The sequence below is a fragment of the Nicotiana sylvestris genome, chromosome 5 (genome assembly GCF_000393655.2).
Source record: "Nicotiana sylvestris chromosome 5, ASM39365v2, whole genome shotgun sequence".
Classification (NCBI taxonomy): Eukaryota; Viridiplantae; Streptophyta; class Magnoliopsida; order Solanales; family Solanaceae; genus Nicotiana; species Nicotiana sylvestris.
This window is the reverse complement of record NC_091061.1, coordinates 94,278,264-94,350,352: the sequence shown is the minus strand read 5'-3', so window position 1 is coordinate 94,350,352 and position 72,089 is coordinate 94,278,264. Positions and strand designations below refer to the sequence as shown.

The 72,089-nt window shown below is 39.3% G+C and overlaps 1 long non-coding RNA gene across 2 annotated transcripts; it reads right to left on the bottom strand.

The window, feature by feature from the left end:
* Positions 1 to 28,206: 28,206 nt before the first annotated feature.
* On the bottom strand, positions 28,207 to 55,256 carry LOC138891101 (uncharacterized). 2 transcript variants are annotated; one of them, XR_011407410.1, is made up of 3 exons: positions 29,407 to 29,677; positions 29,114 to 29,176; positions 28,207 to 28,465 (listed from the first exon to the last, which is right to left on the bottom strand). It is a non-coding gene; the product is annotated as an uncharacterized lncRNA (long non-coding RNA). The 2 variants fall into 2 exon arrangements; XR_011407411.1 differs by lacking the exons at positions 29,114 to 29,176; positions 29,407 to 29,677 and adding an exon at positions 54,701 to 55,256.
* Between the last annotated feature and the right edge of the window lie 16,833 nt (positions 55,257 to 72,089).

Here is a 72,089-nt window from a genome sequence, read left to right as displayed (position 1 = left end):
TCTTTTTTTTCTTTCTCTCTTTTCCTTTCTCTTTTTTTCTTTTGGTTATGATCGAATCCTATGGAGATTGCCTACGTATCATGACCTCGCATGAATCAGATCTTTGCATAGTTCTGGAAGATAAGTGTAAAAATAAAAACATTTAGGATTTTCAAATTTTTCATAAAACGGTAATGTTTTGATTATAACGACTCATCCTATCAAGTTAATCATAAAAACTAACAGACTTGAAAAGGGAAACTAACAGACTCCGACAAACTCTAACAGAAAAATGAAAATACAGACTCGAATATCATGAATACATCAATGCCTCAAATGCTCCTGGGGCCCGCGGGACATTTTTGGTCTTGCCACGGGCCTACGCGCTAAATCCCCTTGAAGATGGTAGAGATATTCCATTATCTGGTGGACAAAGGTTATTACAGTGGCAAAGAACATGGATCTAGTCATGTCCTCACATCTAATGCATTTCATTGCGATGTAGTCGGCGATCCTTCTGACCCTTTCTCTTATGACGCCCTTTTCTTGCAACAAACGCCCAATCTGCTGGGCCCTAGCTTCCAAAGTTTGCTCAGCTACATGATTTTGTTCTTGAAGTTGTTGCAAATCTCTTTCTAATTGTGCCATTGTTGCATAACAGTGTTCTCTTTCTGCTTTAAAGTCTTTTGCCTGCTTAATCATTTTGTTCTCAAGGAAGATGATCTTTTTCTTCAATCCCACAACCTCATTGTCATATTTCTCTTTTAACTGTTTAACAAAGCATGCTCGTTCCTCCGCATTCTTGGCCAATTTCGTTGGAGATCTTGCTAGTTCTCCTTTAGCCTTGTTCAGATCAAAACCATATTCACCCACTTTCTGCCTAAGGTTACCTATAAGCTTTTCATCTTTTGCACTTCTAGCGGGGTTTTCGGCTGCTATTTTCATTTCCCGAATATGGGCTCGAAGGGCCTCATTTTCTTTGGCTAACCTTTTCTTTTCGCCTTCGGCTTCATGTACATGGAGATCATTGTTGAATTCCATGTTTCTTAGCTTCTCTTTCAAGGCATGAATCTCAGCTTGATATGTCTTTTCTTTTCCCCCCATGCCAACCTTTCTTGGATTTTGTCGTCAAAAGCTTGAACATGAGGTCTTTTGGCAGGCCTCTCGGGCTGGGGCTCCATCTTGTTGTTTACACAAGACCTTTTCTCAAACCAAGCAGCATAGTTTGGTTCTACTTCCCCCTTTACCACATTTGGTACCTGAGTGCCATTTTTCAAATACCGACAGTTATTACAATCTTGCTAAACTAAAGCCTCGGGTAACGCAGCTTCTTGATGCAGCTCTATGACCTAGGTGCTTAGATCTTCATCTTCAGGCACAATCTGATATCTTCCCAATTGCCTTAAGGCCCTCTGCGGTGCATATGGCTGGATATTCTTTACACCCATTAACCTCAGGTAGCCCTTGGTAGTAGTCATGTATATGGCTTCTGTCCTTGGGAGCCATCCTATAGTCCATTCAATTTGATTTTCTCTCAATTTTCTCAAATAGGACACCCAAGCTTCAAACCCTTCTGGTGGTTTGTAGTCTTCCACCCTTTCCTCATACTTTTTGATGAAATTATTCCCGTCCGAAGAATATCTCATGAACTTAGGATGACGGAGAAGGTGTTCGATCATCCACATTTGAAGAAGAACCTGACAACCTTCGAAAAATTGAGCCCCAGATTTGCACAAGGTTAATGCCCGGTAAATGTCCGCCAGCACTAATGGGACAAGTGTGTGATCTTTTTTGTCGACGAGGACCTGTGCGATTCTGGACATACGAACATCTATAGTGCCCTCCGCATTCGGAAAGACCATGACCCCTAGAAATGCCACGATGAAAGCAAGCCTACAATGAATTTTCCATATGCTCTTGTCTTATCTGTTATTCAACCCCTTTTCATGTGTTTCAAACCCTGCTGAGTGCCCGAACCTGTAATACAGAAAGTAGAAAGAACAACACCCTTTGCTTACGTGGGCCTTGTTCATTTATTTGCTGATATTTAGATGATCGAAGAACTTGTGCATCGAGGGAGCCTTGGGGAATATGAGTTGTTGCTTCCTCAAATCTCGTCCAAACTTAATGTACCCGACCATTTCCTCTAAAGTAGGGGTGATCTCAAAATCCGAGAAACGAAAAACATTGTGGACAGGGTCCCAAAAAGTTACCAAAGCCTTGATTAGATCTTCCTGTTGTTTAATCTTAAAAATGTTTATAAGGGCACCCAACTGCTCTTTCACCCATTTCTGACCATCTTCATCTAGATCATTCCACCACATACGCAAGTGCAACTGAGCCTGTTCCCTGACCACTTCTGGTGGATCCTGGATAGTATTCATTTGTTCCTGTGGAAGGTTAAGGTTAGGGTTGACTCTAGTGGACCCTTTGTAAATCAGATTTCCAATTTTACACGAAAAATTAAAGGACCATGATTCTTTCCCCTATATGCCAATTTTAGCCAAATGACTGTTTTTGCAAACGTGGCCCCTTCCCAATTCCACATGAATTTTGAGGCCGGGGAGGACTATTTTATGACACTTCACAAACTTGTCCTTTCTTTTACGAAAATAGCCCTTCGATTACTGAAAATACTCTAAGGCTGTCTTGGAAAGAATGGTTTAAGACATTGCCGAAGCTGGATCGGCTCATTTTGACCAAAACTCCGAACTACATTTACTTGACACATCCTTTCTTTTACAAATGACTGTCTTTTTTTTTTTTCAAAAATAAGGCTGAACCTTATGTAGGTTGCCTACGTATCTCACATCCGGTGAGAATCAAACCTACATAGTTCAGTCAGTTTTGACACACGGTAATGCGAGGTACAAGATTGATGCTCACTCGCCAAGGGTTTTTAGTGATTTAGGGAGTGGATTCGGGTGTTTTTGTTTTGGAGAAGAAGAACAATACGCGTCTCTTGGTTTAGGGGAATTAGGGTTCTTTGGGGGGGGGGAATGTTATCACCTGGATCACAGGGTCGGGTCAGGGCCTTGGGTCGCGGGTTAAGGCAGATTCAGGAGAGGATATAATGTTGGACTTCCTTCAATTTTTGGGCCAAATCCCCCAATTCCAATTACCTCTCTTACTTTACTTCAATTTCCTAATTGCTTCTTCTTTTTTTCAAAATTAAAATTAAGACATAAATTAATTCTTAAACTAAATTAACTTACAATATTAGATTAATCACTCAACATAGTATTTTCACCAATTAATTAAATCCTAAATTAAAGAAAAACTATAAAAAGTACAATTAAAAAGTTAAAGACGCAAAAGAGTTTTTTTTGTAATTTTCTATTTTTTTAAAACAACTAACTTACTAATTAACCTAAAAATGAAAAATTAAGTCCTAAATGCAAATGCATGGTATTTTTGTATTTTTCATGATTTAAGTAAAATAAAATGCACACAAATTATCACAAAATCCTATAAAATTGTAAAAATGGAGAAAAATTATTTTTCTTGAATTTATGGGAGTAATTCATATAGTGCAAAAATTACGTGCAAACAGTATAAATAACTTCTTTTTCCATTTTTAATCATCAAATAGTTTTGTAACGTAGATGCGCTCGTGGGTTCGACTTTCTTAACCATTTTGGGCAATTTTATCTATTTTTCATCATTGAATCTTGTTATTTACCTTAGTGAGTAATTAATATGAGTTGTACTTCATCTATTTCTTGTTTTTCTTCTTTAATTATGAGTAGCTAGACCCATAAGCTAGGGTTGTGGCTCAACCCTAGTATGGGTAATTGATGGGTCTTGTATTTTAGGGCTAGATTGACTATTAGTGTGATATTTGGGCCAATTTCATGGTTAATTGCTGAATTAGTGGTTGAAAACACTAGTTTGTGTTTAGTTGACTAGGGATCTTCTTGAGAAAGAGAGCCTAAGTCTCCGAAATTGGTCCAAAGTGGGGCGTACTCAAGAGATTGATAGCCCCAATTAAAGGGTTAAACCTCGAGAGAGTAGTACCCGACTTGAACGCTAGTTGCTTGTGCAAATTTGTATACCCAATTGATCTTGAGAAAGTCAATTCGGGCAAAATCACTCGAACCACCGAGAGGTATAGAGTGGGTAATATCGTGCAATGGTTATATCATACTCCCCAATTATGTCAATTGTGTCTTAGATTCAATTACCCATCAATTAACCACCTAGGTGAAAGTCATTACCTTAGTGCCTTTTAAACCATTTGAACAACCCTTTTTAGTTTAACTCTTAGCTTAATCTAGTTGCATTTACCATTTGTATTTTGATAATAGTAGAAGTAAGAAGAAACCCCCAAAAATGAGTAGAAGTGTAATTTGGAACACATACGCAACTCTACACTAGATAGATACTCGATTCCAAATTCTAGCCCTCTGTGGAAATTGATCCCGACCCTAAATCAGGTAAAAGCTGCTCCGACCCTCTCTCGCTACTCAATAGTAGTGCAGAGTAGGACGCGATCACTTTTTGGCGTCGTTGCTGGGGAGCTAACGGTTTTGGCTATCTATTTAGTTAGTTTTGTGTATTGTTCTTCTTTCCTTATTTGTTACTTACTTGTTTGTGTCACAACTTAGGTACCAAATGGCTGCGATGGAAACGTGATTGCGGGGGAGGAGGTAGATGATATCGGAGATGATGAGGTGCCTCTTGTACCTCAAGGACAACGTAGAGGCTGCAATGCCAATAGTAATCCCAATGACAATATTTTAGACCCTCCTCTGCCACCTCCAAGAGTGGCTCCCAGAGTACTTCCGAACCAGGGCTATTCAAGTGCTATTGTCCCACCCCAAATCCAGGCGGGCAATTTTCAGATAACCAATGTGATGTTGATGTTAGTTGAGCAGCATGGGTATTTCATGGGCGCTGCAACTCAAAATGCCTACAAACATCTCAAGGGGTTCGTGGATACATGCTGGGGGAGCAAGTAGACGAATGTGTCTGAGGATGCTCTTAGGTTGAGACTCTTCCCATTATCACTTCGGAGGAAGGCATTAGATTGGCTCGAGAGACTTCCCAACCATTCCATCACAACTTGGGATGAGTTGGCAGACAAATTCATTGCTAAATTTTTCTCGCCAGGACATATGGCGGCATTGCATGATGAGATATTGTCCTTCAAGCAAGAGCCCATAGAACCTTTGCATGAGATTTGGGAGCGTTATAGAGCGATGGTGAAGGAATGCCCCAACAATAATATGACCGAGGCTATGATCCAACAAACCTTCTACCGGGCTATTAACACCACAAACCAATGCATAGTGAACAAACTAGCTGGGGGCAACTTTATGAAGGTGTCGTGTGATGAGGCATGTTATATACTTGATGAGATCACTGACACTTCTTCTGCAAGGCAAAGTAGAGCAAATGTGCCCAAGGGTGACCCTATGGTTACTCATTTGCACAAAGAATTGCATGACCATGGGCAAGCTATAGCGGAGTTGACAACTACTATGAACCAATTGGCTAAGGCACAGTTGTAACAAGTCCAAAACCCTCGCTAAGTGAATGCCATGGAGGGTGTCAATATGCTTGTCAACAAGAAAAGGCAAAGAAGGCAACAAAATCAAGGGAATTTTGAGCAATTTGATGATGATTGTGATAGATTTCAAAATGATGGTTATGATGGCCAAAGTGAAGAGGTTAAATATATAAACAACTATCAAGGCCAACGGGGCAACTCTTCCAACCAACAACAGTGAAAACCTCAAGGCAATTAGGGCAACCAACAACAAAACAGTGGTAATTGGGGGAACAGCAACCAAAAAAACAACTGCGGCAATCAGAACAACAATCAAGGCAACCAAGGGAATTAGAATGGTAATAACAACAATTGGGGTGGCAATAACAATCAAGGTGGATGGAACAATGGAAACCAAGGAAACCGGGGGCAGGGCTTTCAAAGGCCCCCAATGTACCAACAACCGAACAATCCGCCCCCATTTCCATCTCAAGGTCCTAGTTCTTCTAGCAATGATATGGGTAGAATTAAAATGATGTTCGAACAGATGATGAAGAAGAATGTGGATTCTGATGCACAGTTGGCTTCCCACAATACCTCTATCAGAAACTTGGAGGTGCCGTTAGGCCAAATCTCACTGACTTTAAATACTCGCCCTAACGGTACTCTACTAAGTGATACGGTAGTGAACTCGAAGGGTGGGAATGACCATGTTATGGTGGTTGCAACAAGAAGTGGGAGAGGCGGTGATGTGAATGCCTCCAAACAAAAGCAAATCTGGGATGATGAGGTTGAGTTGCAAGCGAATGAAGTCCCTTTGGTAGTTGAAGATGTGGTTGATGAAAATGTGAACAACGAAGTGAGGATTGATATTCAAGATGTCGAGGTGGAAACTCAAAATGATGTGAACTCATCTAGGGAACACATAATTGACATGCTGGAGCTTGTTGTGCCAAAAGCCAAGGCTCTTTTGCCAAGGCCACCTCCACTTTATCCTCAAAGGCTTGCGAAGCAGAAAAATGATAATCAATTTAAAAAGTTCATTGATATGATGAAGAGCTTGTCCATTAATGTGCCCTTGGTAGAGGCTCTTGAAATAATGTTGGGCTATGCAAAATTCATGAAAGACTTGGTCACAAAGAAGCATTCCATGGATTGTGAAACTATAAAGATGACTCACCAAGTTAGTGCTATAGTGCATTCAATGGCCCCGAAGCTTGAAGATCTCGGTGCTTTCACCATTCCTTGCACCATTGGGAGTACGGACTTTGCCAAGGCTCTTTATGATTTGGGAGCTAGTATCAATTTGATGCCCTACTCAGTTTTCAAAACTTTGGGTATTGGGCAACCTAGGCTGACCATGAGGTTACAAATGACGGATAGATCGATGAAGAGACCATTGGGATTATTGATGATGTACTTGTCCGGGTGGACAAATTTATCTTGCCAGCTAACCTGGTGATCTTGGACTGCGAGGTGGACTATGAAGTTCCTATCATATTGGGAAGACCTTTCCTAGCTACGGGGAAGACATTGGTTGATGTGGAAGCAGGGGAACTCACCTTCCGAGTGGGTGATGAAAAGGTGATCTTTCATGTGTGCAAGTCTATGAAGCAGCCCAATAGTACTGAGGTGTGCTCTTTTGTTGACCTCGTCACAGCAGTGATAATTGATGACACCAGTGCAATGGTCAATATAGAGGACCCATTGGAGGCTGTATTGTTGAATCTTGATGTCAATGAGGATGCAAGCCGAGTAGAGTGCGTGAATGCTTTACATGGAATGAGCTCTTATTCTTATGAGCCTAGGAAATTGTCTTTGGATCTCGAGAATAGAAAGACTCCACCAACTAAACCTTCAATTGAGGAGCCTGTGGTGTTGGAGTTGAAACCACTGCATCCACACCTCAGGTATGAGTTCTTAGGCTCAAATTCTACTTTACCAGTTATTCTTTCTTCTTACCTTACTAACATACAGGTTGATGCCACATTGGTGGTGCTTCAAAAGCAAAAAAGGCAATTGGATGGACTTTAACTGATATTCGGGGAATAAGCCCCGCATTCTGTATGCACAAGATTATTCTGGAAGATGATGCAAAGCCCTCCTTAGAGCATCAAAGGAGGTTGAACGAGGCAATGCAGGAAGTTGTGAAAAAGGAGGTAATCAAGCGATTGGATGTCGGGGTTGTGTATCCCATCTCTGATAGCTCTTGGACTTCGCAGGTACAATGTGTACCAAAGAAGGGTGGCATGACCGTGGTTACAAATTCCAAAAAATGAGTTGATTCCTACAAGAACCATCACCAATTGGAGGGTATGCATGGATTACCACAAGTTGAATAAAGTGACACGCAAGGATCACTTTCCTTTGCCTTTCCTTGACCAAATGCTAGACCGACTTGTTGGGCGTGCCTTATATTGCTTCTTGGATGGGTATTCTGGGTACAACTAAATCTTGATTGCTCCGGAAGATCAGGAGAAGACCACATTCACTTGTCCATATGACACTTTTTCCTTCTCTAGGATGCCTTTTGGATTGTGTAATGCACCGGCTACATTTCAGCGGTGTATGATGGCCATTTTCACTGATATGGTGGAAGACATTTTGGAGATGTTCATGGACGACTTTAGTGTTGTGGGGGATTCATTTGATGAGTGCTTGAAGAATCTTGATAGGGTGTTTGCCCGTTGTGAAGAAACAAATCTTGTCCTCAATTGGGAGAAATGCCACTTTATGGTGGAAGAAGGAATAGTTCTTAGGCATAAAATTTTGAAGCATGGCATTGAGGTGGATAAAGCAAAGATCGATGTGATTTCAAGGCTCCCTCCCCCTACATCCATCAAGGGAGTTCGATGTTTTCTTGGGCATGCGGGGTTCTACCGGAGATTTATCAAAGACTTTTCGAAGGTAGTGAATCTCTTGTGCAAGTTGTTGGAAAAAGATGCTAAGTTCTGTTTGGTGACAAGTGTATGCAAGCCTTTGAACTTCTCAAGCATAGGTTGACCACCACGCCTATCATCACCGCGCCTAATTGGAGCTTGCCCTTTGAGCTCATGTGTGATGCGAGCGATGTTGCGGTTGGGGCGGTTTTGGGTCAATGAGTGAACAAAATGTTTCATCCGGTGTACTATGCGAGCAAAACAATGAATGATGCTCAAGTTAACTATATGGTGATCGAGAAGAAACTTTTGGCTATTGTGTTTGCTATGGAAAAATTTCGGCCGTATCTTATGGGTGCTAAGGTTATTATTCATACCGACCTGAACTCCAGTACTTGATGACGAAGAAGGACTCCAAATCTAGACTGATGCGATGGGTCTTATTGCTTCAAGAGTTTGATTTGGATATTGTGGACTAGAAAGGTAGTGAGAACCAAGTGGCAGACCACTTGTCCCGCTTGGAGGAGGAGGGAAGGCCTCGTGATGGCCTAGAAATCAATGATTCATTTACCGATGAACAACTCCTTTCGGTGTCAATGAATGATATGCCATGGTTTGCCGATGTTGCTAATTTCCTTGTGACTAGTATAATCCCGTGTGAGCTCTCTTCTAACCAAAGGAAGAAGCTCAAGCGGAATAGTTTGGATTTCTATTGGGATGAGCCGTACATGTTCAAGATTTCACGGATGGTGTGATTCGAAGGTGTGTCCCGGAGGAAGAGCAATTGAGTATCTTGGAGGCTTGTCATTCCTCTCCCTATGGTGTCCATCATGGCGGGGCGAGGACGACTTCTAAAGTTCTTAGTTGTGGCTTTTGTTGGCCAACTTTGTTCAAATATGCGGGTAATTTTGTGAAGAGATGCGACGAATGCCAAAGAGTGGGTGGAATTTCGAAGAAAGATGAGATGCCTCTCAATACAATTCTTAAGGTTGATATTTTTTATGTATGGGGCATAGATTTCATAGGCCCATTTGTTAGCTCTTGCGGGAGCACTTACATTCTTGTGGCGGTTGATTATGTTTCAAAGTGGGTTGAAGCGGTGGCTTTTCCCAACAATGAGGCCCGGAGTGATGTTTCATTTCTCAAGAAGAGCATTTTTACAAGGTTTGGTACTCCTCGTGCAATCATAAGTGATGGGGGTCTCATTTTTGCAATAGAGCTTTCGACACTTTGCTTTCAAAGTATGGTGTCAATCACAAAGTTTCTACCCCCTATCATCCTCAAGAAAGTGGTCAAGTGGAAGTCTCCAACAGGGAAATCAAAAGCATATTGTCAAAGACGGTCAATGCAAATAGGACCGATTGGTCGAAGAAGTTGGATGACGCTCTATGGGCTTATAGGACTACTTACAAGACTTCGATTAGTATGTCTCCGAATCGGTTGATGTTTGGGAAAGCTTTCCATCTACCGGTTGAGTTAGAGCACAAGGCCATGTGGGCTTTGAGGAAGCTAAATCTTGAGTGGGAAGTTGCAGCCAATCTTCGTGTGTTGTAGCTTAATGAACTTGATGAATGTCGATTTCATGCCTACTCCAGTTCGTCCTTGTACAAGGACAAGATGAAGTACCTTCATGATAAATATGCTCGTGGAAAGGAGTTTAAAGTAGGTGATTTGGTTCTCTGGTTCAATTCTCGGTTACGTCGGTTTTCGGGTAAGCTTAAATCAAAATAGAGTGGACCGTTTGAAGTAGTGTTGGTAACCCCTTTTGGTGCTCTTGATTTGAAAACAAAAATGGAGAGGTCTTCAAAGTTAATGGGCACTGGGTCAAGCATTAGCTTGGAAAAATTGATGACAGCCACGTGGTGGCACTTCTTCATTTCAAATGATGTGATGGTAACCTGCATCGTGCTGCGACGTTAAAATCAGGTGCTTCTTGGGAGGCAACCCATGTGTTTTTTTTTCTTTGTAGTATAGGATTGATTTTTGGGCTAACTGGTTGTGAGATGTTACAGGATTGTGTTGATGCAGTGTAGGACTTAGTGGAAAAAAGTGTCAGGTCTCTGAAGTTGTTAATACGGCCGCACTACATTTAGTGCGGACCGCACTGGTGAGGGTGAAATGTAGAACTCTCTGATGTTTGCCACTACGGCTGCACTACATTTTGTATGGTCCGTGGTGGACCACTACGGTCACAGTCCATTTTGTGCGGACCGCAGTATGTTGCCTCCTCAAGCTTGAAAATAGTTGTGCAGTGCGGACCATGGCCCATTTTGTGCGGTCCGCACTGGTTGGTGAGACTAGGCCCCAGGTCCTTTTCTATAAATAGGGCCTGAGGCCCTCCTTTTACCCTTTTCGAACCTTTGGATCTCAGAAGCTTTAAGACATTGTTCATCACTTCCCTTGCTTGTAACTAATTGTTTGGACTCGTTATTCTTCATTTCATCTCATATCTGGTACCATTACATTCCTTTTACTTGTTCTCTTTTTTTACTTTCTTTTAATTTGTGTTTCTTGCTTTCCTTTCTCTTCTTCCCGTATTTTCTTTTATATAATAGATTAAGGTAGTTAATCTTTGGATTAATATAAACATAGTTAGTTACATATGCTGGGCAAACTCTTAGGGACAGGACTTGGGTGTTAATTAAGCTTAAAATAAAAAATCCGTGAACCCTAATTTAGTACCACAGCTGGGCACTCAGTGCAGACCACGATCGTTTTTATGCTGTCTGCGGTGCCCCTATGCAGTCCATAGTACCATTTTGTGCAGACCACACTACTTATTGTTCTAAAAGTTGAACCTTAGGGAATGCGGTTGCACTACATTTTGTGCGGACCGCACTACATTTTATGCGGCCCGCACTGTCTGGATACAGAGAGTGGGAAGTCTGAACCCCACCTCTGTGCGTACCGCATGGCTATTTTGTGCGATCCGCATTGGCCCCTGTGTGGCCGCACACCATTTTGTGCGGTCCGCACTGGGTGACTTCTGCAACATGTCTGCAACTTTTCCTTCCTTTCCTATAACTCTGCTTCTTAACTGCTTCTATTGATACTAACAAGTTTATTAGATGGTGTTTGCAGACAATGGTGAAACAATGAGGTAAAGGTTCTAAACAACCAGGCAGAGGTGAATCCTCCCGGAGAGGGAAACAGAAAATGATTAAACTCATTCCCCAAGTTAGGCAAAAAATCAAAAACATGAGGAAGATGATTAAAGCAGCTGATAGAGCCACTGACATGTCGGGGAGTGAGTATGAGCCCTCTCGGGAGATCTCTTCAGAATCCGTGCCAGAATACATCCCTGATTGGACAGAGCAGAATAGACTAAGAGACACACCTCCAGCATCCCCCACTGCTCAAGTGTCAATGAACGTATCTTCTGGGTCGTCTGAGGGATCAGAAGCAGGTAGTGGAGATGAATACTCTACCTCTCCCACGGCTTCTTTATCCGGAGAGGGTGCATTAAGGGACGATGAGGAAATATGAGGAGAAGAAGAAGTCGGAGAAGGAGGTGAACCACAGGTGGGGGGTATTGCTAGAACTAGGAAGCCGGAGGTGTGGCAGGACCGGTTTGTTAGTGAGATAGCATATCATAAATTCTAGGAATGGTGGCCGGTGAGAAAGTTGATCCTGGAGAGGAGTTTTGTAGATAGAGACTTGCTACCTCACAACCCCAATGTGAGGATGCAGTTTAGGGCGAGAGTAGGCTGGGAGCATTTTTTTGATGAGTGTGTGGATGCCAACGAACACTTGGTCAAGGAATTCTACACCAACGTTGCCCACATCAAAAAGGGCTCCAAGGTGACCAAGGTTAGAAACCTGAAAGTGCTGTTTGACGGGAATACAATAAACAATTACCTTGGGTTCAATGAGTAGGATGAGACCCTATACATGGCAAAGATGGAAATGGGCAAGGAGGTCAGTCCCTGGCTAGCACAATACCTGGCAATCCCGGGTACCACCCCTGACTAGTTGACTGCGGGCGTCAAGATTTTGAGACGTAGTGTGAAATTCAAGGCATGGGGTGGGAGACATTTGTATGTAGCAGGTTGGACCCTACGACACATGACAACTCCCTACCTCTTCACCGGGCAGTTTTGGTGGCATCGACCATGGCGGGGTACCCAATAAATATGGGGAATGTGATGTCAAGAATTATTAAAATAGTGGGTGCTAAGCATGACAAAAACTACACGTTCCCCAGTTTTCTCAATATGTACTTTCGGGATCTGAAAGTGAAAAAGAGGCCCTTCGACATCAAAGTCAAAGCGAAAGCCTCTTTTTCCTAGTACAACATATAGGGGGTGATAACCCCAAGAGCAAGAATTTTAAGGGTATAGTTACTGCTCCAACTGGCCAGTCTGAAGAGCCAGTTATGGTAGTGACTCCTGTTGAGCCTGCCTCTACTTCCACTACTATCCCTCCTGGTCCATCCACCTCAGAAGACATGGAGATTCCATCCTCTCGTGCACATACTATTACTGCCCGCCGACTGAGCCAGGCACTTCTTAGTATTAACAATTGGATGCAGAGTGCATCATCCCAGTTGTCTACACTCACTACCATGGTAGAGGCTCAGTCGGCACCTCCACTTCCGCAGGTTCCCCAGTCCATAGAGGATGCTCTCAAGGAGATTTTAACCAACCAAAAGAAAATCCTCGACACTCAGAAGGTGCTCACAGATGCAGTTGCTTCACATAGCTAGTCTCTCAAGGATCTTGGTAGGGAACACAAGAAATTGAGGATGATACGGGATTCCAAGGAGTCCGTGAAGGCGTTGAGGGTTGATGTTGACCGGTTAAAGGCAGACCAACCACCATAGGGAGTTTCTATATCCTTTTCCCTTTCTCTTTTTCATGCTTTATTTAGTTTAGTTGGCATTGGGGACAATGCCAGCTTTCATTTGAGGGGGTAGGCCCTACTTTTGATGGATTCATTCGGATGATTGTATATATTTGATACTTTTTATGCTTTCTTTATTTTTCATCTTTGGTTTGTATATACTTTTAACATTTCATACATTTCTCGCACTTTTATTTTACGTTGGGTCTATATATAAAGTTATGTTACATTGTACATATTCATCCCGTCTATTGTATATTTGACAAATCTCCTCTTGTATATATTCATTTTACTTTTCGCAAATTTTCGTTCTTAGCTTCTTATTTATGCTCGTAGCTTCTTGTTTTGAAAGTTTGCAATAAGCCTTTGGTTTTGTTAATGCCACGGTTCTTTCCAACGGTGGAGTGTTGTGTGAACCGGGTGGCTCTTCCCAATGATGGATAGTGTGACAACCTTCTTAAGGGTTTGAGTCTGTTTTTATTTGTGTTTTGGGCAGTTAGTAGTTAAGGGTGCCTCAAACAAAGCTTCACTTGGGCCTAGCACATTTTCCTTTGATCTTATGGTAAAAAAACAAATTGTTGTGTTTAGGATGGTGAAAGTCGTGGCCTTGAGACTCTTGTGTTGACCGATAATCATCAAGTGGTTTTTCGGGACCATTGTGTTCTCAAATCTTACCTAAGGTTGTTGTGGGCCCCGACTCTATGTCTTTAGCGATCCCATAGCTTGTGTGGTGAGTAATTGCATTGCAAGTCCAAGTCCCGAGCCATTGGTATAGAACTTGCCCTGAATGTTTGTTGAGGCAAAATCCTAAGCGAATATTTACTTGAGACATGATTATAGACTCTCCTTGGTACAAATGATAGCTTGAACACTTCCATAACCTACCAATGATAAGATCCCTAGTCAACCCTTTTGAGCCTTAGACCTTTTTCCTTCAAAACCCATAATACAAGCTTATACCCGTTTTAAAAGATACCCTCTCTTGGCACCCGATCTTTCCTTAGCATATAGCAAAAGTATAAGTTTGGGGGGAGAGACGAGGATTGCAACAAAGTGGTAAAAGGGCACAAAAATGAATAAAAGGAAAGGTAATGAAAAAGAAAGAAAAGCAAAAAGACAAAAAGAATGTTCAATATGAAAGAGAATAAAAAGGGATTCAAGAAAAGTAAAGAATGAAAGGTGTGGAAAGTTGAAAAAGGAGAAAAGGTTTGAAATGTATAAGAAAGAGTGACAGTGTGTCTCTCTAACTCCTTAGAAAGAAGTAAAATGACTCAAATAGTCAAGTGAATATGTGCCAAATGAAGCAAAAGAAGTTCTTAAGGGAAGATTGAACCTACTTAGACCAAACATTTTCGACCCTTAACCAAAAGCCTTCACCATGACTCCACAAAAGCCCTATATGATCTTGTGTTGAATGAAACTTACATTAGTGGTGACTTACATAAGGGGCAAGCATATGGTACCTAGAGCTGACTTGTGACTCTTTTTCTTGAGAGAGATGAGTGAATCCATTAACCTCGTTTTGAGTACCACTATTATAAAGGTGAGGTTTGCTTAGAGAGAGTTAAGGATGTGTGAGTTTGGGTTCCACAATGACCAAAGTAATAGAAAGAGTTCTTTGATGTGTTGACTCAACTCTTGATGCTCTTGTGTCGCACTTAATCCATGGTGTTTACAAGAGTAAAAGTTGTTAATGATTCATTTGTATTGAGGGAAATTGTTAGTCCCAATTGATGCTAGATGAGGTCACTTTAGGACAGCTGAAATTTTCATGGATGTTCTCTTAAAGGGTGGGTCTTATTTTGTTTGCTTGAGGACAAGCAAAGGCTTAAGTTTGGGGGAGTTGATAACTAGGGATTTTGATACCTTTTATACTCCTTCTTGCTTATGTTTTGATTAGGAATTTGTACAAAATAGTCCCAAAAGGCTCACAAGTTGTACTTGATTGCAGGTTTGATCAAAAAAGTGACAAGATGTCAAAGATCAACTCAAAAGGAGTGAAACTTGCACAAGTGTCAAAGACAAGACAAGCTCAGGTAAAACAGGCCCAGTGCGCCCGCACACCATTCTGCGCGGTCCACACTATGAGATTCAGAGAGGCTGATTTCCAGGCAAAGAGGTAATGTGGCTACACTAGGTTTTGTGCGGTCCGCACTGGAGTTAATGCGGCTGCACTCGATTTAGAGCGGTCCGCAGACCCAAGGATGAGAGAGATGCCAGATGTGAAGTTCCAAGCCAATGCGGTCCGCAGTCCATTCAGTGTGATCCGCATTGCCCGAGTTAAAAGAGCTGTATTTTCAAGATCAAAGCCTTAGTGCGACTGCACTCCATTTTGTGCGGTCCGCACTAACCCCGCAGGGGTATTTTTGTCTAGATTTTTTAGCTTAGTATAAATAGCTTCTTTCTCCATTTTTAATCATTAGATAGTTTTGTAACGTAGCTGGGCTCGTGGGTTCGACTTTCTTAGCCATTTTGGGCAATTTTATCTACTTTTCATCATGGAATCTTGTTATTTACCTTAGTGATTAATTAATATGAGTTATTCTTCATCAATCTCTTGCTTTTTTTCTTTAATTATGAGTAGCTAGACCCATAAGCTAGGGTTGTGGCTCAACCCTAGTGCGGGTAATTGATGGGTCTTGTATTTTAGGGCTAGATTGACTATGGGTGTTTGATATTTAGGCGAATTTCATGGTTAATTGCTGAATTAGTGGTTGCAAATACTAGTTTGTGTTTAGTTGACTAGGGCTTTTCTTGATAAAGAGAGCCTAAGTCTCTGAAATTGGTCCAACAAGGAAGTGGGGCGTACTCAACAGATTGATAGCCTAAAGGGTTAAACCTCGAGAGAGTAATACCCGACTTGAACCCTAGTTGCTTGTGCAAATTTGCATACCCAATTGGTCTTGAGAAAGTCAATTCGGGAAAAATCATTCGAACCACCGAGAGGTGTAGAGTGGGTAATATTGTGCAACGGTTATATCATACTCCCCAATTATGTCAATCGTGTCTTAGATTCAATTACCCGTCAATTAACCACCTTGGTAAAAGTCACTACCCTAGTGCCTTTTTAAACTATTTGAACAACCCTTTTTAGTTTAACTCTTAGCTTAATCTAGTCGCATTTACCATTGTATTTTGATAATAGTAGAAGTAATTAAATGAAAACCCCAAAAATGAGTAGAAGTTTAATTTGGAACATATACGCAACTCTACACTAGATAGATACTCGATTCCCAATTCTATCTCTCTGTGGAAATCGATCCCGGCCCTAAATCGGGTAAAAGCTGCTCGACCCTCTCTCGCTACTCAATAGTAGTGCGAAGTAGGCCGCGATCAGGTACCAGGTGGTTGAGAATTTATATATTATTGAGGGATGGATTTCCCTAGGCATTGATTTTTCCGAAGTACTCGATACCTTGAGATGGATTTCTCCATAGGGTTGGATTACCCTTTATCCTCGGTACTAGGTGACTTATAGTTAGTGTTGTATATGTTCCGGGATGGATTTCCCTGTGTCGTATGGGCCATATACAGTACCGAGTGGTTGAGTGAGATGTAGGGAGGGTGAGTACTCTGAGAGTGTGAGTACATGATTAATCTCTGAGGTACATGGCATTGGCATACATGAATAGAGACGCATTTTTCCTCATGCAGTGCAGTATCACGTCATTCATGACTTTTTACATATATCTATATGTGGTTATAGAGAGGTATTTCACACTTATTATTTGAAAAAAAAAGGAATGAAACATGTTTACCTATTGTGGAAAGGATTTTCAGGAAAAAGTTACAGTTTTCAAAACTTACTTATATCTTTAATGATTACGGTAGAGGATTTGGGCTTTCATTGGTATACTTGCAAAGTGGAACTATTTTTGGACAACTATGAAAAGGCTGAGCACTTTATTTCTGAGCTATTTCTTTGTTTATTTGTTGTACACTGCATGAACTGCTGTTGGTTATTTGTGTTGGACCCGACCTATGTACAAGCCCGTCACTGCTTTCAAAATGAGGTTAGGTTTGTTACTTTTTGAGTACATGGGGTCGGTTGTACTCATACTGCACTTCTTACACATTGCGTGCAGACTTCGGATGCTGATGTTGTTGAGTCCGATGGGAGCTGAACTGGAAGATGTACATGCGTTCCTGTTGTGGCTGCCTCTTGTTCATAGTAGCCGTATATTTATAAAACTCTATTTATGTACTTTTCAAACAGAAGAAGTATTTATTTCAAATTAGCTGTGTAAACTTTATTTTTAGAAGTTCATGATTTGTACGACCAGTCCTTGGGAGATGTGATAGATCCAGATAATTTATTTTGTTTAATTGACTTATTAGAAATGTTGAAATTGAATTAGTTAGTAGTTGACTTACCTAGCGGGTTGGGTTAGGTGTCATCATGACTAGTGGATTTTGGGTCGTGACATATTGGTATCAGAGCTCTAGGTTCATAGATTCTACAAGTCATGAGCAAGTGTCTAGTAGAGTCTTGCAAATCGGTAAGATGATGTCCATACCTATTTTCGAGAGGCTATAGTAAAATTAGGATGTATTTTCCATCTTTCTTTCCTTATCGTGTGGCATTGATTCAGCTTGAAGCATAATTCTTTAAATTCCTTCCACACATTCGTATACGCATGTGAGCGCTCGGTATCAGCTGTGCATCGACGGCTTGTGATTTTATTGAAGAGGTGCGAGATGTGATTTCGGTATGCTGATGATGGGCCAGTTTGGAGGACTTGAGGCCAGGTTTTGACTTTAGTTTGAGCACAAAGGTGTCAATTGTGTGAGCACATGTTTTTGGACTTATATGTCCAGTAGTATCCCTATTAGTAGAATCTATGGTTGGATGCCTATGTGATGAGTATGATGTGATTGCGAGATGTGTTCATATGATTTGTATGTGATGAGAAGGGTCTGCTTATGGTGTCGAAAGAACTATTTGGTGCTTGATTTCTATCTTGATTTGAGGTATAGCCCCGAGTTATGGGTGTGTTGAAGGATCTTTTCATGTTATTTAGTTTAGGAGTGAAGTAGATTTTATATTGTGATATGAGTTCAGACTCAGGAAGATTACGTGATTGCGTAATGGTTATAACTGTGGAAGGGTATAAGGAGATGTTATTTTGAGGCGAAGCAGGTGGGTTATCTCTTGCGGGGTGTCCTGAGGTTTGTGTGACCCCTATGTTGTTTGTTGGGAGTTCTCTTTTACCAATGAAATATATGTGTTGCAATTTGAGTTTGGATTGCTTATGAGAGTGGGATTTACTGTTATAAGGGTGAATGCCAGATTTGCAGATGATTTGAAATACTAGATGGTTTGTGTTGCATAAGCTTATGAAGTATTTAGTTGAATCTCACTATGGTATTATGGCAGTAATAGAGTATGTGTATTGTGAGTTTTTGTGTGCTTTGATCTATGGCTTTGAGCCACGTGGGGAAGTCTGCTATTGATAAGCTGATTGCACGGCTATGTGTCGTATTAGTTTCAGTTCAAAGTATACTGGTGAATCAGTTATGACTTGCAGAGGTTGAGATCAAAGATGACTCGAGTAAGGGGATTTCTGGATACGAATTGCATTAGGTTTTATGAGTATATGAGAATCATGGAATGATTTGAGTTGTTATTGGTGAAGGATGTAATGTGCGTGGAGAAAAAATTTATTTGGTTGCATTAAGGTCGGGGTTACTTGTTTAGGTGTTGGAGTGCTAATGGGTCAGAGGTCGTTTGGTCCGTTTGATCAGTCTAATTAAGATTTGAGCAGAGTGGATGACTCTCGAGAATGGTTCTAATCAATTCAAGATTTATACGTGTCAATTGAGAATGTTGTTGATTTATATACGGCTAGAAGTTGAGAGTTACACTGGATGGTGTCAAGACTCGCAGTGTTTCTATATCATTTTGGATTCTACATTCAATATCAGGAAGGTAAAAATGAACAACTTTAAATTCACAGAATGTATTTTCAGAGCGGGTATCTCAGTTGTGGTATTTTTGGGGTGCTTAAGAGAGCATTCAACAGCTTATGAGCCTTAGGGCGGTGTGGTTTTATGCTAGGGTCTCGTGTGGTGAGTCTTGGTTGACGATTGTGGTATTATGGCGAGGAAAAGCATCAATTTGAAGGTAATTTAGAAGGGATTCGGAGAAATAGGAGAGTTTAGTAGTAGGTTGGATCGGCATGGTAATGGATATGATCGGTTCTTTGGGTGCTTATGATCTGGTGGGTTTCTACAGGTGTTTCATGGCAATGCTCTTGGGTTTTTGGTGACCTGCGTGGCCTGGTTGAGTTAGGGAGATTCAGTTCTGATGGTTTGGTTATGTGCAAATAGGTTTCGGAGAGTTCTCGATGGTTTCTACCACTGTTTGAGATGTATATTTTCTACTAGCACGAGGAGCATGTGATGTATAGTTATTTTCTCTGGATGACATCAAATGGAAAGTTCTTGGCTAATTGAGTGAATAGTTACTTATGACTCGGAGTGGATTACGAAATTTTCGTATTTTTTGTATGATGGAATAGTATATGCGGTGTATTGTGTAGGATTGAGATTTGCATGTGTAAGATCATGGTTCAGTTTTGAAGGGGAGGTCATAAGTCCTTAGGCAACATGGACGGTTTCAGATGACTAGGTAAATAACATTACTATTTGGTATGGCTTGATGAAAGTATACATTTCAGAAGGGGGATGTGTTTTGATTTATGGATACTTCATTGGTATTGCGGCACTCTCTTAGTTGATCGACTGCTGGTGTTCAAATTTTGCTTTGTGGCACAGAAGAATTATAGAAGTATTCCTCGCGGGATGATCGTGTATGAGAGATGTGTTAGACATTCAGGCGGTGGAGTTGGGATCAGATATGGTGATTCATGTGTTCTATGGAATTGAAGACTGGGAGCTCTCATGAGCAGATTGTTGCATGGTTGTGGATTGTGAAGAGTGGCTGAAGCTAGCCAGGTGATAGTATGTGTTATGATTCAGCCATTGTGGACTTTCGGAGGATTATTTATCTATTTTTGGGTGACGAGAGTTGATTTAAGGGTCAATTGGTAGGCCCAATTTGGATGTGTATTCTACACCGAGTAGGATTGGTTGGCTCCAAACTACTATTGCTAAGGGATGTGCCATTTGGTTGTTGTTGAGCTTATTTGTGTTCTAAAATGATCTATGAGTTACTCTTCTATGCCACAAGGAGTTGTGATTCGTTGGTTATTTGCACATATGGTGCAGTTTCTATTTGATCTTTATAGCGGAATTTGAGCGAGATGAGTATTTGGGTATTGCATGATTGATTGCGTGTTGGCTATGTTCTTTCCTAATTGTGGTATTGTGTAATTTTCTCTCTTTGGTTATGGTAATGCACTTTAGGTGCTTGATGTCGAATTTTGCGTGGTTATTGATTTTGAGCAGGGTGGCTCGAGGTACATAATATGGACCAGCATTTGGATGGGTCACACATTGTAGCGGAGTTATGTTGAGACATGATCCTTTGTCTTATATTCGTGTGTTTTGGTTATACGGTCTGTGATAGGTTCTTAGCATTGCTTTGTGGCGGTACCTGTTGATATGCGAGATAGTTCCTTTGTCTAAGTCATTTTCCATGATTAAGTATATTTGGAATGTTGCTTATTGGTGCAAGGATTGCATGAGTTGCAGATTTAGACTATATTAATGTGTCATCTCACTAGAGTGATTATGTTAGATGGGACGAGGTCAACGTACCTAGAATGGGTGCTATCGGATCAGACTGCAGTATATTTGGAAGGATATTAATGTTGATCGGCTTAGAAATTTGATATAGTTACTATCAAAGGAGAGAGAGTTCCACAACTTGTTGGTCTGACAAATGGTTATGAGTTTATGCGTGTTTCTTTCATCGTTGGAAGTATATGAAGGTGTTATAATGAGGCTCTATTTGATAAGAGGTTTATTATCGGTACTGGGTTGTTTTGAGCATCTACTATGATTAGAAGTTATCGCTATGAGTGTTTGAGTTACATGGTATATCATGTGATTTCATCTTGAGTTATGGCTATGGATTGATACAGCTTGTTCAGACTTACACAGTGTGTAGATGCGAGATTCTGATCTTATAGAAAATTTTGGATGTGGAAATTGGATTCGAAGGCTTATAGGCTAGGTTGGATTAAGAAATTTCAGTCATGTTGTATTATCAGATCTATATGGGATAGGGTGACGTAGGATCACCCCCGGATATGTGCATAGTGAGGTTACACGGCGATTTGATGGCTTTTTAAACAACTCTTGGCACGTTCGTGGATGAACATATGTTTAAGTGGGGGAGAATGTAATGACCCGACTAGTCGTTTTGTGCATTTGCACTTCGCTGGATAGTTTGGGGGCACGAGTAGCTCTGTATTATGTATTAGGACTATTGGTTCATTCCGAGTTGATTTGATATGTTTCGGCATGAGTTTTTGGAAGTCGAAAGTTTGAAAGTTCATTAAGTTTGATTTGCGGTGCATTTCGTCATTTCGATATTGTTATGTGTGTTTTGAGGCCTCGAGTAGGTCCGTATTATGATATGGAACTTGTTGGTATGTTTCCACGGGGTCCTGAGGGGCTCAAGTAAGTTTCGGATTGGTTTGGGTTGTGTTGCACTTGTTTTTCTTATGTTTTGACGTCGTTTTTTCAAGCATAAATGGTACCACATTGAACAAATGAGCTCCGATTTCTGTTTTGATTGAAGGATTATATCCGTATTATAATTACGGAGTCATAGCAAAAAGAATTATCAAATTTGGATATCGTATGAGGATTTTATGATTATTTTACTAAAAATGAGATGCCAGATTTTTCACATTAATTACGAAATTGTCAGTGCTACGTATTTAAAAATCTGCACTATTTTCAAATATTGAAACCAACATATTTCCTTCAATATAAGGTCAAATAGAGTTATTCAAGAGCCTAAATTGACTAGAATTTTCCAAGGAATCTATTGGAGGTATCAAAAGTGAGTTTCAAGATTTTTTGCACAAGAAACGAGGCAGAACAATGTTAAATGAGGGTTTTGTGCATTTAACATATTTTGAGCTGGGGAGCTCAGAATTGGGCAATTTTCGAGGCGATTTTCAGCATATGAATTGAGGTAAGCATTCTATACTCGGTTGTGGTTATATTTTGTGAACCTATCCTTGATTTTAGCTTTTGGTTGATGAATTTTAAAGAAGAAATTGGAGGTTTTGGCCTAAAGTTTCATAATATGAATTTTTGTGTTTTGAACACCGATTCAGAGTCAGTTTTGAGTGAAATTAGTATGGTTGAACTCGTAATTGAATCGATGACGGATTTTTTGCATTTTGTCGGGTTTTGAGGTGCGGGCCCGGGTTGGGCTTTTTGGCCGATTTTAGGCTTTTGATTAAGGATTCAGGCTTTTTCGATAGGGATTGGTTTCTTTAGCATTGTTTGATGTATTTGAGTTATTTTTGATTAGTTTCGAGTCATTTGGAGGTCGAAACGCGCGTGGTGGGATTCTTGGAGCATCGCTTGGCTTGCTCGATGTCGGAATTGGCTTGTTTAAGATATGTACCTTTTCTAAACTTAGTGATGAGGGTATAAAACCCCGATTTACGTGCTATATGATTGGTGTTGAGGTGAAACACATGCTAGGTGATGGGTGTGTGGGCGTGCACCCTCTAAGTTGTTAATTTGTTGTTTCAAAGGCACTGAATAGTGGCCCTATTTTATTGATATCTGTGTTTTCACCATGTGATAAGATAAATGAGCTGTACATCATGCTAGATATCATATTTAGGCTTTATTCTGATAATATTGGGACCCATAGTGGTCGTTTCTTGCTGTCATCTCATTGAATTCACTGATATTTCATACTCAGTCACATTCATGCATTCATATCATATCTCAGTCTTAGTTGTTACTTATTGATACATCATATCATTGTTCCTGGTTAGTTTTCATGACATTGTGAGCCCATGAGTGAGACCTGAGAGATTGATGACTGAGTAAGGCCGAGAGCCTGATTATGAGTGACAGATATAGGATCGGGCTCACGCTGCAGCAGATTATTGATTATGCCTTTGTTGGCTTGTTATAGAGCTTAGGCTGAAGGAGCCCCTCTGGAGTCTACACACCCCCAGTGAGCGCGGATGATATTATTGATGGATGGATTTCCTTGGACATAGATTTGTCCGAAGTATTGTTATATGGAGATGGATTTCTCCACAAGGATGGATTTCCCTTTTTCCTCAGTACCGAGTGATGTCTAGTCATTGTTGAGTATGTTCCAGGATGGATTTCCTTGGGCTGCATAGACCATATACGATACCGGGTGGTTGAGCATTTGTAATATTATTGAGGGATGGATTTCCCTGGGCATGGATTTGTCCGAAGTACTTGATACATGGAGATGGATTTCCCAGTAGGGTAGGATTATCCTTTATCTTCGGTACTGGGCGACTTATAGTTAGTGTTGTATATGTTCTGAAATGGATTTCCCAAGGCCGTATAGGCCATATACAGTATTGAGTGGTTGAGTGGGATGTAGTGAGGGTGAGTACTCTGAGAGTGTGAGTACATGATTCATCTCTGAGGTACATGGCATTGGCATGCATATATGGCATGCATGCATAGAGATGCATTTTTCCTCATGTTGTACGGCATCAGTCATTCATGACTTTTTACATACATCAATATATGGTTATAGAGAGGTATTTCACACTTGTTATTTGAAAAAAAAGGGAATGAAACATGTTTACCAATTGTGGAAAGGATTTTCAGGAAAAAGTTACAGTTTTCAAAACTTACTTATATCTTTAACGATTGCGGTAGAGGATTTGGACTTTCATTGGTATACTTGCAAAGTGAAACTATTTTCAGAAAACTACGAAATGGCTGAGCACTTTATTTCTGAGCTATTTCTTGTTTTATTTGTTGTACATTGTATGAACTACTATTGGTTATTTGTGTTGGACCCGACCTATGTACCAGCTCGTCTCTACTTTCAACCTGAGGTTAGGATTGTTATATTTTGAGTACATGGGGTCGGTTGTACTCATACTGCACTCCCTGAACATTGCGTGCAGACTTCGAATGTCGATGTTGCTGAGTTCAATGGGAGCTGAACTGGAAGATGTACCTGCGTTTCGGTTGTGACTGCCCCTTGTTCATGGTAGCCATATATTTATAAAACTCGTTTTATGTACTTTTCAAACAGAAGATGTATTTATTTCATATTAGCTTTGTAAACTCTATTTAGAAACTCATGATATGTACTACCAGTCTTTGGGAGGTGTAATAGATCCAGATAATTTATTTTGTTTAACTAACTTATTAGAAATGTGAAATTGAATTAGTTAGTAGTTGGCTTACCTAGCGGGTTGAGTTAGGTGTCATCACGGCTAGTAGATTCCATGTCATAATAGGATTGTAAGTGTTCCCATATTGTGCATTCTGATTCATTGGACCACTACTTTATTTCCCCACATAGTATATAGATTCAGGATTCGTGGGGCTCATGTCACTCATTTGATTGTCACCACATAGTTCGCAGCAAATAGACATTTGTTGTACATGTTGCATCTGTTATGTTTGTTGTATTATCATTCTATTCATCTTATTTGCCAATTTTGTTATATCGGTTCTCATGGCTAAGAAGTCATCAAGCTCAATCAACCTGGTTGCTTTCTGTTTAATTGCTCTTTGTGAATCCCCATATCCTTGCCAATTATGATCATTGGCAGTGAAGGTTTTTAGCAAGAGAGTATTTCACTATACGGTCTCGCCATGCAACTACCCCTACAAGCTGAATCAAGATTCATCTTTGATGCCTCGTCTAGCCCATCAACAAAAGTGTGACCAAATACCTCATCAGTCTGATAATGATGCGGGCAGTCTCTGAGTAGCTTCTTGTATCTTTCCCAAGCTTGGCGAAATGTCTCACCATCCCACTGTTAGAACCCAAGAATCTGACTCCTCAACGACTTTATCTTCTTAGTAGGAAAAAACTTGATTAACAATTTCTTTGCTAGATCATCCCAAGTGTTGATTGAGTTTGAATGCTCCTTTTGAAACCATTCCTTAGCTTCCCCCAGCAGTGAAAAGTGAAATAGTATCAACCTGACATAATCCTTTGAAACGTTCGAAAAATTGTAAGTGTCCGTAAATTCCAAGAAATTCTGAATGTGCCTCTACGGGTCTTCATGAGATAGACCACATATTTCCCTGTGGACTGAATCAGCTGTACCATGTACTATTTGAGTTCAAAACGCTCTATGATCTCAAGCTTCACAATAGCCTGAGTCATATTAGCATGATTGGGCATTGCGGCTTCTATCACTGCACACTCTGCATTACCTTCCATCTCTGTTGGTTGTGGTTGAACTATGATGTCCAACTCTCCTGCTATTTTAATTCTAGCTTCGACTTCCCTCCTCACTCTGCGAAGTGTTCGTTCAATTTCAAGATCAAGAGGAAGGAGATTGTTTGCGCTTCTACTCCTCCGAATTCAAGAGAAGAGCCTGTGTTAACTCAAACAATGTAAACTGAAAATTAAAGCTTGAACAAATAACTAATAAAAGCTTAACTCAGTCAAGTAGCTAATTTCTAAGTCTCCAGCAACGCTGTCAAAAATTTGTTGCGGCCAAACACACTCACATTAGTATACGTGGTCATAAAGTAATAGAGTAGTGAATAGAGTATCGTTCCCACGAAGACTTATGATTAACTTTTGGCTGATTCAAACTCAATTAACTTATCGATTCAAGATATTTCTCACAAAATATAGAAGTGACTAATTTACTACCTAAAATTATCAAGCAATAAATTAACTAGAAATCAACCAAAACAAATAGCAATTTCAAATAACAATCAGTAGGAGAGGATATTCCAAGGTCACGGGTTAGCTAACAATCATGTTGCGTTCTTGGCTTAAAATGACTAATTGATTTATCTGGATTGTTGATTGATAGGGTAGATATTACTCATAAGAATTTGTTGAGTCCTTATTCGCCTATTCAAGTTAACTTAATGCCTATATGTCTTTGGAATTAAGATTAACAAGAATGCATTTACAATTCCTGTATTTCAACCAAGCAAGGCAATTAGGTATATGTCTATCCTAATTGATAATTCGTTCCCCAATGCCCAGGTTCAAGAACTTGATCTATTTAATTCTATATGCAATCTAGAGTTCCCACTTTTGAGTTCAACTCTAGATTCGTAGATAGTATTTCATTGTTAGCTACTCAGCAAAATAATTAAAAATAGAATTAAATAAACAACCCAATATGATAAAATCAACTTTGTCAAATTAAACTTCAAACATCAACATTCATATTTCACCCATGACACTAGAACAATAGGGTTCTTAGCCACTCATGTTCATACAATCATCAAAAATAAGGTTTTCAAACATCAAATCAATGAGTACTAGAAAATGGATGGAAGAATTGATCAAATCCGTGCTCCCGAGTGTTTGGCTCTCTTGTTCTCCTCTCAAAGTCACGTTCCCCCTCTTCAAAATAGGTTTAGGTTGGCTTTTATATGAGTTGGGGCATCTTGGGATCAAAATAACCGAGTTCTAGTCGGAATAGGACAACTTCAGGTTCCGAGCGTGTAGGGCAGCGTGGGGAGCGGGCCCTGGCGCCCAAACTTTTTAGCATTCTGTAAATTGTGCCACAGCCAGCGCCCCACGCTGGCTATGACTCTCAAATTTCATTTTTTGCTTTTTCTTCCCAATTTCGTTCTAATTCACGCCATTTCATCCAAAATTGCACTTGAATGATTCCTACACATAGAAATACCACAAATGAGCACAAATCATCATATTATACATCTCAAATCTTTGAGACATGAGCCAAATGCTAGGCGATATATATCAAAATATACATACATTAAGCCGGTTATCATGATATAATTCTCTAATTTGATCTGGACGTAGATTTTTACTCCTCTACCTTTTAAATCTCATTACAGTGGATTGTTTAGACTTTAGCGTATCAGTTCAGATAAAGTTAAAATCTCAAATCGATCAAGTGTCGAGACTAATTATAAATCTTGACCCGCCTCACTTTGATGTTGACACTTAGGACTCGTTTGACCATAGATTTTGCCAAATATATATGAGTTTTTCTTTTGGCAAATACATGTTTGGCCATAGATTTTATTTACATTTTGGCAAATTCTCAAAACCCAAAACCCAAAGCTGGTTTTGGCCCAAAATATCACTATTAAGTTTTTTAAGAATTGCCCCAAACTTTTGTATTTTATAAAAGAGCAAACCATTTGTTATTTTGTAACAATCTTACTTCGTCTTTTCGGTCATCTGGTAGTGTATTATGTAGTTCATTATAAAAATAATAATTTTGTACCAAATTTATTTATGTTCAGGACTATGGTTTGCGATAATATAATGAATGTTATTGATGAAATTATTGTTGGGTATTTGTGAGTTTTTAGAACTTGTAGGTATAAGTCATGTTTCATATTTTCTTTTACAAAAAAAGTGAAATGTGTTTTAAAAACTTATATCCAAACACATTTTCATCTTCAAACCAAACTTCACCTAAATTATATTTTTCAAAACAAATTTCTATAGCCAAATGCTAGCTTAATAAGAGCTAGTTGGCAAGTGTAGAGGAATAGGTCACTTGGATCATTATCTCATTATAATTATTGTAGTATCTGAAACGTAAATACTGGTTCAGAAGACTTATAGGTTTTGCCTTAGCAAAAGCAGATGTGGTGCAACCGCAACTTGTGCCCCCAATGTAGAAAAATTTTCAAGAAGAGGATGAATTCCCTTTGTTCACAGCCTACTAATCCCCTAGACGATACATAAGCTAACCCTAGCCGTGTCATAACCCAAAATCCCTTCAAAGGTCGTGACACCGCCTAACATGCTTGCTATGCAAGCCAATACTAAATAACAACAATATGATTCAATATTAAGCTTCTAACTGATTTTAGATATAAATAACTAAGCGGAATGTCTCGACATATCATAAAAGTATATGAATCAAAGACTGGGTTTAAACACAACCACAATTGTCTCATAAATCTCTCCAAGAGCTGGTGTCACAAACATCGTTATGAGCATCTAACCACAGTACACAGTGTCGACTAAACAACAACATCTATCCAGAAATAAAAATACACATACATGTATAAAAATGAGTAAGGAAGGGAGACTCCATGTACTGCGGATCGGATAAAGTAAAGCATCTCACCGCGAAGTCTCCAACAAAATACTCCTACTCACCTCAATTGGTACCGCTAATACTAGCCTCAGAACCTGCACAAAATGTACATAACCTTAGCATGAGTAAAAAATCATGGTACTCAGCAAGTATCAATTCTAGCTTCAAAAAGGTAGTGACGAGATGTCGACATTATCAATTACTAATAGCTCAATAAGCGTATGAAAATATAAATAGAACGTGGAATAAAGCATAATAACATTAATTAAGTCTACCAGTAAAATACAGTAATTCTAGAATTTAGGCATGCTTTTCAGATATGAGGTAGAATACAATATTAGTTATCTCAATTCTTTTCATAATCATGGTATGAGTTAGTCAACATTTGTAACACCCCTTTTGTCAAGACCCAAGTTCGCCCTCCGTGAACTGTCGTGACGGCACCTAGTCTCTACGACTAGGTAAGCCTAACAATTGCGTAAAAAGAACCAAAATGCGGAAAAAATAATAAAAACTGAAGATAAACAAATATAGAAGTGTTTAAGATGCCGCTTGGCATATACCAATACAAGATCTCAAAAACTAAACAATTCCCAAAACTAGGAATCTCATGAAATCACAAGCTATGAATACTACATTGTACTCTAACTCCATAATGTCTAAATCAAGATAAATATAGAAGGGCTAAAACTATAAGAGAGAGTGGAAAGGGACTATTTGGTCTACGAACGTGGCAGATATACCTTGAAGTTTCTGAAGGATCGCCTCGCCTCAAAGGTAGTAGGACTGAGTCGAAGTACCTGGATCTGCACATAAAAAACATGCGCAGAAAGGGTATGAGTACACCACAGCGGTGCTCAGTAAGTGCCAAGCCTAACCTCGATCGAGTAGTGACGAGGAAGGTCAGAGCCCTACTGATTATAGCTGAAAAACGAGGTGAAAAAGTATAGAATGTGACAATTAAATGCTAACAATAAGAAGTAACAATAATCTCCGGCAGCGGGACTGCAGGCTGTACAGGAATAATCTCTGGTACCTGAACAACATGCACTCGCTGCTTAGGAGTGCGGGCGGCTGGAGTCTGTGGCCCTCCCCCGGCCTAAGATATAGTTGCAGCAAGGGGAAGCAATCATGCTTGAGCCATAGTGGTGTACATGCTCATGAACTGCGCAAGGGTCTCCTGGAGCGCTGGAGTAGTAATAGCAGTAGGTGTATCAGGTTCCAGGACTCCAGATGGAACTGCTGGTGGCACCACGGTGGCAACTTGCGCGGTTGCTCTAGCTGCACCACGTGCACGTCCTCGGCCTCTACCCCAGCCCCGACCTCTGACGGCTCCAGTATGGGTGCCTGATCATCTCTGGTAGCACATGTCCTCACCATCTGTGAGAGAATAGAATTGTGATATCAAAAATCTCGCACGACAAGGAAATCAAATGAAGTGGAATTTTCCTAACAGTTACATAGCCTCTCGTAGATAAGTACAGACGTTTTTGTACCGATCCGCAAGACTCTAATAAACCGGCTTGTGAATCATGACTCCTATGAACTTAGAGCTCTGATACCAACTTGTCACGATCCAAGTTCGCCCTCCGTGAACTGTTATGACGGCACCTAGTCTCTACGACTAGGTAAGCCTAACAATTGCGAAAAAAGAACCAAAATGCGGAAAAACTAATAAAAACTGAAGAAACAAATATAGAAGTGTTTAAGATGTCACTCGGCATATACCAATATAAGATCTCAAAAACTAAACAATTCCCAAAACCTGGAATCTCATGAAATCATAAGCTATGAATACTACATTGTGCTCTAACTCTAGAATGTCTAAATCAAGATAAATACAGAAGGGCTAAAACTATAATAGAGAGTCGAAAGGGACTTCTCGGTCTGCGGACGCAAAAAAAAATACCTTGAAGTCTCTGTAGGATTGCCTCGCCTAAAGGGTAGTAGGACTAAGTCGAAGTACCTGGATCTGCACATGAAAAACATGGGCAGAAAGGGCATGAGTACACCACAACGGTACTCAGTAAGTGTCAAGCCTAACCTCGGTTGAGTAGTGATGAGTAAGGTCAGGGCCCTACTGATTATAGCTGAAAACGAGGTAAAACAATATAGAATACGACAATATAATTAAATGCTAACAATAAGAAGTAACACAGAATAATAAGAATAACAACAACTATAACAGAGACAAAATAATCACAAAAGGAATATCGCTCAACATAGAGATAACAACGGGGGATCTCTCAGTATCCTGAGGATCTCTTAGTATCCTCAATATGTGTGTTGGGGATCTCTCAATATCCCGAGGATCTCTTAGTATCCTCAATATATATGTTAGGGATCTCTCGGTATCCCAAGGATCTCTTAGTATCATCAATATACGTCCTGGGGATCTATCGGTATCCCGCACTATAGTCCAAATCAATATATGTGTTGGGGATCTCTCGGTATCCCGCACTACAGTCCAAATCAATATATGTGCAGGGATCTCCCGGGATACCGTCCTGTAGTCCCAAAGTAAACACACAGCAGTAAGACGAAGAATACTCAATTAAATTCAATTTCATACCAAGGTAAAACAGGTATTTCTAACCTAGCATGCTACACATAATCCAAATAAGGCAGTTTGAGCAAGTAAAGCAATTAAGTCAATTAGACATACTTCCCTAAGCTAACAGTAGGCTTAAATTGCTAGTATAAACAGGAAAGGAAACACAATTAAAGTTACTTAATGAAAATAGGATTTTCAACAATTAGCACAAGCACGCACTCGTCACCTCACGTTCAAGGCATTTCAAATATCAACAATATCAATCCTAAGGGGAGTTCCCCCAATGCAAGCCACTTACCTCGAACCGTCTCAAAATCAACCTGAAACCACGTTCTTTACACGAGTACTCGACTCCAAATGGCTCAAATATCAATTCAATTGCATAATGTAAATATAACATCAAGTAATTGATTCCACAAATAAACTTTAAGCTAATACGCGAAATTATGTAAAATGAACAAAATGCCCCCTGGGGCCACATCTCGGAATCGGGTAAAATTTACAAATTCAGAATCCTCATACTTTCACGAGTTCATTTACACCAAAATTATTCCAATACGACATCAAAATCTAGATCAAAACCCAAAAATTAGGCCTAGGATCTTTTTTCCAATTTTTCTCCAAGTTTTCACCCCAAATTCGAATTCAAAAGATGAATTTAAGCATAGATTCGTGGAAATTAATCAAAACCGAGTAATAATTACTACCCAAAACACATAGGTGAAAATCTCTCTCAAAATCGCCAATCCCGAGCTCCCAAATCAATTTTCCAAGATTTTACACTAAACCCTCGTTCTGCCCCTTTTTCTGAACAGTGAAACCGTATCTGCAGCCCTAGGACCGCACCTGTGGTCTCGCTTCTGCGTAGACTAAGTCACACCTGTGACTTTTCATTAAACCCAAGTTTCCGCTCCTGCGACTGCCTTTCCGCACATACGGTCTCGCAGGTGCGTTCCACTTCTCGCACCTGTGGCTTCTGGAGCCTGGACCAAATTCTGCTTCTGCAGTCACCTAGCCACTTCTGCGGCGCCGCATCTGCGGTCCCACATATGCAGGTGCGGTTATGACAGGTTCAACAATCAAATTTTTGCCTACGTCCAAAAATCAATTTCTGTTAAGCACCTGAAACTCACCCGAGGTCCTCGGGACCTCAACCAAACATGCCAACCAATCCTAAAACATCATTCAAACTTGTTCCATCCTTCGGAACGCTCCAAACAACATCAAAACACCAATTTAACATCGGATTCAAGCCTAAGAACTCCAAAAACTCTCAAATTACGCTTTCGATCAAAAGGTCTATCAAACCTCGTCCGAATGACCTGAAAGTTTGCATACACTTCACATTCAACACTACGGAGCTACTCCAACTTTCGGAATTCCATTCCGACCCTTAGATCAAACTCTCACTATCAAACCGAAAACTTCAAAAATTCAACTTTTGGCATTTCAAGCCTAAATAAGCTACGGACCTCCAAAGCACAACCCGAACACGCCCTAAGCCCGAAATCACTCAACAAAGCTAATAGAACCAACGGAATTCCATTCCGAGGTCGTCTTCATATTGCTCCGACTACGATCCAAATTCTACAACTTAAACTCTCATTTACGGACTAAGTGTCCCAAAACTCTCCGAAACTCCAAATAAATCCTCCCGTCAACTCACAATAGCAGAAACAAACACGGGAAAAGCAGTTAATAGGGGATTGGGGCATTAATTCTTAAAACGACCGACCGGGTCGTTACACCTTTTTTACCTTAACCTCTTTTAAAAGAGATATAAAGTAATTTTTAAGTTCGAAAATGACAAATGTTATATTTAAAAGGGATTTTCTTAGAATCGTCACTTGACATTTGGTTTTAGGTGCCAAGTCACCATTTTTAAAACTAATTTTTCCTTGAAAACACGTTTGACTCCAAAAACTGATTTTCACCAAAGATTCTAAGTAAGGGGGTGCATTTGACTCGGAGAAAAGGTATTAGGCATTACCCAAGTCCCATAGTAAATACAGTTGTATACTTGATTAAGTTGGCTTTTAAGAATACTCAAATTAAGATAAAAATACACAAAAATAAAATAAATACAAAAGAGGTTCAAGATTTTCCCCACCTAATAAAAGAAAAAGAGAAGAAAAGAAAGAGGCAAAAGAAAAGTTCTAAAGTCCTACGCTAGTCTACACTAATGCTTCCTCCACGATGTTCGTCATGACCTCCAATTAGATATACTAACGGGCATTCCCCTGATAAAAATATTTACAAGGTCTTCGGGGCATTCCCCAGATAATAATAAACTAAGGGGACAATCTCTCGCCTCGATACTAAAATAAGAGAACGTCCTAGTACTTGCCTACCCAAGTGATGACGGCCTAAGTGTACTCCTGACGATAAATTAATAAAAGTATAATTTTAAAAAAATCATCCTAAGCTCAAATAATTTTAATTTGCAGTTATCTGGCATGACCAATTTGTCTTATGAAGCCTGCACTTTTTATATTAATCTAAATCACCCCAAGACCCACAAACTAATTTAGCCTATGAACACAGATTATTCAATTTTCTTAGTTGACTTAGAACTTAATAAGAGCTGATAATCACCGAATCAATATTAAACTAGGTAATTATAGAAAGTATCAAACTTCTAGCAATTAGAAGGTCTATCAAACTTCTATCAAACTTCTAGCCTCTCTGCCCCTCGGGGTAGAGGTAAGGTCTGCGTACATATTACCCTCCCCAGACCCCACTTGTGGGATTACACTGGGTTGTTGTTGTTGAGGTATCAAACTTCTAGCAATCAAATACTCATCACCAGGGAAGTCACAAAAATCATATCACCAAAATCACATAATATTAGATTAAAAGAGTAAATAATCAGAGATAGAATTGGACCTTTAGCTGAGCTTTTCCAATAGTAGATTTCCCAAAATAGCTTACAGTTGATCAAGCTAAGAAAAAATCCAGCGATGAGAATTGTATGGGTCAAAATCCATCTTTAGTCGAAATAGTACCGGTAAAATATTCTTGGGGCACCATGTGTCGAAGTAATCAACTTATCAGCAAAGCCTATGGTCGAAGAGTCAGCAAGACTGAAGTCGAGGAGATTTCATTGAGGGCGAGCACCTTTGACAGAGTTATAATGGTTAGTTTTAAGATAGGGCTTAAAGGAGAATATTCTAGTGGATATTCTCTACACTTGAACTATTAGGATTTCTGTAACGACCCGACCGGTTGTTTTGAACTTTTGCACTTTGATCGCCAGTTTTCGGGCATGACTTGCCCCGTGTAACGTATTATGACTGATGTAGATCGTTGGTTTTGGTTTTCAGTAAAAATCAGAATGAATTTGAAGGAACAATCTCAGTTGAAAGCTTTGAATTTGAAAGGTTTGACTAAGAGTTGATTTATTTGTATATGAGCTCGGATCAGAAATTTTATGATTTGGATAGCTTCGTTGGGTGATTTATGACTTAGGAGAGCGATCGGAATGCATTTTGGAAGTCCGTGGAAAGATTTGGCTTGAATTGACAAAGTTAATATTTTGGCGAACTTCGGTTGATAGGTGAGATTTGATCCAAGGGTCGGAATGAAATTCCGAGAGTTGTTGTAGCTTCGTTATGTCATTTGTGATGTGTGTGCAAAATTTCAGGTCATTTGGACGTCGTCTGGTCGACTTTTTGATCAAATTCGGATTTCGAAAGTTTTGGAATTCTTAGGCTTGAATCCGAGGGTGATTTGATGTTTTGATGTTGTTTTGAGCATTCTGAAGGTTGGACAAAGTTGGAATTATGTTATGGGGTGTGTTGGCATGTTTGGTCGGGGTCCCATGAGGCTCAGATATGTTTTGGAAGAGTTTTTGGAAGATTTTGCCGTTTTGAGCATAAGCATGTAATGATCCAAAGGTCCATTTTTAGTTCTAGAGATCGAAATTTGATTTCGAGACTTCCAGAATTTTGATAATGAATTATAGGACTGATCTGAAAAGTTTGGTCTAATTTCATCAAGTCGCGATTGGGTTTTTGACACGAAACATGAGTTAATTGTTTAACGAGCGAAATGAGTATTGAACTGAGCAAATGAGCTTCAAATTGAGTTTCGACTGAAGGGCTATGTTCGTATTATTATTTGTGACTCATAGGAACAAGAATCATCGAATTCCGAGTTCATATGATGGAGTTAGAGCCCTTTTAGTGAAAAGAAAAACTGCTACAATTTTCTGGGCAGTTTCTGCATTTTTCGCACGTGTGAACAGTGACAGCACCTGCGTGAACTGTACCCATGTATAGCACACGTGAACAGTACACATGAACAGTAAAAATGTATGAATAGTACCCCCGAAATTCTGGACAGTTTTAAGTCCAGCAGTCCGATTTTTGGTCATTTTTTTTGACTGCCAAGCTCGGGTTTTGGGCAATTTTGAGCGAGAAATTACGGGAATTCTTGGGGTAAGTATTTTTGAATCTCTTGAGATTATATTTCATGAATAAATCTACATTTTTGGCGTTAGATTATTGATATTTGAAGAGAAATGGAGGAATTTTCTAAAATTTCATAAAGAAGAATTTTTAAGATTTGAAAGCCAATCTGATGTCGGATTTTGGTAAAATTTGTTTGGTTGGACTTTTGGTTGAATGGGGGTTCATATTCCGTGACTTTTGTCATATTTCGAGATGTGGGCCCCACGGGCGAATTTTGAGTGTAATTTCGGATTTTTAATGGAAAATGTAGAATTTCATATGGAATTAATTCCTATAATTTTTATTATATGAATCGAATTATTGTGGCTAGATTCGAGGCATTCAGAGGTCGATTTGAGAGACAAAGGCATCGCGAGCTAGAGGATTAGCCGGTTCGAGGTGAGTAATGATTGTAAATGATGTCCTGAGGGTTTGAAACCCCGGATTTGCACATCGTAGTGCTATATTGAGGTGAGACACGCGCTGGATGATGAGCGCGGGGTCTTTTACTACCGGGGATTGTCACTTGGTCCATCCCGATTGATGATTTTACGCATATTTGATTGAAACTTATTTGTTATCATCATGATTTGGGTTGATTGCCATACTTGGTATAGCGCTTGGGCCGTAAGGGGCCCCTCCGGAGTCTGTACGCCCATAGTGAGCGCGGGTACCCATTGTTATGAGTGATTGATACTATGCCCGAGGGGCTGATATGAGTGATTGTGAGGTAGCCCGAGGGGCTGATACTATTCTGAGAGTGAGCCCGAGGGGCTGTTACTGATCTGATATTGAGCCCGAGGGGCTGTTACTGTTCTGATATTGAGCCCGAGGGGCTGTTACTGTTATCATATTGAGCCCGAGGGGCTGGCACTATTCTGATATTGAGCCCGAGGGGCTGGTTCTGTTGATATTATGCCCGAGGGGCGGTTTGTTGTGCATATTTTTCCCGAGGGGCTGTTTACATTTCTATCAGTTTTGTTACTCACTTGTAAACTACTTGCTTTACTTGTTGGAAAAAAGGGGATTTTCACTTGATTTCTCACTGCTTTACTGTTTAAAGTGATTTTACTGCTTCAGTATGGAATACCCTGTGTTTTTGCGTGATTTCTTGCCTTCTGTCTTTATTTATTATTATTACTCACAGAGTCGGAGTACTCACATTACTCCATGTATCTTGTGTGCAGATTCAGGTATGTTTTGGCTGATCGGAGGCAGAGTCATCAGGGTTTAGCAAGGTAGTTGTCGGCGTTCGCAGCACTGCTTTTCTCTCTCCTCATTTCATTAGTTTGTATTTGTACACTCCAGGCTTTCAGTTGTATTTATATCCTAGTAGATGCTCGTGACTTGTGACACCCCGGTTAAGGCTGTGTCGGGTTGTGCTTCTGTTAATTATATTATTAAATCATATTTAAACTGTTTATTAATGTTTAACTATTTTTGAAAAGGCGATATGGGTTTGTTGGCTGGCCTTGTCTTCATGAGAGGTGTCATCACGACCGGAGCGGGGTTTGGGTCGTGACAAGTTGGTATCAAAGCCTAGGTTACATAGGTCTCACGAGTCATGAGCAGGTTTAGTAGTGTCTCGCGGATCGGTATGGAGACGTCTGCATTTATCCTCGAGAGGCTGCAGAACCTTTAGGAAAACTTCACATTCTTGAATTATTATCGTGTGTCCTTTAATTCAGCTTGAAATGTAACTCTTTGAATTCCTTCCACGCGTTCGTATGCGCGCATGAGCACTCAGTATCAGATGTGCCTTGATGATTTGTGATTTCACAATCGAGGGGCGATGTGTGATCTCTGTAAGTTGATGTTGGGCCAGTCTGAAGGACTTGAGGCCGGATATTTGCCTATGGCTTGAGCACCGAAGTGCTGATTGTGTGAGCAAGTATTTTGAACTTATATGTTCGGTATTGTCCCTATTAGTGGAAGTGACGGTTGAGTAACTACGTGATGATATGTTAGTACTGCTAGATGTATTCATATGATTTGGAAACGACAACAAGGGTTTGCTGGAGGATAGAAGAACTATTAGGTGCTTGAATTCCATCTTGATTCGAGGTATAGCCCCGAGTTATAGGCATGTGAAGAATCTTTTCATGTTTCCCAGTTGTGAGTAAAGTAAAAAAAATCATGTTGCGGTATGAGTTCAGACTCAGGAAGACTAAGTGACTGTGTACAGTTTATGATGGTGGAAGGTATACATAAATGTTAGTTAAGGCGAAGTAGGTGGGTTATCTCCTGCAAAGTGTTCTGGAGTTGTGTGATATTTATGTTGTCTGTTAGAAGATCCCATTTACAAGTGAAATATATATGTGAATTTAATTTGGGTCGCATAAGAGAGTGGGTTTAATTGTTATGAGAGTAAATACGAGATTTGTAGAAGATATGAAGTACCAGATGGTCTGTGTTCTACGAGCTTATGAAGGATTGAGTTAATCTTACTATGGTATTATGGCAGCAATAAAGCGTATGTGTTATGAGTTATGGTGCGTGTTTGACCTATGACTTTGAGCCAAGTGGGGGAGTCTGCTATTGAATAGTTGATTGCACGGTTATGTGCTTTAATGGTCCCAGTTCGAGGCGTATTTGTGAATCAGTTATGGCTCGAGTAAAGGAAATTTCAATAAAGTCTATGTTATGTTTTATGGGTGTACGAGAATCGGGGAATGACTTGAGTTGTGGTTGGTAAGGAATGCTCGGTGAATAGGGCAAGAAGTTGCTTGGTTATAGAATGAGGTCACATTCTGCACTGTCGGAGTGCTAATGAAGCACAGGTTGTTCGGTTCGTTTAATCAATCTAACTACAGATTGAGTAGTGTGGATGACTCTAGAGAATGGTCCTATTGTGTTCAAAACTCTACATGCAATAATTGGAGGCTTCTAAGTTGTACTTATGGATAAAAACTGAGTTTTCAGTGGAAGATGGCAAGAATTGTGGTATTTTCTATATTAATTATGAGATTCTATATATCAATATTGGGAAGGTGAAGGTAATGGCTTTGGGGAACACTTAAAGAGTATTCAGCGGCTTAGGAGCCTTAGACAGTGTAGCTTTATGCTTGGGTTTCGTGTGATAAGCCTAGGTTGAGGAAATTGTGGTGCTACAGCAAGAAGGAATATCAAGTTGAAGATGAATCAGAAGGAATTTAGATAGATGGGGTATCTTGATAGTAGACCAAATCGGTATGGTAAGGATATGATTAATTCCTTGTGTGTGTTCGAGGTAATGAGTTCCTACAGCTATTTTGCAACAATGCTCTTGGGTTTTGATGGCTTGCTTAGCTTGGTCTAGTTAGAAGGATTCAGTCCTGGCAGTTGAATTTGTGCAAATGGAATTGGGAGAGTTCTTATTAATTTCTATCGTGGTTGGAGAGGTGCAATTTCTCTGAGTGTGAGAAGCATAGGATATGTAATGATTTTTCTTCTAGATGGGATTAATGGAAGTTCTTGGCTAGATGCGTTACAGTTTAGTTCTGAAAGGAAGTTCATAAAACTCTTAGGCAGCGGGTAGCCTCAGATGATTAAGTAAATAGTACTGCTAAATGGAAATGATTTGACGAGAGTCTATGTTTTAGTAAAAGGGCAATGTTATTAAGTTGATAGCACTTCGGTAGTATTGCGGCACCTTCTTTTTAGATCGAGTGGTGATATTCGGGTTTGCTTGGTGGCACAGAAAAATTTTAGAGTATCTATAGTGGAATGATTGGGTATTAGAGGTGTGGCATATATTCGGACAGCGAAATTGGGATAGGATATGATGATTCATGTGCTGTATGGACGTGGAGACGGAAGCTCTCATATTCAGGCTATGTTGTGATTGTAGATCGTGTGTATCAGCACTATTTAGTGACTACCGAGATTTGGAGGCCCGAGTGGATCTTTCTTTGCTTGGTATGTTAGATTTTGGATGTGATGTTGGGGATTTAGACTGATCGTCTCAGTGTTGGGTTATTCTGGACTATTGCATTATGGGATAGGTTGGAAATGCCAAAGGTTGAGTGGTGATGTGCGTCGGGTTATGTTCTAGTGGAGTGGTTTATATTTCATAGACCCAGCGGATGACTGGGAAGGATTGCTTCTCTTAATTGGGCCTTCGTGATGGACGTCAGTGCAGAGGTTTCTACCATTGATTCAGTTTCGGTGTTGACGGACTTTCCGGAAGCGTTTCTTGTGGTTGGTCATGTCGTCGGGCGAGGTTGTGGATTTCGGTATTTATGTGATGTCGGGCACCGTATCGTATGGCTCCGGCAGGAGTTATGGTAGTTGAAGGAGCAGCTTTAGGCTTCCTTGGTAAGGAGTTCCTTGGCAGGCCAATGTGGATGCGTGTTCTAACTCGAGTCGGCTTGGTTGGCCCCGAATTGTATTGTTGAGGGATAGGTTGATTCAACCGTAATTGAGCTTATTAGTGATCTGGGGAGATCTATGAGTTGCCTTTCTGTGTTGCGAGACATTATGATTTATTGGTTATGGGCATATATGATGTGGTTCTAATGGGGTTCATAGTGGAAGTCGAGCGGGAAGAGTAATCGGGTGTTGCTCGGTGAATGGTGTATCGGTTACGTCCTATCGGGTTTGCGTGGTATATGTTACTTGTTTCACTGTTGGTGTAATGATTTGCTTTGGTTCTATACGTCAAATTGTGTGTAGTTGTCAATTTCGAGCATAGTGACTTGAGGTGTCCCATGTGGAGCAGTGTTTGGATAGGATCGCGCATTGTAGCGAAGCTATGTGGAGATATGACCTTGTGGGTTAGATTCGTGTTTCCTGTTCTATGATGTGAGACGGGTTCTCAGCCCTGCGTTGTGGTGGTACTGGTGAGCTTGAGGTACAACTCTTTCATTTGAGTCAATTTCATGATTTGAGTATGTTCGAACTGTTGCTTATTGGTGCGCGTATTATGCTAGATATGGATTAGACCTCTATTGGTGTGACATGTCACTAGGGTAGTGAGTTGGGTCAGAGGAGATCGTTGGGAGCATTAATGAAAATAAACGGATTCGATTTCAGCATGTTTGATGTGTAAACATCGAGGTTCGGTTAAAAAAAATTGCTATGGTAATTGCCAGAGGAGAAATGGCTTCATGAATGGTTGATCTGAGAAATGGTTATGGTTTATTACGTGTTTCATTTATCATTGGCAGTATACGAAAGTGTTGGAATGAGACTTTAGCTGATAAGAGGTTTTCTATCGGTATTTGGTTGTTATGGGCAGCTGCTGTGAATAGAAGTTATTGCTGCGAGCGTTAGAGTTATATGGTATATCATGGGATTTCTCCCGAGGTTGCAGACATGGGTTTCTACAGCTAGTTCGTATCTATTCAAAGTATAGGTGTGAGGTTTTGAACGTATTGATGGTTTCAGAAGTGAAAATGTGGTTCTATGGTTTATGGGCCAGATTGGATTGTGTAATTTTAGTTAAACGGCGTTATCGGACCTATATGAGATATGGTGACGTGGGATCACCCCCGGCTATATGTATGGTAAGGTTATTCAGCGATTGGTGGGCTTTTAGAATAGCTCTAGGTACGTTCGAGGACGAACGTGTATTTAAGTGGGGGAGGATGTAACGACCCGACCGGTAATTTTGAACTTTTGCACTTTGATTGCCAGTTCCCAGGCATGAATTGCCCCGTGTAACGTATTATGACTGATGTAGATTGTTGGTTTTGATTTTCAGGAAAAATCAGAATGAATTTGAAGGAACAATCTCAATTGAAAGCTTTGAATTTGAAAGGTTTGACTAAGAGTTGACTTATTTGTATATGAGCTCGGATCGGAAATTTTATGATTTGGATAGCTTCGTTGGGTGATTTATGACTTAGGAGCGCGATCGGAATGCATTTTGGAAGTCCGTGGAAGGATTTGGCTTGAATTGGCAAAGTCAATATTTTGGCGAATTCCGGTTGATTGGTGAGATTTTGATCCGAGGGTCGTAATGGAATTCCGAGAGTTGATGTAGCTTCGTTATGTCATTTGTGATGTGTGTGTAAAATTTCAGGTCATTTATACGTCGTTTGGTCGACTTTTTGATCGAATTCGGATTTCGGAAGTTTTGGAATTCTTAGGCTTGAATCCGAGGGTGATTTGATGTTTTGATGTTGTTTCGAGCATTCCGAAGGTTGAAACAAGTTTGAATTATGTTATGGGGTGTGTTGGCATGTTTGGTCGGGGTCCCATGAGGCTCGGATATGTTTTGGAAGTGTTTTTGGAAGATTTTGCCGTTTTGAGCATAAGCATGTAATGATCCAAAGGTCCATTTTTAGTTCTAGAGATCGAATTTGATTTCGAGACTTCCGGAATTTTGATAATGAATTATAGGACTGGTCTGAAAAGTTTGGCCTAATTTCATCAAGTCGCGATTGAGTTTTTTGACACGAAACATGAGTTAATTGTTTAACGAGCGAAATGGGTATTGTACTGAGCAAATGAGCTCCAAATTGAGTTTCGGCTGAAGGGATATGTTCGTATTATTATTTGTGACTCATAGGAACAAGAATCATCGAATTCCGAGTTTGTATGATGGAGTTAGAGCCTTTTTAGTGAAAAGAAAAGCTGCTGCAATTTTTTGGGCAGTTTCTGCATTTTTCGCACGTGTGAACAGTGACCGCACCTGCATGAACAGTACCTATGTATAGTACATGTAAACAGTACGTGAACAGTAAAAACGTATGATCAGTACCCCCGAAATTCTGGACAGTTTTAAGTCCAGCAGTCCGGTTTTTGGTCATTCTTTTTGACTGCCAAGCTCGGGTTTTGGGCAATTTTGAGCGAGAAATCATGGGAATTCTTGGGGTATGTGTTCTTGAATCCTTTTTGATTATATTTCATGAATAAATCTTCATTTTTGGCATTAGATTATTGATATTTGAAGAGAAATGGAGGAATTTTCTAAAATTCCATAAAGATGAATTTTTAAGATTTGAAAGCCAATCCGATGTCGGATTTTGGTAAAATTTATTTGGTTGGACTCGTGGTTGGATGGGGGTTCATATTCCGTGACTTTTGTCATATTCCGAGATGTGGGCCCCACGGGCGAATTTTGAGTGCAATTTCGGATTTTTAATGGAAAATGTAGAATTTCATATGGAATTAATTCCTATAATTTTTATTAACTGAATCGAATTATTGTGGCTAGATTTGAGGCATTCGGAGGTCGATTTGAGAGACAAAGGCATCGCGAGCAAGAGGATTAGCCGGTTCGAGGTGAGTAATAATTGCAAATGATGTCCTGAGGGTTTGAAACCCCGGATTTGCACATCGTAGTGCTATATTGAGGTGAGACACGCGGTGGATGATGAGCGCGGGGTCTTTTACTACCGGGGATTGTGACATGGTCCATCCCGATTGATGATTTTACGCATATTTGATTGAAACTTATTTGTTATCATCATGATTTAGGCTGATTGCTATACTTGGGCTTCGTGCCAATTATTTGAATCCTTCGGGAATTTTTATCACTATTTTCTCACTGTTTTGACTTATATTTAAACTCAGTCCTGTTTATAATTATTGTTTTACAAACTCAACCGCTTTTATGCAGATTTGAAAACTCAAATGATATTTCTAAATGGTATTTTGGGCAGAGAACTACTGTTTTACAAATGCCCGAGGGGCTTATGATGATTTCCGGACTGAGTGAGGCCGAGGTCCATATGTGAGGATATGCCGAGTGATATGAGGCCGAGGGCCTGAGATACTTTATATGCCACGCGGTGGCTTGAGTAATGTGAGGCCGAGTGATATGAGGCCGAGGGCCTAAGATACTTTATATGCCATGTGGTGGCTTGAGTGATGTGGGATATGCTGAGTGATGATGCCACAAGGTGGCTTGATATAGCGCTTGGGCCGTAAGGGGCCCCTCTGGAGTCTGAACACACCCAGTGAGAGCGGGTACCTAGTGTGATATGTGATACTGCCCGAGGGGCTGATATGAGTGATTGTGAGGTAGCCCAAGGGGCTGATACTATTCTGAGAGTGAGCCCGAGGGGCTGTTACTGATCTGATATTGAGCCCGAGGGGCTGTTACTGTTCTGATATTGAGCTCGAGGGGCTGGCACTGTTCTGATATTGAGCCCGAGGGGATGGTTCTGTTGATATTATGCCCGAGTGGCGGTTTGTTGTACATGTTTTGCCCGAGGGGCTATTTACATTTCTATCATTTTTGTTACTCACTTGTAAACTACTTGCTTTACTTGTTGGAAAAAAGGGGATTTTCACTTGATTTCTCACTGCTTTACTGTTTAAAGTGATTTTACTGCTTTAGTATGGAATACCTTGTGTTTTTGCGTGATTTCTTGCCTTTAGTCTTTATTTATTATTATTACTCACTGAGTCGGAGTACTCACATTACTCCCTGCACCTTGTGTGCAGATTCATGTATGTTTCGGCTGATCGGAGGCAGAGTCATAAGGGTTTAGCAAGGTAGCTGCCGGCGTTCGCAGCACTGCTTTTCTCTCTCCTCATTTCATTAGTCTGTATTTGTACACTCCAGGCTTTCAGTTGTATTTATACCCTAGTAGATGCTCGTGACTTGTGACACCCTGGTTAGGGCTGTGTCAGGTTGTGCTTCCGTTAATAATATCATTAAATCATATTTAAACTGTTTATTAATGTTTAACTATTTTTGAAAAGGTGATATGGGTTTGTTGGCTGGTATTGTCTTCACGAGAGGCGTCATCACGACCGGAGCGGGATTTGGGTCGTGACAATTTCTAGGAATATGTTCCCTATAAAAGAAAAAGAGACCTAATGAAAACAGACATGTGATATTCATTTGTAAAACACTCTTTGACTTTAGAGAAGAGAATAATATCTTATTGCAATGAGAGAAAAAGTACTTTTTGGCTAAGATTCTTGTCTACATTTTTCCACCAGATCCGAGAATAGCTGATATTCGGTCAAAAATGCATATATTTTTCCATTGTTGCCTCACATTCTAGTGCTTTTAACCATATTTTGAGTATTAATTATATTATATTATGTTTAATATTATATTTTAACTGTGTAGTAATAAAGCGGTATGAAGATGAAGAAATTTTGAAGCAAAATTAAATAAAACGCGGAAGAAAAAGAAAGAAAAAAATAATTAAAAAAAGGGGACACCCTTTGGAGTTTGTCCCCCCCCCCCCTTTTAAAGACAAAAAGGGAAAAAAGGAAGGGCTCTAAAGCAGCACAAGAATTGAAGGCAAAAACATTCTGCCTCCAGCGCCACGGCCAGCACTAGGCGCTGGTCTGGACGCCGAGGGCGGGGACTTTTCCTATTTCGTGGGGGACAAGGTTATTTTGGCCTTACACGACCTCATCTCGTATAAAGGGGGTCCTAAACCTAATTTGGAGGATACATAACATATTTTGAAGGAGAATTCACATGGAGAAACACACACCATACTTGGAGAAGGCTTCTAACTAGTTTTTTTTATCTTCTCTTCTTTTAATCTCATAGTTCATTAGTTCTAGAGTTTTCAGGTGCTACATGAACGTTTTAGTTTGAAGCTTGAATTATTCTTATTATTTTATCATATTGGTTTATTTATTCAATCTTGCGCTTAATTATTTGATTGCTTGGTCACCAATTAAATACTATCTACGAATCTAGGATTGAACTCGGGAGAGGGAATTCTAGATTGCATATAAGATTGAGTAGAGCAAGATCTTAATTCTGGGGGGAGGCGAATTTGCGGTTAGTATAGTAATAAACCTAATCTCCTTGCTTGGTTACTATACGGGAATTATAAATGCTTTCTTGTCAATCCTAATTCCATAGGAATATAGGCGTTATGTTAGCTTGAATAGGCGAGTTGTACTTCTGGAGAAGACTACGAGAAATATTAACCCCGTCAGTCAATAAACTAGATAAATTAATTAGACAATTTAGGTATAAACTCAACGAGATTGTTAGATAACCCATAGCTCTAGAATATTCATTCATATTGAATTCGTTTCTATAATTCGCCAACTTGTTTTCTTTAATCTCTTAATTTATTACTCTAGATTAATTTTAGTTAAATATTCATACGTTAGGATTCGCTTGAATAGATTAATTATTTGGTTTAATTTAGTTGAGAGTTAATTACAAGTCCCTATGGGTACGATATCTGGACTTCCAATCCTATATTACTTGTCGACCACATATACTTGCGTGTGCGTTTGGGAGCAACAAGTTTTTAGCGTCGTTGCCGGGGATTTAGAAACTAACTATACTAAATTAGATTTTTACTTTTTGTCTATTCAAGTTCCTTTATTTATTTATTTTTGTCTTAGTTAATATTTTATTATCTTTGTTGACATGGCATCTTGGAATGAGAATTGGTCGAATATTAGTTATTCTTATTTTGGTGATCCATGTCCATATTGTGGAGGACCACACTTGTGGTAAAATTGTGAATCTCAATCTTACGAGTGAAATTTTTGTAATGTGTGTGGTTGTCAATGTGGTCATTGGGAGGGTTGTCCTAATTCTTATTATCCTTCTCAGAGCTCTTATTCTGATGTTTCTAACAATGTTTATGAGTTTGATAGGAACAATAACGTGGAAGATGTGGAATGTGTTGCTCATATTATGGACATGATGAGGCAAGTAGCCGAGCAGCAAGATGAAAATCAAAAGTCTATACAAAGAATTAGTATGGCAATCATGAGAATAAAGGCCGAGGCGGAAGAATTGGATAAAGAGGGCTAGTTCAAGTTCCCACGAGATGATAATTTTAAAGAAGCGGATATAGTAAGCCAATCTTGGCTAAAAGAACAAGCTCAGCTGATAAAATTTCATGAGTCTCTCCGTGATGGTCTTTCAAATATGACAGAACAAATGATAGAAAGAAGAACTGAGCTCAGGCAAGAGATAGACCAATTTGGCTCAGATATCCATGACATGCAGGCTAAATTGAATAAAAAGGTTGAGGTGTCTGATGCCATACAACCAATTATTATAGATACTGGCCAACTTATAGAACAAAAAGAGGAATCCCAACTATTCAACCAAATTGTTAATGATGCCAAGGTTGACGAAGTGCGCAAAAGTGAGGATGTCAAAAGTGAAGCAATTCTAGAGTTGGAGCGCATTGGACTTCACTATAACCATTTTTCAACATTGTGCTTGGTTGGTGACACGAGAATTGATCCATTTGAGCTTATAGAGGAGTCAATGGATGAGGAACAAAGTGTTTATATTCTGAAATTTGCTATACCAAGAAGACAAAACGACATCCCATACTTAAAGGTCAAAAAGTGCAAGATGCGATATTTATTGCTTGGTTCCTTTATTTTTACACTACCACCCATGAAAGTGACCATAAATTAATGCAAAATTGGGGGCGCAATTCATATCAGGAAAAGTAGTGAAAGTGATGAAGTCGTGTCGCGACGTTAAATAAGGCGCTTGTTGGGAGGCAACCCAATTATATTTTTTCTTTTTCTTTATTTTTTTTATTGTGTTATCGTTGTAGTGTTATTTTTATATTTTGTAGGAGTACGAGCACGGAGTCAAATCCAATAGGCATGTGCAAAAGCGAGCATGTGGTTGAAACTAAGTGTGAGGTACCCACACAAGGGATCATACCTGGGAGAAGTCTGAGTATCCCGTGAGCTGCTAATGCTTCGGCCTTTGGCCTATTAGGGAGTCTCTTTAACCCTCTTATTATTTTCAGTGTGCATTGAGGACATTGCACAATTTTAAGTGTGGGGTGAGGAGATTGTCTAGGTGATTTTCTGTGCTATCTTAGCTTAGTTGAAGTACTCATTTTTAGTATAGTAGTTTTTGTTAAAAAAATAAATCAAAAATTGGGACTTTTCCTAATGATGGATTTTGTGGACAGCTTTCTTGAGTGATTAAAGTCAAATAATAAAAAAATCCAAAAAGATTTTTTTTTGGTTCTAGTTAGTTTTAGTTAGATAATAATCCCCTTGATTTTTCTTTTTGCATCGGTTCTTTTCCAGGGGATGTAACTTGAACCGTGTAAACTTTTTTAATTTTAGGATTAGATTTTTTTTTTGTGTAGTAAAAGAGGAAGAAAAACTATATGTAACTTGTTTGATACTAGCTTATTTAGGTCCGAGCTTAAGTAGTAATTTCCTCTGAGTGCTTGAGTAATGAATAAAATAGCAGACTTTCTGACTCCTAGGCTTAGGGTTGTGACTTTATATATAACTTATTCTTATTTTGTTGTTCGCTATGACCCTGTCTATCTTAGAGTGGAATTGATCCATCTTGATTGATATTAGTGCCATGTGGGGTGAGGATTTCTTACATATATTTCATGTTTTGCATCTTAGTCTAGAACTTGCTCTGCGTGCTATTGAAGCAAAATAAAAGTGTTGCTCTGTTTAGAAGATGATAATAGGCTTTCTTTGATATATCTTATGAATTTTAGCTTTTTCAGATATTGTACCACTAGTTAGCCCTTTGAACTTGTAGCCTTTTGTTTGGAAGCCGTATTTTTGCCTTGATCCTTTTGTTTGAAACCCTAGTTTTTGCACCCTACTTCCTTAAGCAATGTTGCTTAGACTGTGATATTAATTGATAATTTGAAGAAGTGATGATTACGTAAAAAAATGGTGACTAACGATAGCTGAAAAGTGATGAAAAGGTCATCTTGAAAAGAATGTGACATGAAAAAAAAAAGTTGCTTTGAAAAAATATATGATTGAAACGTTCTTGATATGAGGGAAATACTTGTGAAATAATTGATGAAGAGAGGGCTGAAAAATAAAATTAAGAGATGAAAATAATGGGTGATGAAGTTTAAAAGTGCAAAGTGCTTAGGGAAGTGTAAGTCATTATTAGATAATTCTCCTACCCATCCCTTAGCCAACATTACAACCCGTTAAAGTCCTATTTAATTCTATTCGAGCATTTTTAATTAGTAGAGATGTACATAATGGGCAAGCCTATGGTTCTTTGTTACATGTGAATTCATTTGTGAGTGAGAGAGTTGTTCTTTGATGCTAAGTCCTTAAATTATATTTCTTTGATTAGAGTGCATGGACTATTTATTCCTGTGACGACACTTGTTTCATGATAGATAGGTGATGTTATTAGCTTCTTTGACAGAGTAGGTGAGCGAGCTTAAATTTGGTAAGTTAGAGTCTGTCTCTGAGGTTAGGAGGTTAGACGTTTGTTGTTTGTTTGTGACTTGTGTATGTTGCACGATGATTAGGAAGTGTATATCTGATGGTTTGAGTTGATATAGGGCCTAATGGTTAGTATCAACCGAAGTGGTGGTGTTTCTAGGCGTGATTTATTGAGTGTGATTTTAATACTTACTCAAGGACGAGCAAAAGTCTAAGTGTGGGGTGTTGATGTTCGGCCAAAAATGCATATATTTTCCCATTGTTGCCTCACATTCTAGTGCTTTTAATTATATTTTGAGTATTAATTATATTATATTATGCTTAATATTATATTTTAACAGTATAGGAATAAAATGGTGTGAAAATAAAGAGATTTGGAGCAAAATTAAATAAAATGCGAAAGAAAAGGAATAAAAAAAAAGGGGACACTCTTTGGAGTTTATCCCTCATATTGAAGACAAAAAAAAAAGGAACAAAAGGAAGGGCTCTAACGCAGCACCAGAATTGAAGGCAAAAACATTCTGCCTCCGGCGCCACGGCCAGCCCTAGCTCTGGTCTGGATGCCAGGGGCCGGGACTTTTCCTATTTCGTCCGGAACAAGGTTATTTCAGCTCTGCACGACCTCATCTTGTATAAAAGGAGTCCTAAATCTAATTTGGAGAATATATCTAACATATTTTGAAGAAATATTCACGTGGAGAAACACACACCACGTTTGAAGGAGGGTTCTAACTAGTTTTTCTTCTCTTCTCTTCTTTTAATCTCGTAGTTCACTAGTTCTAAAGTTTTGGGTGCTACATGAACGTTGTAGTTTGAAGCTTGAATTGTTCTTATTATTTATCATATTGGTTTATTTATTCAATCTTGCGCTTAATTATTTGATTTCTTGATCACCAATTGAATACTATCTACGAATCTAGGATTGAACTCGGGAGAGGGAATTCTTATAAGATTGAGTAGAGCAAGATCTTAATCTGGGGGGGAGGCGAATTTGCGGTTAGTATAGTAATATACCTAATCTCCTTGCTTGGTTATTATACGGGAATTATAAATGTTTTCTTGTCAATCCTAATTCCATAGGAATATAGGCGTTATGTTAGCTTGAATAGGCGAGTTGTACTTCTGGAGAAGGCTACGAGAAATATTAACCCCGTCAATCAATAAACTAGATAAATTAATTAGACAATTTAGGTAGAAACTCAACGAGATTGTTAGATAACCCATAGCTCTAGAATATACATTCACAATGAATTCGTCAACTTGTTTTCTTTAATCTCTTAATTTGTTACTCTTAATTTTAGTTAAATATTCATACATTAGGATTCGCTTGAATAGATTAATTATTTGGTTTTATATAGTTGATAGTTAATCACAAGTCCCTGTGGGTACGATATCTGGACTTATAATTCTATATTACTAGTCGACCACGTATACTTACGTGTGCGTTTGGGAGCAACAATAACTCGGATATTCAAAGGATTATCTATCACTCATCATTGTCAGAGAGAATATTCATTACTTCCATCTTATCTTGGGTGACTTCTTTGTATTTATTTACATAAATGTCATTGGTTGCCATTCATCAATATTTAATACCACATTATTGCCTTTGATTTCTTGAGTATTGATTGTCTGTTGCCGCTGCTATCAAAATATACCTTTATAGTACTTATTGAACTTTTGAGGACCCCATCTTTAGGATATTATTATTAGCTAAGATTAACCCTCATTTATATTGATTTAACTAGTTGTAATAAGATCTATATTTTTTGGTCAAACAATTTGTCGCTGTCTGTGGGGACTTCTTAGTTAAATTTTTAGCTTCCTAGAGATCTACAATTAGCGCAAGTCACTAACATAAAAAAACCTCGAGATCTCCATTCTTTGTGAATACAAAACCCTACATGGCATGTAACTAAGGAGACAGGACGAAAATAACAAATGACTTCCTAACCAACCTCATGAATATCATCAACGAAAGCTGTGAAACAGTAAGTGACGACGTGACGCCCAACGCGTCCCCTAAGTGAAAAAGATCACCTCCCCCACACTGCAACATAACAAAACCCAGCGGAAAAGGGGCCTCTCATCTGCAGAAGAAGGGATACCCCCAGTTGTGAAAAACTCCTCGAAGCATGGCTGACCGACACGCTAGTGAGCGTCCTAAACAAACCTGCTCTAGGCATGACTACAGAAACCGCAAGAGCTTGCATGATACAACAAACAGACGAGTAGTGCAACCAACCAAACCCTCCAACGACAGGTATAACTCACAATATTACTAACAGTGTAGGTGACAATTCCCTTGTTGTCATTCTAAAGAGGATGGAAGAAATGAGAATGAAAACAAGGCACTTCGAGACCAGATGAAAGAACATTGATAAGTTGGTATTTTGCCAACTTATCTTGTCTTTAAACCTATATTTTTGCTATATTTGAGTGATAAAATCGTGTGTTTAATGTTATTTACTTCTATTTTACAGGTTGTATGTGATTTAGAAGTAATGATGAAGAAACCAAGTGAAAACAAGTCAAAAAGGAGCTAAAATAGACAAATGGAACCTGCCAGTGATTTACCCTTCGCGAACGCGAAGTACCCACCGCGAATGCGAAGAATCAATACTCAAACCTTTGTGAACATGAAGGATTAAACGCGAACATGAATCTCAAGAAAAACAAATCTTCGCGAACGCGAAGGGGTAGTCGCGAACGCGAAGAAGAAACTGGACGAGAGAATTGTGCAGTTCTGGAAATTCACAACTTTGACCCCAAACCATTTAATACACAAACCAACTCATTTGTACACATCTTTTGGCTTATTTTCAGTTCTAAAGACTAGAGAAAACAAGTTTTGGAAGCTAGGGTTTGCACACACACTTGAGTTTTGAAGATTTGAAGCTTGTGGTTAAGAATTTCTTACTTATTTGTACTCATTTCTTCAGTTCCTTGCTTTGTTTGTATATCTAAGTGTGTAGTATTTTATCCAACACTTGAATTTTGTTTATGAGAATATTCATAATTAAAGTGTGGATTAAATATCTTGTTGTGCTTATGTATTGAATGATTTTTATTCTTTATGAAGTGAGTTATTGTTTCTTTAATTATTCTTGTTCTTTAATGCTTCCAAAGGGATTAGCTAACCCTAGGACTCGCCCATTAACTTCGAATTAATTTTGGAAAAGATTATTTGAGGTTGGAAAAGATTAATTAACAAGAACTTGAGGCTTTAACCCTCATTTTATAGATTTTACCTAGGGATAGGATTGAACTACTTGTAGCCATTCCGGGTATGCTTAATTTCTTAACTGTTATAAGGATAATTAAATTAGGAATTCTTGTTAGTCTTTGGAAGAAGCTAATATAGAATTATTACCCGTGGCTAAACATAAACACACTCATATTTGTAAAATCGTGAAATACATTGGATCGTTACTTGAGTGTAATTCCCGATGCATCTATACTTGTAGCCATTGATCATTTTACTTGCTTTCTAGGTTAGTTTACATTTCCGCATTTAGGTATAGATATTTTCTCAAATCAATTCTAAGTGTTTGGCATTGCATAACAAGTGATAATTCTCTTACATTCTTAATCGCCTACATATTGTTCTCTGTGGGATTCGACCTCGACTCATAGTTGGGTAAATTATATTGCATGCGACCGTGTTCATTTACTTTTTAGTAGTGGATTTGGACGTCATCAAACATCAAAAATGAGTTGACAAGATACCGGGTGCCCCTAAGCTACTGCCAAAAAGGGATGTCAGCAGGTTCGTAGAGCAGTCGTACATTGATGATGCAGCCTCGCATGCCATACCAAGACTTTCAAAATGCCGCCCTACCTCAAGATATACGACGGAACGGCCGATCCTGAGGATCATGTGACTCACTACGTCACCACCGTGAAAGTCAACGACCTCGCCAAGGAATAAGTGGCCTCTATTTTTCTAAAGAAGTTTGGTGAAACCCTTATGGGAGGGGCATTAACATGGTATTCACAGCTATCAACCCACAACATAGAAACTTTCGAGGAAATGGCCGATATGTTCGTAACCACCCATGCCGGAGCTAAGAAGGCCGAAGCAAGAGTAAATGACATATTCGCTATTAAGCAGTTCTTGGGAGAAGGACTAAGGGACTTCCTCGCCCAGTTCAATAGAGGAAGGATGACTCTGCCGAACGTATCCAAAGGGATATCGGTCGCAACTTTCTGGAATGGCTGAGTAGAGATAGTTCAAGAGCAACTAGACAAATTTTGAGCTTATTGATGAAGTATCCTCCAACAACTTGGGACAAAATCCATAATGCTTACTGCGCCGAGGTCCGAGCAGACGAGGACGACCTCAACAGACCAACTCACCAGATAACCTCGGTACAAGCTGAATCCAGAAAAGAACGAAGAGAAAACACCAGAAGAGATCACTCGGTTTCGCGACCCAATAGGGAACGGCACCAGCCATACACTAGGATGGTCGCCGCACCTGGCCCTCCCTCTAGCTATGAACAAGGCCTATCCCGGCCAAGGACGGAACTCACCGGAACGAAAGAAGTATGCCCCCCTTATTATCTGCTCATATTTTTTCTATGTCACCTACAGAAATAGTCTACGCTCTTGAGAAACTCGAAATAAAGTGAAGTGGCCACCGAAGATGAGATCAGATTCGAACACCAGAAAATCTAACGCTCTCAATGAGTTCCACCAAAAACGTGGGCACAAACAGAAGATTTTTTCGCTCTCAGACAAGAAGTCGTAAACATGTTGCGGCAAGGGCACCTCAACCTATAGGGATTAATGTGATGCTTCAAAGAGAAATACTAATGATAAACCCCTAGTCTATATGAGAATATATAATATTGAAGATGGTAAATTCTCCACAGATGAAAATGTACATAATGTAGTCGACGATCGCATGAAATGAGGAAGAATGAAAAGGGATAAGTGTCACACCTTCTTTTTTACCCGAAAAGGGTATAAGAGAGTTTTTTCAATTAAAGTGACATGATTCGAAATGAGTTTATTTATTTATTCAGAGTCGCCACTTGGAATAATTATTGGTGTCACAAGTCACTGGTTTATTTTAAATCCCAAATCGAGAAAAATTGACTCTACTTTTGGTCCGCGAACACAGAAGACCGGGTAAGAAATTATGTTAACTCAGGAGAAGGTGTTAGGCACTCCCGAATTCCGTAGTTTTAGCACGGTCGCTCAACTATTAATAATTGACCTAATTACCTGATTTATTACATGCTTAGAACCTATTGTGCATTTTTAACTTTATAACCGCTTTCAATTATTTTAACCGCTTTTTAGGATTTATGGAATTATTTCTTGAACAAGTTACGATTGTCCTACACTTATCGTTTTGGAACACACCGCAAACCACACTACATGAAATGCGCCCGCAATTCACGACATATTTATTTTATTGTTATTCAAAGTTGTTACGATCAGGTCACATGAAATGTACACCCGAATTTGGGATTATGTATCGTGATCATGCCACGGGAACTATATCCATAGTCCCGATAATTTATTATTAGTCGCGCCTAAAACAAGCTACGGTGTTTGTGATTCATTTCCTAATCTAATTTGAGATTATTGTGAAGCATGAGAACTATGAAAGTCAATTGTGGCAAAGGTGGCTTAGATCGTTAAAGTAATTGGTTAAAATATGGAGGTAATTGGCATTTATTTGACGTTAGGCCTAGCAAACATTTTGGCCCAGATTCAAAATCATCAAACCTAACCTCACTTTTCATATGAACATGTCTGTTTTTATTTAAACAAATCGTTATCCTTTGCTTCCATCACTGTTTTTGATTTTAACAAAAGAATGACATCTACTAATTTAACTAAAACAGACAAACAAGTTATAGCATTAAAAATTCCGTAGAAAACTACTTGACATGATTAAAATTAACAAAATTAAAAGTAACTAAAGGGACACTAGCAGATTCGGAAATTATCCTACCAAATACCAATTCAATATCTCTTAAACTAAAACCCAACAGAATATTCGAACTCACAACCAACAGTAAAGAAAATGTCATTCCCTTTTTTCGAACTCGGCATTCAACAAAGCAAAGCAAGCCAAAAAAAAGGGATGGATTCATACGTTAAATCAAAGGCATGATGGAAACTCAGCAGTACATAATATTTCACGAATGGAAACCAGCATCAAAATTTATTACTAGTATTTAAATATCCTAAAACAAGAAATCAACACCATTAGAAGAGGGAAAGAATTGAACCTGAAAACTGAAATTTTTAATTGATGAAATCGTCTAACAATTGCACGGACAAGAACAGAACACAGTTACAATCGAAACTCCAATCGACAGAAATCTCAAACACGAACCCGGACGGAATCTCGAGACGACACCCGAAAACTCGAAAACAAAGCGACCTCAATCAAACTCCATCGAATTTCAAATCGAAAATCCGAAACAGAAGCTGAAATTTGAAATGAAAATCAGAAGGATTTGAACCTGAAATTAGGATTCAACCGTCCCTTTCCCCTCATTTTGCCTTGTTTCCTTTTCTGGTTTTTGATTTTTTGCCGTCCTTCTTTTGCCTTTTTTTTTTTACTTTGCTTTTTGTTTCCTTTTTTTTTTCAAATCCTTTTGCCGTTTTTCACCTTTCTTTGTGTGCTTTTCTTTTTCTTTTTCTTTTTGTAGTGTGGGGGTTGTGAAGGACCGTTCTCTTTTCTCTGGTTCCTTTTTGATTGTTGCGGTTGGTTTTTGGTGAAAATCGAAGAAAAAGCATCAATGGCTGCCGTGCTTGTTTCTGTCTAGGTCCCTCCTCTTGATTTAGGAATTTAGGCGTTATTCTTTAGGGAATATGAATTAGGTTAGGTCAAATGGGAATGAGTATTGGCTTAATGTTTTGGGCTAAGGATAATTGGACTTGAATTTAGAGAATTGGGTTGGACCATATGTTTTCGGTTTGAATCTAGGCTAGGAAAATCAAATAGTACAATGTACCTATAAAATGTAGAAATCATTCCAAATTAAAATAAACTAATATAAAACTAAATACTAAAAATGAAACTAATTTTTTTATTTTCAAATGTTATACTACTATAAATATAAATATACTAATTAACTTTAACCTAAAGATAAAAATATTTTTTTTTTCGGATTTCTTTTTTGTAATAAAAATAAAGTAAAAGAGTCAAAACTATTTAGAATAGCGATACTAAACCTAAATTAAATGTTTTACGTTAAAATATGTAACATCTTGAGAAGGGTCAAAAATTACATGTTTACAATAAGCATATGATTTTCCTTTGGAGAGTTGTTGAAGGCATCTGAATGTTGAGATATAATTAGACCCAAGAAAGTACAGGTAGGGAAAATGAGAAGGACCTATGAATGTTCAGAAGAGGTTCATTTTGGAATTGTGACATTTATAATTTGTACTTTTTTATTTGTTTTAATTAATTTTTTATCTTATTTTAACTTAAGATTTTGGAGGTTCATTTTATTTGTACTTCTTTCTTTATTTTAATTGTCAAAACTATCTTTTTCAAAAATTAAGGTGTTCGACCAAGCTTGAAAAAGAAAAAAATACTTTTGACTAGAAGCATAAGTAGTTTTTATTAAGTGAAAATAGCTTCTTCTCAAAAGTACTTTTTTTGAAAAATACTTTTGAGAAGAATATACTTAGAAATATTTTTTAAACAATAATTGTTGCTCAAAATTACTTTTCATATTAATTAACCAAATATAATACGATTCTCACCAAAAGTACTTTTTTGACGAAATGGATTCTTGGCTACCTAAACATGCACCGGATTTTAAAGCCGATATATGAACTTTCGATTTTCCCATTTAAACACTTAAACTCAATCGATTACTTATAAGTGTTCACCTTTGACCTTTGACTATGCTTATGTGACAGCAGCACATCCGATGTGGTCAAAATGCATGTTAATCACGCAGAAAAAGAGTGTCACGCGTATTACTGAACTTAAAAATATTAAAAATCTGAATAAGAAAAAGGAAAAGTAAATAAAAGACAAACAAATAAAAAATAAAAAAAGTCCTTAAACCTAAATCCCTCCCCGTAACCCCTTTCTTATCTTCTTCCTTACTCTCCCCCCCACCCCCACCCCAACCCCAATCCCAATTTCTTTCTCCCCACAGTTTCTTCCCGATCCCCCACCTCCACCTCCTTTCTCTTCGTTGCGACTTTGAACAATCCCTTGGCCATTCTTCATTTCTCCACAAATTAATCATTTTAGCGTTGGTTGGTCTATCTCATTTTCTCAGTTTGACGACAAGTATGGCGGTGACAGTGTTTCCGGTGATCTTCTTTGGCCGGTTGAGACTACGAAATTACTGAAAATTTTCAGGGGCGAGAAGTAATAGGTGCTCAAGGAGGTCTATTAATTTTGATTTTGACGAGTGCCAATGAGATGCCATTTTTTCCAATGAAAACCTTGTCGGAATGGTTTTGATATTTTTTTTTAGAAGATTTAATGGCTTGTTTGGACTAATTTCTAGATTGAGGTTTGGTTAAGATATATACTAGGATATAAATTGATCATATTTGAATTTTTACCATTGGAAATAGTGGTTGGAGAAGGGAAGGTTTTGGAGGAGCTATGATGAAGAAGAAAGGAAAGAGAACAAAAATTAAAAATTTGATAAATTAATTTTAAAAAGGATGGGACCCAGATGTTACAAATGTCAAACAATAAATGGTCTTAGTACCTGACCTGGTATTCATATCAAGAAACTGAGATACACGCTCTGAGGGAGAGGTTTATTATAAGTATTTTTATCGATTTGGTGTGCTAAAATGAGAAATCAAAAATTTATGTATCGGCTTTAAAATTCGGTGCAAGTTTAAGTGGCCCAAAAGCCATTACTCCTACTTTTTTTGAAAAGCACTTTTGAGAAAAAATACTTTACAAAATAAACTGATTTTAGAAGCTTGGCTAAATAGACTAATTATATTTTAGGTCTAAAATTTCAATTTGATGTCCTATATTTAAGGAATTAAAATTTTGTTTTTAATTTATACTAATTACTAATGTAATCCATTCGCATTTGAATTCAATTCTCAAATTAAGCTATTTATTATATTTTTATTTATCAATTAATATATATGAATTGAATTTCTAACATGTTTATTCTTAAGTTGAAATTAAATTATTCTATTAATTTAGTATATGATAGCTTTTTTTTTAATTATAGTTTGTGTAATCACTATCAAAGAGACAATTCAAAATTAACCCTGTAGTTCTGTTAGCCCAGGGAGAGCAAGGTGCAGATTACTCAAATGTCTTCCAATTCGCACTACTGGAAACATACACCTCGTACGCACACTCACTATATCTATATACGTATCGGTGTCATGACTCAAAAATCGATCCGATCGTGATGGCGCCTATCGTAAAACTAGGCCAGCCGACACAACACCCGAATCAACCATTTTTTCAATAAAAAAATTGTTTTTTACTATTTATAAACCAATATCTCATAATGAAATTTAAAAGAAAAGTGCGAAATAATTACACAAACCCGATATCGGGGTGTCACTAGTCATGAGCATCTACTACAACTGTCTAACCACATCAAGACCAAAATGGTCGGGGAAACGTCACAAAAATACATAAGGAAGAATAAAGAGGGAGAAAGCAAAACCGCGATCGCCAGGCAGCTACCTTGGTAACTCCGATGAAACTGCCACCAAGCTCAGAAATATCTGAATCTGCACATAAGGTGCAGGGAGTAATGTGAGTACACCAACCCAGTAAGTAATAAGAGTAAATAGCGACTGAGCAGTAAGAAATCACATAAACCATGTCATAGCACCACAATGATTACAACATGTTCACAAAACAGGATACCACTCAAATAATTTCGCTAAACTTCCAACTTCGATAAAATCCTTTGGAAAATATCTTTCTAGCCTTTTCAATATAGGTTTAATGAAATATATATGTGTAGTGAAAGCGATGAAAATCATGATCAGCCCCTCGGGCAAAGCAAAGTTCATACACAAGCCCTCGGCAAAACAGAAATTTATAACCATTTCATAACTTAAAAACTTCGGTTTAAATGAGAGTTGTTTAAAGCATTTGTTCAACATTTTCAATAGAGGCTCGGCCTAAAGATGAGTGAAAACAGTATTTAAATCAACATTTTCAATAGAAACTTACTTTAAGGAGGAGTGAAAAATAGTAAGCTCATAAATAGGCCACTCAGGCAAAGCATAAGTCATGTACATGTATATCTATAGCCCCTCGGGCAAGCCTCTCAGTCACTCATGACTTAACTCTTACCAGTCAGCGCTCACACTCAGCACTCACACTCCATAGGTACCATATAGTAACCGCAGCGGTGCGCGGCCCGATCCAAATATCGTTGCGGCATGCAGGCTGGTCCATATATATAGTTGACTGCGCTCACTGGGGGTGTGCAGACTCCGGAGGAGTTCCTACAGCCCAAGCTCTATATCGTTGCGGCGGGCAGCCCGATCCATATATATATATATATATATATATATATATATATTGTTGCGTCGTGCAGTCCGATCAATAAATATATAATCCTCACAACCAAGCACTCGCCCTCTCTCAGTCATTAACCTCACAACCAGGCCCTCGGCCTCTCTCAGTCATTAACCTCACAATCAAACCCTCAGTCTAAATCAGTTTTCAACCTCACAATCAGACCCTCAGTCTATCTCAGTCATCAACCTCACAATCACTCGGACCATTAATAAAACAGGGAACTCAGCCCAAACAGTTTTCACATTTTAAGAAGTGAAGTGATAAAATCAAATTTAAATAATAAATAGGTAAAACACGACTGAGGATATGCTTTCAAAACAAATAGAGTGAGGAAAAATAATGAAAATACCCCTAAGGGTCTCAACAAGTCGGCACAAGGCCCCAAACATGGCATACAACCCAAAATATAATATCAATCTCTAAAATATGGAATATCACAAGATTTCAAATCAAATACGCAACTACACAGTCATACGGGACGGACCAAGTCACAATCCCTAACGGTGCACGACTCCACGCTCGTCATCTAGCATGTGCGTCACCTCAATGTAGCACAACGATGTGAAATCCGGGGTTTTATACCCTTAGGACAGCATTTACAATCATTACTTACCTCGATCCTGTCCAAACTCTAGCCCGCGATGACCTTGCCCGCACGAATCGACTTGGATGCTCTAAATATAGCCACAATCAGTACATAACTATTACAATATGCTAAAGGAACAAAGCCCAATCGAAAATATCCAATTTACATAAAAAATCCCGAAATTGCTCAAACCCGGCCCCCAGGCCCACGTCTTGGAATCCAATAAAGGTCACATCAATAGAATCCTCATCCTCTTACGAGTTCATACATATCAAAAGTACCAAAATCCAATCACAAATGACCCCTCAAATCCCAAATCATAGTTTTCCAATTACATGCCCTAGTTCTTCAATACTAGGCTTAATTCCATGATTAATTAGGTAGAATTCACATAAGAATCGAGTATTGAATTCAAAAATCTTACCTCCAGGTGTTATCTCTTGAATCCCTCTTCAAATCCTCTCAAAAAGCTCCAAAATTGCCCAAAAATGGTGAAAGTTCGCCCAAAATCGCAGACAGTACGACTATTTAAACATTCTACCCATGCCTCATTTCCTTCTTCGCGAACGCGGTCAACGCCTAGAGTTCGCAAAGCACAAAATAACTTTGACCAAAAATTACTCTCCGCGATCGCGACAAGCCCATCGCGAATGCGATGCTTCCTTAGACCAACCCTTCGCGATCGCGTTACCTCACTAGCGAACACGATAAATAAAAATACCCTGAAGCTCAGGTGCCAAATTCCTCTACGCGAATGCGGTTCACTTCACGTGAACACGATGACCAATCGCCCAGCCCTTCGTGAACGCGGAGCCTTCCTCGCGAACGCAAAGGCCAAAATCTCAGACTTCTCCACCTAACCCTTCGCGAGAACGCGAGAGCCTACTCGCGAACGCGAAGGCCATTTTCTTTGCAACACTGATCAGCAACTTCTGCAATTCCAATAATCATGAAATGGTCCGATTGACCACCCGAAACTCACCCGAGGCCCCCGGGACCTCAACCAAACATGCCAACATATCCCATAACCTCATTCAAACTTGTTCCAACCTTCGGAACACTCAAAACAACATCGAAATACCAAATTTGCATTGGTTCAAGCCTAAGAATTCCAAGAACTTCCAAATTACACTTTTGATAAAAAAATCCCAGCCAAACCTTGTCCGAATGACCAGAAATTTTGCACACACATCCTAAATGACACAACGAAGTTACTGCAACTTCCGGAATTCCATTCCGACCTCTATTTCAAAATCTCACCTATCAACTGGAAAATGCCAAAATCTCAATTTCGACAATTCAAGCCTAAACCTTCTACGGACTTCCAAAATGTATTCCGATCACGCTCCTAAGTCCCAAATCACCTGACGGAGCTAACCAAATCATAAAAATTTCAATCTGAGGTCATCTACTAATAAGTCAAAACTTAGTCAGACCTTTCAAATTTTAAGCTTCGAATTGGGAATTGTTCTTCCAAATCTATTCTGATTACCCTGGAAACCAAAACCAATGATTTACAGAAGTCATAATACATCACACGGGGCAAGTCATGCCCGAGAACTGGCGAGCAAAATGCAAAATCTCAAAATGATTGGTTGGGTCGTTACATCCCCCCCACTTAAACATACTTTCGTCCTCGAACGTGCCTAGAGTTGTTCCAAAAGACAACCAATCGCTCAATAACCTTACCATGCACATACCCGAGGGTGATCTCACGTCACCCTATCTCGTATAGGTCCGATAACACAATGTAACTGAAATTTCACAGTCCAAACTAGCCCATGAACCTTAGAACCACATTTTCACTTCTGAAATCATCCACAAGATCAAAATCTCACCTCTATACTCTGAATAAGCTCGAACAAGCTGTATTAACCCATACCTGCAACCTTAGGTGCAATTACATGATATACCACAGAACTCAAACACTTGTAGCGGTAACTTCTAATCACAGTAGTTGCGCACAACAACCGAATATCGATGGAAAACCTCTTATCAACTAAAGTCTCATTCCAACACTTTCATATACTGCCAATGATAAATGAAACACGCAGTAAGCCATAACCATTTCTCAGATCAACCATTCATGAAGCCACTTCTCCCTTGGCAAGGACCCTCGCAAATTTCTGAGCCGAACTTCGATATTATCCTTCCCACATGCTGACATCGAATCTGTTTGCAGTCATTAAAGACCCCAATGATCTCATCTAATCCAACACAACTACTCTGGTGACATGACACATCAATACAGACTAAAGCCACAACTTGTGCAATCCGCGTGCCAACAAGCAACAATCCAAACATAATCAAATCATGAAAATGACTCAGATGAAAGAGCTGTACCGCAAGCTTAGCAGTACCACCACACACAATGTTGAGAACCCGTCACACATCATAGAAACTGAACACACGAATCTAACCTACAAGATCATACATCCACATAGCTTCGCTCCAATGCTCAACCTCATCCAAACACTGGCCCACATGAAACACTTTAAGTCACTATGCTCAAAATCGACAATCGTGCACAATATGATGTATAAAAACAAAGCAATCATCATAACCACCGTGAAGCAATTACATAACACCATAGAACTCAAAAGGACATAACCGATATGCCATCCACCGAGCAATACCCAGTATTCTTCCCGCTCAAATTCCACTGAGAGGCCCCAATAACACTGCACCACATGTGCCTACAAACAACAAATCCTAACGTCTCACAACACGGAAAGATAACTCATAGATCCCCCTGATTACTAATAGCTCGATAACAATCGAATCAACATATCCCTCACCAATAGCAACTCGAAGTCAACAAGGCCATCTCGATGCAGAACACACATTCATATAGGCCTACCAATGAACCAAACATCAACTCTAGTCACCCACTACATATAAATAACCCTCCGAAGGATCACAATGACTGAATCATATCACATACCATCATCTGACTAACTTACCCACATCCTTGCCGTCCTAACCACGAGCTAACCTGTTTATGAGAACTTCCAGTCTCCAAGTCCATAAAGCACACAAATTACCATATCTGATCCCAATTTCGCGATTCGCATATATAACATATCTTTAGTACTCAATCATCCCATGAGAGGTACACATATAATTCTTCTGTGCCACCAAGAAAATTCGAATATCAGTAGACGATCGGACAAGATAGTGCCGCAATACCAATAAAGCATCCATAACTCAAACATATCGCCCTATCTGAAATGTATACCCTCATCAAGCCAAACCAATTAGTGATCTCATTTATCTAGTCACCTGAAGCTGTCCATGCTATCTATGAATTTGTGACCTTTCTTTCAAATCTGAACCGTGACCTTACACATGCAAATCTCAATTATACACAACATACCGCATAAACCTTACCATCCTAGGATAACCACGAGAACTTTATATCCCTTCCGAGCCACAAGCAACTATGTACTCCACTAGCCAAGAACTTCCTATTGATCCCATCTAGAAGAAAATCACTATACATCCCATGCTCCTCACGCCAATAGGAAGAATATATCTCTCTAACTGTGGTGGAAACCATCTAGAGCTCTCCGAATTCCATTTGCACAACACTAAATCATCAGGACTGAATCCTTCTAACTCAACCGAGCTACGCAGGTCATTAAACCCAAGAGAATTGCCGCGAAACACCTGTAGAAACTCATTACCTCATAAGTACCCAAAGAACTCATCATATCCTTTCCCCTGCCGAGGCGACCTACTACCAAGCTATCCCATCTATACAAGTCCCTCGGAATTTACCTTCGACTTGATACTTATTCCTACTATCATTTCACAATCCTCGACCTGGACTTGCCACACGAGACTCGAGCATAACACTACACCGTCTAAGGCTCATAAGCCGCTGAATACTCTCTTAAATATTCCCAAAAGCACCACGTCAAAATACCTACCCTGAAGATACTTCCTGCGAATCCTAAGCCATTACCTTCACCTTCCTGATATTGATATATAGCCTCCCATAATTGATATAGAAATGCAACAAGTGTTGACATCCTACAATGAAAACTCAATTTCTAGCCACATATAAAACTTGAAAATATCCAATTATCACATGTAAAATCTTGAACACATTAGAACCATTCTCGAGAGTCATTCACTCTACTCAAACTGCAATTAGCCCGATCAAACGAACCGAACAACCGGTGCCTTAATAGCACTCCGACACCGCATAATGTAACCTCATCCTAAAACAACCAAGCAGCTTCCTGATCTATGCACCGAGCATCCTTTACCAACAACAACTCAAGACATTCCGTGATTCTCACACACCTATGAAGCATATTATAACCTTTGTCAAGAATTTTCCTTTACTCGAGCCATCTTCGGTCTCAAACTCCGTAGGCCATAACTGATTCTCCCGTACGCCTCAACTGGTACCAACATAGCACATTACTGTGCAGTCAACTAATCAATAGCAGACTCTCCCACTTGGCTCGAAGTCATAGATCAAAACACACACGGTAACTCATAACGCATATACTCTATTGTTGCCATAGTACCAAAGTGATATTAAACTCCATACTTTGTGGCTCGTGAAACACAAACCATCTATTACTTTAAACTTTCTTCAAATCTCACGTTCACCCTTATAACAGTCAAGCTCACTCTCTTAAGCGACCCAAATTAAATTTCAACACATATAATTCACTTATAAAGGAGATCTTCCAAACACAACATAAGGACCACACAAACTTCATAACACTCCGCAGGAGATAAACCACTTGTTTCGCCTCAAACTAACATCTCTTTATACCCTTTCACCGTCATAAACATTATGCAGTCACTTAATCTTCCTGAGTCTGAACTCATCTCACAATGTGAAATCTATTTCACTTCCCAACTAGGCAACATGAAAAGATCCTTCAACATGCCCACAACTCGGGCCATACGTCAAATCACGATGGAAATCAAGCACCGAATAGTTCTTACTACCCCCAAGCAGACCCTTCTCGTCTCATTCAAATCATATGAACATATCTCGCAGTTACATCATGCTCATCACATAGCTATCCAGTCATTACTTCCCTTAAAAGGAATACAACAGAACATATAGATTTAGAAATACGAGCTCAGGAAATCAACAGCTCAGGGCTCAAGCTATAGGCAAAAATCCGGCCCCAAGTCTTCCAGACTGGCCCAACATCAACACACAGAGATCACATCTCGCTCCTTGATCAGGGAATCACAAGCCATCGATGCATATCCGATACTGAGCGCTCATGCATGCATATGAATGCGTGGAAGGAATTCAAAGAGTTACTTTTCAAGCTGAATCAAGGACGCACGATAAGGATTCAAGAATGTGAAGTTTTTCCTAAATGTTCTGCAGCTTCCCGAGGATAAGTACAGACGTCTACGTACCGATTCGCGAGACTCTACTAAACCTGCTCATGACTCGTGAGACCTATGTAACCTAGGCTCTAATACCAACTTTTCATGACCTAAAAACCGACGCGATCGTGATGGAACCTATAGTGAAACTAGGCCAGCTAACAAAACACTCGAATCAACCATTTTTCCAATAAAAATTTGTTTTTATACCATTTATAAAACAATATCTCATAATGAAATTTAAAAGAAAAGTGTGAAATAATTAAACAAGCTCGACATCGGAGTGTTACTAGTCATGAGCATCTACTACAACTGTCTAACCACATCAAGACCAAAATGGTCGGGGAAAAGTCACAAAATACATAAGGAAGAATAAATAGGGAGAAAGCAGAGCCACGATCGCCAGGCAGCTACCTTGCTAACTCCGATGAAATTGCCACCAAGCTTAGAAATACCTGAATCTGCACACAAGGTGCAGGGAGTAATGTGAGTACTCCAACCCAGTAAGTAATAAGAGTAAATAGAGACTGAGCAGTAAGAAATCATGTAAACCACGTCATAGCACCACAATGATTACAACATGTTCCCAAAATAGGATATCATTCAAATCATTTCATTAAACTTCCAACTTTGGTAAAATCCTTTGGAAAATATCTTTCTAACCTTTTCAATATAGGTTTAATGAAATATATATGTGTAGTGAAAGTGATGAAAATCATGATCAGCCCCTCGGGAAAAGCATAGTTCGTACACAGCCCCTCAGCAAAATAGAAATTTATAACCATTTCATAACTTAAAAACTTAGGTTTAAATGAGAGTTGGTTAAAGCATTTGTTCAACATTTTCTATAGAGGCTCGGCCTAAAGATGAGTGAAAGCAGTATTTAAATCAACATTTTCGATAGAAACTCACTTTAAGGAGGAGTGAAAAATAGTATGTATATATATATATATATATATGTATATATATATTGCTGCGGTGTGCAGCCCGATCCATAAATATGTAATCCTCACAACCAGGCCCTCGGCCTCTCTCAATCATTAACCTAACAATTAGACCCTCGGTCTATCTCAGTCATCAACCTGACAATCAGACCCTCAGTCTATCTCAGTCATCAACCTCACAATCACTCGGACAATCAATAAAACAGGGAACTCAGCCCAAACAGTTTTCACGTTTTAAGAAGTAAAGTGATAAAACAAAATTTAAACAATAAACAGGTAAAACATGACTGAGGATATGCTTTTGAAACAAATAGAGTGAGGAAAAATAATGAAAATACCCCTAAGGGTCTCAACAGTCGGCACAAGGCCCCAAAAATGGCATACAACCCAAAATATAATATCAATCTCTAAAATATGGAATATTACAAGATTTCAAATCAAATACGCAACTTAACAGTCGTACGGGATGGACCAAGTCACAATCCCTAACGGTCCACGACTCCACACTCGTCATCTAGCGTGTGCGTCACCTCAAAGTAGCACAACGATGTGAAATCCGGGGTTTCATACCCTCAGGACAACATTTACAATCATTACTTACCTCGATCCAGTCCAAACTCTAGCCTACGATGCCCTTTCCCGCACGAATCGACCTCCGGATGCTCCAAATGTATCCAAAATCATTACATAACCATTAAAATATGCTAAGGGAATAAAGCCCACTCAAAAATATCCAATTTACATCAAAAATCCTGAAATTGCTCAAACTCGGCCCTCGGGCCCAGGTCTCGGAATCCGATAAAGGTCACATAAATAGAATCCTCATCCTCTTACAAGTTCATACATATCAAAAGTACCAAAATCCAACCATAAACGACCCCTCAAATCCCAAATCCTAGGTCTCCAATTACAAGCCCTAGTTCTTCAATACTAGGCTTAAATTCCATGATTAATTAGGTAGAATTCACACAAAAATCGAGTATTGAGTTAAAAAATCTTATCTCCAGGTGTTATCTCTTAAATCCCTCTTCAAATCCTTTCAAAAAGCTCCACAATCGCCCAAAAATGGTGAAAGTTTGCCCCAAAATCGCGGAAAAGACGACTATTTATACATTCTGCCCATGCCTCATTTCCTTCTTCGCGAACGCGGTCAACGCCTCGTGTTCACGAAGCACAAAATAACTTTGACCAAAAATTACTCTTCATGATCGTGACAAGCCCAGCGTGAACGCGATGCTTCCTCATACCAACCCTTCGTGATAGCGTTACTTCACTCGCGAACGCGATGAATAACCCTGAAGCTTAGCTGCTAAATTACTCTACGCGAAGCGGTCGACTTTACGTGAACGCGATGACCAATCGCCCAGCCCTTCATGAATGCGGAGCCTTCCTCGCGAACAAGAAGGCCAAAATCTCAGCCTTCTCTAGCTAACCCTTCGCGAACGCGAGGGCCTACTCGCGAACGCGAAGGCCTTTTCTCTGCAACACTGATCAGCAATATCTGCAATTCCAATCATCATGAAATGGTCTGATTGACCACCCGAAACTCACCCGAGGCCCCCGGGACCTCAAACAAACATGCCAACATATACCATAAACTCATTAAAACTTGTTACAACCTTCGGAACACTCAAAACAACATGGAAATACCAAATTTTCATCGGATTAAAGCCTAAGAATTCCAAGAACTTCCAAATTACGCTTTTGATAAAAAACCCAACCAAACCTCGTCCAAATGACCTAAAATTTTGGACACACATCCCAAATGACACAACGGAGCTACTTCAACCTCCGAAATTCCATTCTGACCCCTATTATAAAATATTACCTATCAACCGGAAAATGCCAAAATATCAATTTCGCCAATTCAAGCCTAAACCTTCTACAGACTTCCAAAATGTATTCCGATCACGCTCCTAAGTCCCAAATCACCTGACGGAGCTAACCAAATCATAAAAATTCCAATCCGAGGTCATCTACTAACAAGTCAAAACTTGGTCAAACCTTTCAAACTTTAAGCTTCGAATTGAGAACTGTTCTTTCAAATTCATTCTGATTACCCTGGAAATCAAAACCAACGATTTATAGAAGATATAATACATCACACGGGGCAAGTTATGCTCAAGAACTAGCGAGCGAAGTACAAAAGCTCAAAATGATTGGTCGGGTCGTTACAATCGAAAATCATGAATTTCCGACCAAAATTGGTAGGTCGGAAAATAGTTGGTCGAAAAACAATTTACAATCAAATCCGGTGGTGATTTCCGACCAAAGTAGTCAGAACGTTCAAAAAGGTAAGACAACCAAATATTTTGAAATTTCAGACCAAAATGGTCGAAATTTTACTAAGCGAATCAGTCGTAATAATATAAATAAAAATAATTATTTATTTATAATTAAATAATAAAAATATAATTTCTGATCAAATCAGTCGGAAATTAATAATTAAAAAATAAAATTTATTTAATTTCTAATGGAATCCGTCGAAAATCATTAAATATTAATTATTTTTTTAATTTCTGACTAATTCGGTCAGAAATCTGGGCGTTTTTGGTGAAATCTGGGTAGCTGTCTGACTGTTTCCTTCGGAAAGTAGTTGGAATTTTTTATAAAACTGTCACGACCTTAAAACCGACTCGGTCGTGATGGCGCCTATCGTGAAACTAGGCCAGCCTCAACTCAGCAATCAACACGATAATGATAAGTTTGAAAATATTTACGAAAGCTTTTAACAGTTAAAGAACTATTTGAAACATAAGAAATTTCAAGAAATAGATACAATCCAGCCCAACACCGGGGTGTCACTGAGTGCATGAGCGTCTAAGGAAAATACAGTCTATTATAATGTCTAAGGGAGTAACTGAAATACAATTGGAAAGTAAGGTGGAGAATCAAGTCCTGCGAATGTTGTGCAGGTACCTCAATAATCTCCTAATTTAGAAGCCTCGATCAACAACCGCCACTGGATCCAAAGTGCCTGAATCTGCACACAAGGTGCATGGGGTAACGTGAGTAGACCTACTCAGTAAGTAACACGTCCAACCATTGGACTGATAGGTAGTGACGAACTCAACCCCATCAAAGATAACAGAAATAATGTACAGTAGGAATGCTTTCAGCTAAATAAACAACTCGAACAGTAAAACACAGCAGGTATATACAGGGAAAGGAAATGTAACTCTGCTACGTCTACATGCCAATGCACATGCTAAATAAAATGCACCATGCTGTCACGACCCCGGTTCGCCCTCCGTGAACCATCATGACGACACCTAGTCTCTACGACTAGGAAAGCCTAACAATACGGAAAATAAACAAAAATTGCGGAAGAAATAATTAAAAACCGAAATAGTAAAATAAAACAGTGTTTAAGATGCCGCTCGGCATGTACAATAACAACTCTCGAAACTAACAACATCTCCCAAAATCCGAAATCTCATGAAACACAAGCTTTTGAATGTCTACAAGTGTCTAACTCTAGAATATCTAATAAAGAAAAGAAATACAGAAGGGCTAATACTTAAAAGGAGAGTAGAAAGGGACTCTTCGGTCTGCGGACGCGGCAGATATACCTCGGAGTCTCTACAAGTGCCTCGTCTCAAGTGTGATAAGTCTGAGTGGAAGTACCTGGATCTGCACATGAAAAACATGCACAGAAAGGGCATGAGTACATCACAGTGGTACTCAGTAAGTGCCAAGCCTAACCTCGGTCGGACAGTGACGAGGAAGGTTAGGGCCCTACTGAGGTTTAAATAAAATACAAGATATAATAGTATAGAATGAGACATTATAATTAAGTGCAACCGTAGGAAATAACACATGATAGGAAGGACAACATCAATTATAACAGAGAAAAAATAATCATGGAAAGGAATACAACTCACACGAAAATAACAGCCGGGGGATCTCTCGGTATCCCGAGGATCTCTTGGTATCCACAATATATGCTAGGGATCTCTTGGTATCCTCAATATATGCTAGGGATTTCTTGGTATCCCGCACTTCAGTTCCAATCAAAATACGTACAAGGGTTCTCCCGGGATGCCATCCCGTAGTCCTAAAGTAAAACACACAGCAATAACACAAAGAATACTCAATTAAACTCAACTTCGTACCAAGATAAAAACATGTAATTCTAACCTAGCATGCTTCACATAATAAAAATAAGGCAGTTTAAGCAAATAAAGTAGTTAAGTCAATTAGACATACTTCTCTAAGCTAGTAGCAGGCTTAAATTTCAAGTAATGTAAGTAGGAAAGGAAAAAAACACAATTAAAGCTACTTTAGCGAAAACATGATTTTCAACAATTAGCACAAGTACACACTCGTTACCTCACGTACAAGGCATTTCAATTATCACAATACCAATTCTAAGGGGAATGTCCCCCACACAAGGTTAGGCAAGCCACTTACCTCGAACCAGCTCAAAATCAACCTGAAACCACGTTCTTGCCATGAGTACTTGACTCCAAATGGCCCAAATCTATTCAATTCAATTGCATAATGTAAATAACACTTCAAGTAACTGATTCTACAAACAAATTCTAAGCTAATACGCGAAATTAGGTAAAATAACCAAAATGCCCCTCGGGCCCACATCTCATAATCGGGTAAAATTTACATTTTCAGAATTCGCATACTCTCACGAGTGTATACATATCAAGAACACCGAAATCAGAGTTCAATTGACCCCTCAAATATTCATTTTAAGGTCTCTTAATCGCAAGCCGTAATTACCGATTTTGCACTGATTTTTCCCTAATTGTTTACCACTAATTAGATCTTTAATCACATATAAACGAGTTATGAAGTCATGAATATTACCTCCAAGTGATTCCCCTTTGGTTTCCTCAAAAATCTCTCTCAAAAGCTTCAATCCCGTTCAAAAATGGTGGAAAAATGAAGAAGGGTCGCGGATTGGCTATTTAAATACTGCCCAGTCATTCCTTCTTTCCGAATGCGGAAGGACCCTCGCGTTTGTGAAGTACAACTTCGCTTTGGTCCAGTTCCTTCATGCGAACACGATTCCCCGCTCGCGAACGCGATGCCGCATCTCCTCCAGCTTCGCGAATGAGGGAGAACCTTCGCGAACTCGAAGCATTAAAGTTCCCCCAGCCCCAGCTTCTCTTCGCGAACGGCAAACCCTACTCGTGAACGCGAAGAAGAAAACCAGAACTGGGCTACTGCAATTTTTCTGCAATTCCAACAAGTTCCAAAATGACCCGTTAAGCATCCGAAACACACCCGAGGCACCCGGGACCTCAACCAAACATGCCAACCATTCCTAAAACATCATTCAAACTTTTTCCAATATTCGGAGCGCTCAAAATAACATCAAAACATAATTTTTACATCGGATTCAAGCCTAAGAATTCCAAAAACTCTCAAATTACGCTTTCGATCAAAAGGTCTATCAAACCTCGTCCGAATGACCTGAAATTTTTCAGGCACGTCACATTTAACACTACGGAGCTACTCCAACTTCCGGAATCCCATTCTGACACCGATATCAAAATCTCACTATCGAACCGGAAACTTTAAAAATCCGACTTTCGGAATTTCAAGCCTAAATTAGCTACGGACCTCCAAAACACAATCCGAACACGCCCCTAAGCCTGAAATCACCCAACAGAGCTAACGGAACCAACAGAATTCCATTTTGAGGCTATCTTCACACTGCTCCAACTACTGTCCAATTTCTTAAACTTAAACACTCATTTAGAGACTAAATGTCCCAAAACTCTCCGAAACTCAAAACCAAACATCCCGGCAAATAAAAATAGCAGAAACACACTTGGTGAAAGCAATTAATAGGGGATCGAGGCGTAAATTCTTAAAACGGCCGGCAGAGTCATTACATCCTCCCACACTTAAACATTTGTTTGTCCTCGAACGAGCACAGAGACATACCTGAATTAGTGAAAAGATGAGGGTACCGACGACGCATATCCTGCTCGATCTCCCAAGTCGCCTCCTCGACCGGCTGACCCCACCACTGAACCTTCACTGATGCAATGTTCTTTGACCTTAGCTTTCGAACCTGCCTGTCCAATATTGCCACTGGCTCCTCAACATAAGATAGATCCTTGTCCAACTGGATTGAACTGAAATCCAACACGTGCGATGGATCGCCGTGATATCTCCGGAGCATCGAAACATCAAACACCGGATGAACTCCTACCAAGCTGGGAGGTAAGAGAAGCTCATAAGCA